Consider the following 60,430-nt stretch of genomic DNA (forward strand, 5'->3'; position numbering starts at 1 on the left):
ACATTTATCTCATCATTTTAGGTTGTCATGGCGCGATAATAATACTATATATAATATATATATATATAGAAAACCTTTATATCTTTTTTCAGTTTCCTCTACATTAGGCTACTTACTTTTTTTTATATAATTGGTCCACCTTCTTCTAAAGATCTAACGATATTTTAGCTCACTTAATAGGTTTGTTAATGGATTGTCTGAAAGTCTAATTAGCACAAACTTTGATAGAAAGTGTTTGTTTATATATTTGTTTATTTTGCGTTACTATGGAAACATGTTTTAATACACCAATAAGGAATATGAACGTCAAGTAGATACAATGTTGCGATTTTTTGCTTTTGAGATTTGGCATTATAGCCTCCGTCTAAACACGTCCAGTAGACACCAATCAATAGTCAATCTTAGATTAACTTATTGGTTAGTTAGTAATAATGAGATTGTTTAAAAAACAATCACATTTACTATGGACTCTACTATTGCAATATTGAAGAAGTGAGAGTTCAATGGAGTACTTATTATTGAATATGGTGTTACCCACAATCCTTTAGTTCAAATGACAAGAATCTACTTAGGTATGTTATACAACATTTATTTATCATTTTGAGATCCTTCTCAATAAAATGTATTTTGGTAACGAAAAGAAAGAAAGCAACAAAATAAAAGAAAAAAAGTCAAACTACAGTTATACATTACTATTAATTAATTCACTTGGAAACAAATAGCTTCTTTAAGACTTTCATTTAGGTGCTGTTTATATTAGGTTCCTCCTTCTGAAATGTCTCGAAATCGAAACACATTTAACAACAGGACAGGTTCTACAACCGTCACGGTCTGCTAAATTACCGTTTCCTGCCTTCTTTTCCAACGGGAAAGGAGGGAAGTACAGCCTTATCTGATGGTTATTATTTTTTATTAACTGAAAATTTAACAGCAACCACCCGGTAGTGAACAATATTACTTGCAAGCGTAGTTGATGTTACGTCACGAAGACAGGCAAGGAGTACACATCTGGAGGATTCAAATCTAAATCCTTCGCAGAAATTCTTATTCAGACACATTTGTGAGCATTGTATCAACGACCTGCAGTTTTGTTCAGATATTAGTTGACCTTCAAGTCCTTCCTGTCGTACAGAAATAAGTTGTCTGGTGAATTTTACTTCTGAAAAAGGTACAAGAAATAAAATAAAAAACATTATCGGAATATCAGTATTTTTATTTTCAAAAATAATAACGGACAAGACTTGTGGAGAACAGACATATAGCATCCGTTGGTAACCCAGATTGCACAGGAAACGGTGTCAATTGAACTTGACCCGAAGAATAAAAAAACATGTAGATCTGACCAAGGCTTGGTTCTACTCGGTCTCAAGATAATGGTGTATCCGCAGCGACGGGTGGATCAAGTTGTTGCTGTAAAAATGGTCAATTTGACTTAGGTGGGTTAGAAAATATGGTTTTACGCTCGTACAATAGTGGGAACGAAGCTTAATTTAGTATAGCTAAAACCAAAATGTTCATACCGTTAAATTTCATATCTCTTGCTGCTTTCATCTGAACTTCGTTCAGCACGTGATCATATACTTGTACCGTAGCTATCGTAGAGTTAAGATTTTCTCCAGTACCAACAAAAAGGTCTATTGTATCATACTCAAATTCAAGGTGTGTAAACGTTGTATATCCGATACTTGCAATCTCTCCATTTCGCCAGAGCTTCAACTTTTTGTTCTTTCCGTTGAAGGTAAGGGCGATAAATGTCCAGACGTCTGGCTGTAAGACGTAAGCTCTTGTCAGTACATCTCTATCGTAAGATACAGTCACTTCACTCTCATACAACCAGTCAACTTGCGACCAAGTTTGCCTAAGAACTAGGTACTTGCCAGCATTACCGAACTCTAAAATGGATCCCAAGGAATCAACGCCAGGTAGTATGTAAAATGTTAGAGTGAGTGAAGATAAGTCCAACTTTTCGAATGACGCCATCACGTTATTTTTCAAGGTACACGTTGATGTCAGATTGAATGTAGATATGTCTTTGGCGGATGGTGACGTTGCCAAATCCATATAAACTAGTCCAACAGGATTTAAAATGCTTTTAGAATCTAAAAAGATGAACAATAAAATAGGCTCTGTTCAATATTGTATTAATTGTTATCCACCTTCAACGTCTGTCGTCTTTGGTATCTCTGTCACTGTAAATAAACAGCATAAATAATTTATGTTTATGAATTGATATTGTAGATATAGAATATATGTAGAATATTTTCATGAGTCGCAGGCGTAGTTTGAATAGTGCCGCGACTTCTAACTGGATTTCGGGGGTTTACGGTATGTGATTGGTTGATTTGAAGATGCATCCATTATGCGTAGTCCCTCTTCCTGGCGCATTACATTGATCAGCTGTGATTGTGTTAAAGTTGATTGTTTAATGTTTAGAGTTGTTATTATGTCTGTGATGAAAATGCAAACATACCAAGTGGACAATATTCGTTAATTTCACCAACGTCACAATATTCCACGGTCCTCCTGCTTTGCCATCCGGGTTCCTGCATAGATTATGATCACCAATTCCTTTATCTGGATCTTGTATAACAGGATGAGAGTGTGGAGTATTTGACCTCCATTCTTGACAAACTCGACCGTTCCTGGTGATGGCCACAATACCTCGATAGTCTTCACCAGATTCAGTTACTCTGCATTCACCTAAAATTTGGCAGATATACAATACTATGTGAATGTTACAAATTACAGGTACATGAAATTGATTAATTTATAAATTATGAATTTGAAGAAACACGTCCAAGGGAGATTAGAACCTGGAATGTTTTTCTTGATATGCAGGCAACCTTCTATTTGGCCACTGGGACTTTCATGGTAATTTCAATTCAATTCAATTCATTTATTTTCAAGAAGACATATAAAACATATAATAGTGTACAATCAAAAATACAAACACAAGAAAACTGACACCAGTCTGGCGGATTGTAGAAAAGTGACTATGTCACTATGTCAGTACTCTCCTTCTGGTAATTTGACATCGATTGGATAGCGAATATTCTTATTTTTGATATCACCGGAACTATGAGATGCAAATGAAATATACATGTGTTGCCTATTTTTTGTTATTCATTTATATATGTATTGATGGTGTTCCTCGGAAAATGGATAATTATATAACCTACAGTATCTTGGTCATGTGTTTAGTAACAATTTGAGTGATGAAATGACATTAAACGTCAATACCGATCTATTTATTTGTATTAGGGTCAACTGTCTAAGTAGAACATTTGAAAAATTAAATGTTCTTTTTAAGAGTTACTGTGTCAGCATGTAGGCTACTATTCAGCCTTATGTTGTAAATATAATAACATTCTGCTATAACAATTGCAGTTCAAGCATGTTATTTGTTGGCAATGACTTAACATTATTTAAAGATGTATTGTCCCCCAAAAACATAAAAATGAAGATTAATTAAATCAGACTTTAAATATGTTATTTTGTAGTTTAAATAAAGTTTATCACTTCAATAGAAAAAAAAAATGAAAACAAAATAAAGTTTTCACTTATAAAATGACAAAATAAATTCAACCAAAAATCCATTGGCTGGCAGCCAGTTTGACCATTTTCTGCTTTAAATTACATTTTTCAGGTAAATACATTTTTTTAGATCCAATTTTTGGTCAAAGTGGATAACTATTATGTTACATTAAAATGGAATATTCAACAAAAATGTTTTTAAGAATTATATTTTCAGGGGGACAATCCATCTTTAATGAGTTCGTTAGAAAAGTAGTAGTGTTTAGTTGAGTCAATGGCAGTGTTAATACCCTGATCATTAAATGCAACGTTCTTAATGTGTCAATAATACATATATACTTTGAATACTTTCCTGCATTGGCAAATATTGTTTCAACTTCAACTCCTCAATATATATAGGCCTATATATATGTGTGTGTACGTGTATGTTTGTGTGTTTAATACTGTGTGTGATTTAGGCCCATTTAACTACAAGCATGGGTATGCGTGTTTGGTGTAAAGGTTATGTAACAATAAAACAGGAACGCCAAAAACAAATGGGTGAATTTGAAAAAGAAATATGTTTTTAAAACTACTCGTATCAAAAAACCTGTACATTAAATCAAATTGTGTTTTAAAATTACGAATCACAAATTAGAACTCTTGCCTATTATACAAAAATGAAGTGTTTTGGAAGAGAAAATGCAATTTCAGTTTACTTTACTGTAAATTCTGTCCTATCTTTTAACACTAGCAGGTCTGAAATATTTCTTAAAAGGGGTCCAGAATTAGGACCGTTGTCCGGATTGCCTGCAAAATATAATGTAGTGGTCCTTGACCACATATCTATCTGTATCTTTATTTTGCATTTAAAAATGTAAAATAATTGAGAAGGATCAACGTTCGTTTCGTACAGTATTTCGAATTAATATTATTAAAAATATTTTGGCACATAAGACGTTTACGTATAATACTTGAGCTCAACTTTCCAGACAAAAATCGAACCGGTTGACATATAAACAAAGACAATAAATACGGACCTTGGGCAAGTCTAGATCAAAGTATATAGATAGACACGTTATCATCAAGCCTTAAATAGATACATTCATGCCCAAACATTTAGAGGCTAGCAACGCTTCACTTAATTTTTCATTCAAATAATTTTTCTTTTGGATGATGCAAAGGGAATAAAACCGTAACACTTACGTATTTACTCTAGCTTTCGCTTGTTCAACGACGCACCTTAATCATGAGTGTGTCTATGTAAATGTATCAATTAGAAATACTTACTTATTTCGTGTGAATCTTCGCTGTATACACGGATTTCACATAAGTTTATATAATCGTTTATATTCACCCGGAGAACCACATATCTTCCTCTAATTCCTTCCAAGCAGGTAAAATCGATAATGGGACTGGTTTCAGTTTGCGCTAGAGTAACAGGGTCGCCGCACATTTTGCCACTTCCGATTTCAGTTTCAAAACTAATTCGGATGTCAGTATAAGCAAGCCTATGCGTCGCCTCTTCTGTTGTGAAAAAAAGGGGCAATTTAGCAAAAAATAAAAATAAAAAAAGTAAAAAGAAACTATACGATAATTAGTCATCCTCCAGTGAGAATAACTAGTATGAGAATTTCGTTTGTTATTGTTGTAACAGACTTGTAGTTTTGTAAAAAAGATTGAGCAGCTGTCGCATTTCATTTCCTGACACCCACCCGATTCCTGGTGCTATATCTCAACATATGGCCATATTTCTCCAGTATCATTGAACATTTTTGTACAGCATCACATTGTGTTTCACACGTTATGACTAGACTGTATGGTGGTTAGGTTAAAATGGAGCTCCGGGTTTGAAATTTATATTGTTTATTATTTAAAATATAAAGCTTTGCATCAACATTTATAATAATCCCACTTATTTTCTGACAACAGCGGTAAAATCTAAAAAAAAAACTTGTTAAATAATCCCCAATTTAAAAAAAATGGTGCTACTTGTTTGTAATGTTTCAAAGTTTTTTATTTTTTAATATACAATTTAAACATTCTACCCAGAGCGATGCTTTAAGATCTATGATTTAATAGGCTTTGTTTCACATGGCAGACTTGGCTATGAAACTGGGAAGATTTAGATAAAGACCGACCGACATCATCACAATAGCCTACTGTATTGTTGTACTACTTAAGAATGGTAATAAATGCCATATAATGTTGGATAACAATATTTAAAACCACCCGTGGCTACAAAACATGGTACAAAATACACCAGTTTTTATAATTAAAAAAAGTCTGATGTGCCCAAATATGGTAATGATATGATATTATCGTGTGCATAATGGACACGTCCACCTCACTTTTTTTTTATAGTTTAGGCAGAGAGCTTTACAACAGTATTTACTTACGATAAGTACTGACGCGATTTATCACTGTTACGCTTGTGACGTTGTATTCTTTTTGCAGATCAACTCTAACCCATTCATAAGAACTTCTATTTAAGTCATCTTAATAATAAATAAATCGAATGCATTTATAAAAAACAAACTTGAAAAATACAGTAGTAGGCCCAAGTATTTAAAAGGAATGGTCTCGTCAGCGAAACTGTAAATTTGGCGCCGAGATCTTTGGTCGTGGTTATGTATACGACAGCAGCTACCATCAAGGTAGTGCTTTAATGTGGTGGGAATTTGCGAAAGTTTATTTGACGAAAGCTACCAACACCTTTGACACGTGGTGGGTATTATTCGACTGGGCAGTATTTGGTGTGACGATTATTTGCTGCAGCCAAGCAATTTATGATAAATTAATCAAATTAATTAATGATAAATTAATCAAATCAATTAATGATAAATAATCAGTTAGCTTTAACGTGAGTGGAAACACCATTCTCCATCTAATGCATAGTCATTACCATCAGTAACACCTGTGGTATCAGTGCCGTCTTTGACGGAATACGCATCAGCTGGTTTTTTGTACGACAAATACGCTTCATAAAGAAATAAGTAATTATTGGGTTTTTGTTCATGGATGTATTGGAAACGTTTGTCACTGATCATTGTTTCTAGAGTGCCAGTAAATGTGCGAGGCCGTCGCTAGAACAATATGAGTACATCATCTGCAATATCTTGTATTGAAAGAATTTTTATTTCATACGTTTCTATAGCACTTGCGATAGTCAGTTAGACTCTATCTACGGCCGATTCCCTAGTATGCTCTGTATCCATAGCCCGCGGGCAAACAGGAAAATATATCTAACTTTACGTACTATTAAACCCCTGTTAATGAGGATGGACACCATTATCGTAATTTCATGGCATAGAGCACAGTCGACTATATACTGGTGGTAATCACTGAAATACGATAGTAATAGACGTTAAGGCGTTGGACCTGTATTCAACACGGCTTGTGTGCACGTCGTTCAAAAACACAGTACACTCTCGAAACAGAATAGGAGATCGTCTCCCGGTGTACCTACTGCCAACCAGAAACCCCCACAGTATGAGTACAGTACTTAGTGGGGTTATCCAAAATAATAACAAACAAACACGGTAACAAAATCAGTATTTAAACTTACATGTTTGCCCAACTTGAATTTGACAAACAAAACAAGCGGTCAACATCACTATAGTTGTACTGCTGCCATCCTGGCCACCATCATGTTATTTGATGAACAAAATGACTATAGTGATATAATTAGTCTCTTTTATCATTAAATGTGTTATTTATGATGTTGCCATAGTGTTTAATGAATGCATAACTTTTTCAATTTTTTCCTATCCTCTTGAAATGTCATGTCGGAATTACATTTCTTTTTATAGTTTTTTTTTCAACAACTTATAGCAACTGTATTGACACTGGTCCGAAAAATATGAGACGCAGCCCAAATTTGGCGCTATATTTTTTAAGAGTTCCAAAAGTAGTTTGAGAAATGAAACTATTTAATTCCTATTTTATCACTTAGGCCCTAGTATTTACCTTTTTTATGTTTGCAAATTCATTATACATCCAAATGCCAAAATTATACTGTAATGTGCTCATTAGTTATCATCCATCAAGTTCCATGATCAAATCGTCATTGTCTTTCAAGTCGTTACCATTTTATTAAGTTGCTGCTATAGCAACATATATAAAATAATAGCAAAGTAAACATGTTCATGCTCTAAAATTTGAAACTCGTGACAATTAGGCCCAGTCTATAAATAGACCTAGATTTTCTTCGTCTCTAGCTAGACAAGCTATAATTAAATATATCGATCTGCAAAGGCCTCATGACATAGCTTAGTAGACGATGCCATTATTCAGATCTTTCCATTTTTATATACAGTAGGACTTATCATGAATGCATATGTTTTCCATAGTTGGAATATCCAAATTAATTTAACAACTTATTGTATAATTTCGTCAATTGGAGGCTCGAAAATAAAGAGTTAAATGAACAACAAAGTTTACCATCTAGCCTCCCATAAAACCACTGTTTAGGCCTCTTCCCCATTTCCTTTCGTGGCATAATAAGATACTGTACAATTACGTTTTGATGTAATGAAAACGATTGAAGCAAGACAATCGAAACAACAACTATCTACGTGGTTACCACAATAGTACTATGCTATTCAATCAAACAATATCGTCTAATAGTCTATTCAATTCTTCAATTCGTGGATGATCTTCTTCATAAACACTCCGAAGAACTGACAAAGATTTGCTGATATAATCCTGTGCTTTTTTTACGTCTTTAAGCTTTCTGAACACATTGCCTAAATGTTTTAATGTTTCACTGATACCAACAGCTTGAGATCCCTTATTGCTTAAATCCTCAAATATTTCTAAGGCTTTCTCGTGTTTTAGTTTAGCCATCTGTAGGTCTCCACGTTCACTATGTATCAGACCTATCCCATTTAATGTATTTCCTCCCTCCGAACTAATTTCTCCGAAGGATCTTTTGAAAATTTCGAGACTTCTCTCTCCGTTCGATAATGCGTCTTTCAGATTATGCATTTCTCTTTGTGTATTGGAAAGATCGTGCAAAACTTCACCAACGAAATAGTGTGATGGGCCATAATATTGTTCTCGTATTTTAAGGGATCGCTCTAATGTTTCCTGGGATTGTTGCAGATCTCCCTTTGCACGGTATGTAAAACCTAAAAAATATAATGTTTCGCCAACATTGGGATGTATATCACCGTGGATTTCTTCGTGGATGTTTAAAGCTTCTAAGAGTGCATGAACGCTGTCATTATACTGTCCAAGAGAATAGTAATTTGTCGCTAAAGTATTTAAAACTCTTGCTACTCGTTGGTCGTGAGCACCATAAGCTTCTTTGGTAATATCCAATGCCTCTTGATATGTCACCTTAGCTTTGTTTAATTCACCCTGCCTATTATATACCACAGCAAGATTTAAAAGAAAGGCTCCTAGGCGTGGATGTTTATTCGAGTAAATTTGTTTTGCAAGTTCTACGGCTTGTTCGTGGTATTTCTGAGATATGTCAAGCTGCTTTCTGTATCTGTGGATAACTCCCAGTAAATGCAAAGAGACAGCAGTCATTGGTGAAGAGACATACTTCTGTGAAATATTGAGAGCAAGTTCATGTAATTCCTGAGCTTTTGACATTATCTGGCCAACACCTCTGTAAACAGTTCCCATCATGTTGAGTAAAAGCGTAGCATTAGCTGCTGAAGTTGGTTGTACATTCTTAAGAGAGCTCGTAGCAAAATCCTCAACCAGTTCCACAATTTTCTCAAGGTCTTTAGGTTGTTGGTTTCCAGTGTAATATATATAAAGAACAGAAAAAAATGCCCCAAGCTCTGGTTTTCCTTCTGAGAAACTTTCTTTTGTCATATTTACCAAAAACGTGACTACTGGCATAACGACTGTAGATTTATGCTTATTGGGCCAATAGAGGTAGGGTTCTGCCATGGAGTTAAGGAATTTCCAACAAAATTCCTTTGTTATTATTTTAGAATATTCAAGATTTAACGGAATTGTGTGCGACACCAAAGACATTATAACATCCACAAGTTTAAAGTTTAGCGTCGTATACTCTGTCATTTGGTTTAACGAAGCTTCCGGCTTTTCATCTAATACTTTTGATAGCACTTTAAGAATCCTTTGAAAAGAATTTTCAACAAAGCGATTTCCTTGAATAGAGTTGTCATTAAGCCCTTTCGATGTACAAACTTTACGAGATGCTTCTCTAGTAACTTGATGAGAAAGAATAAAAATATGCTCTGATCGATTCTGCAGTTCATAAATCGACGATCTATAAATTAACTCCTTAACGCTGTATTTTGTGTAGTCTTGAAGGACTGAGTTCATTGTTATATATTGCAAAAACAGTTCCACGGATATCGTCTGCGAGTCGCAGTATCCCACGAAGAAAGCAAGATCTTTGTATAAATCTCCATCGCTTCTGTTAACTAGCTGGTTTATTGTTTTAATTGACGTTGTCAACATGGATAAGTGGTAAGGTAAGCCTTCATCTTTAGCGTCGTTCCAAAAAAAGTCAATATCAGACCTGTACGCTTCTAATTCCAGTTTAAATTTTTTTAGGTAATGAAAATAAGACTCGTGACTGTGAAGGGTTCTTTCTGTTCTAATAAAAAGTGCTGCGTTAGCTAATGAAAAAGGCAAACCACCCAATTCTTTTGCTAGATAACTTGCATTTTTGTCATCATTGTGTATTTTAGTGATAGTGTTTAATAATTCAACGGAATCATTAGGATGCATACCATCAAATAAATTCATGTAGTGAGTATTTGGTAACTTGTAGATGGGTCGGTGTTGAGTAGTTACAACAACTCTTAGCTCACCATACTCGTCATTACCGGGACGTAGTAGACGCATTCCATTGCTTCGAGCTTTATAAAGAAATTTGTACATTTGTTTTTGTACATTGTCAATTATCATCAATGGTCTACTCGATCGTCTTTTAAAAGCCTCTTTAAGCTGAAAAAAGGTCGTTATTATGTCTTTTTCTTCAATGTCTTTGCTGTAAGCTATTGTATGTTTAGGTTTTCCTTGGAATCTGCCAATGATGTATTCCATTGAATTCTGAAGTTCAATCATAGATTCCGCATTCAATCTGATAACATCAAAAGGAGGGAGAACGGAAAAATTAAAAACAAAACTGAAATAAGTGTTAAACCAATAAGGCCATGTCCCGTTATAATTAGTGTATACATGCAGGCCAAACTGTCTGGCAAGTTCAGATTTCCCAGACCCAGGCCCCCCACTAATTACCACATGGATTTCTTTGTGCCTATGCATTGATGATAAATTTGTTAAGTTATTGATAATATGCTTCACATCCAACGATCGCTCATATGAAGCATGTGACAACTCATCTTTCAGTACGAGTAGACCTAAATCCCTGGAATATCCAATGTCACTGACATTTGGTTTCATCAATACAATTACATACAAAACTGCCAAAGTTATCGCCAATTTATAATAACCTGCTGTAATGCCACTTAAAAACAACGTCCACGGTGATTGCAGAAAAGTGCCTCTGACTAATGTGTCAATTTCATCAATAACGCTTTTAACAAATTCATATTTTTTCTTTGTGTTCTTAGTTTGCTTTCCTGGTAGTTGATTCGCCTTCTTGACACTCCTCTTGGGTGTTTTCCTTTTCGTTGGTTGAGATCTGACAGGCTGTTGTCGACCAATGGCTCTACTTTGAGATCGTGTTACAGCCATTTTCAGAGTCAAAGAGCGTATAGTCGGGTGTTTTAGTCGACGGCAAAAATTGTTTATGTATTCCTACGACGGACGACCTGTTCGTGTTGCTTTCCAGTGCCTGTCGACTTGCCTTCTTTATTTTGTCATCACCCAATTCGATAGCGTTGTTGTAATAGTCAATGATGCATGACGTATTACAATACATGTTCTTGGTAAATGTAAAATTGATGAAAGGGCATATTATTTCGATTGAGTAACTCTTTTTAACCCGATTCTTCAACCGTTAGTTAGTAGGCAGAGGCCAAAAAAGGCCTACACGATTTTTGTGCTACGGAAACCATCTTGCAGAGATGACACACAGTGACCAGCCAAACGTAAAAAAAAAACCAAAATAACTGAATGGTGGAGGGTGGTATGAGAAAAAAAAGTAATGTTTAATGTTCTTAAATGATTGGCCATTTCCATCTTTTATACATTTACTTCACTTTAACATATCAACAATAATGTGAACTGAATAAAATCCAATAATATAACACCCTTTTGGTTTGTTTGTTTTGCATGCTATTCGAACCCTCAACACCTACATGATACAGTAATTCTAAGCGTGAGAAACATAACAAATGTTTAAAATCTATGCACCTGGTAAAGCTAAATATGTATGTATCAAGCTAAGCGTGTGGAAGAAGTGAATACAATTATATACAGTACGTTCATAATCGTGACCTGGCACGTGACATTATATCTAATGTATCAGATGGAAAAATTTAGTACGTTTAACTCCTAATTTCGTGACCTATTAATAAGTGTTGCTGACAATAGTGAATTAACTGAATAATGACATATATAACGGTGTTTCACTTTATGTCCAAGATTGTTTCAAAAGTTCAGATAAATATTACATCGTATTGAATCTTGTTATTTAATATATTTTTACAAGAATTAAGTGAAATCCTTAACATGTCAAAACGTACTGATATTCTAATTAATGACACTGCACCATTATTATACGCAGACGATATAGTTTTGTTTGCAGATACTGTAAAGGGTTTACAGAGATTAATTAAAATACTGTCTAAATAATTGTGACGATTAGGGACTTATACTGTAGTTAATAATTATAGAACAAACAAAAATAATAGTATTTAAAAATTGGTTAAGATTTTGAACAAAGGTTTTATAAGGAAAATTCCTTACAAATTCTTTTAAATATTTAGGTATAGTTTTAGCTCTTACGGAAGCGTCAAAAGTGCCATCCACTTGGCGGCGTGTGTAGATAATTTATCTTATCAAGTTATATCGATAAAGATGGTGTCATGGCAAGATACATTATCTTGTCAAGTATCATGTAGTTTTATGCATATTTGAGTTTTAATAGATTAATTTTAAAGTCACCTGAAATGTATCCAGTTTTGTTCTCATTATTGAGAATTCCAAGTTAGAAATGTTGTTAAATGAATTTATGTATAGTTGAGGAGGACGATTTTTTGGCCTAACCCCTATAGAATAATATTTTTTGGATGAGCGTGTATTTCTATAAAAATGGATTCAGAGTCATTGGGAGATAAATTAGATAGATTAGTGCGAAGGTGTATTGAAATGTTGATGCAAATATATAGCAACTGATAGTTGGCGAAACGTCAGGTAAATAAAATAATCGTTATTTACTATTACTATTACGGTTGAGATATAATTAACTATTATATTTTATTTGTACGCTGTTGCTTACATGCTGTTCTTATTAATCGTGTAAGCTTATTTCTGTAGGTTATGTATTTGGTTTTATTAATCATAGTTGGTGTTTTTTTTTCTATTGTTTATACATTTGATTATACCTTTTTTTATCCAGGGTTTACAAAGTTTACGTTTGTTATATAGTTCTTGTCTTGGAGGTGAGTAATTGTATAAGGAAGAAAAGTGTTGAGAAAAATATTGCAGCATTCATTTGCTGAGCTATTTTGGCAGACATCGTCCCAGTTCATTAAGATAATCCCCAGAGATGCTATATTTTGATTGGTTTGTCTTTCTTGAGTAATGTTTTTTTTATTAGATTTTAAATTTTGTATTAGGTTTGAATGGGAATTGTTTGAAATTTCGAATACTGGAAAGTGATCAGTAATTTCGTTAAAAAGAATACCGGGAGTTATTTTTCAAGTCTAGTACAATAAATCAAGTGTAAAAATATATCAATAAGTGTAGATGTTTAGTGGTAATTCTAGTTGGTTTGTCAAAGCCCCTTTCTCACAGATGTGCCTGCAATATACCGGTACAGTGCTGGCGTCGTGCCGGTATCGTTACCGGCATATACCCATTCTCATCGGACTATCGTGCCGGAAATATAACCGGTATATACCGGCTTTCTGTGAGAAAGGAGTCGGGCATATTCGGCCAATAAAAAGTCTCTGACAAAATAATTATTGAGGGCGTTCTTTATTGTTATTATTTTTGTCTAGCGATGATATGGCGGCGAATGTTAAGTTACAGATTATTATCATAGTCATAGTCATAGTCATAGTCATATATACTTTATTGTCCATTTAAAAAACAGAAATGTGATTTGAAAACTGGCAAAATACAAAAATATAAAATACAATTTACAAAAACACACACAAAAAGTTAAGAGGCTAAAAATTGTCAAAATTAGATAAAAATTATCGGTTACATTTTACCTTTGTACTCTGGAGTTATATAAGTGTATAGCATTAGGTAAAAACGAGCACCTAAACCGTTTTGTTTTGGTATTAAGTGCACGTAGTCTTATGCCAGAATTCATGAGAGCAAATTGTTTGTGAAGAGGATGTGTTTCATCATCAATGATACTTTTTACTTTTTTTAACACATTTTCTTTATACAAGGATTCAACATCAGGTAAGTGCTCTCCTACTAGTCTAATTGCTCTATTTCCTATTCGATTAAGTTTAATTTTATCTTTTTGCATTGTATTACCATAAAAACAAACATTACAAAAAAGTATTACACTGAGAATGACAGAGTTATAAAAGAATTTAAGTATAGTTTTGTCAATTTGTAGGTACTTCATTTTTCTTAAAATAAACATCCTTTGGTTGGCTTTGCATGTGGCTTTATTTACATTATTTATCCAATTTAGCTTATTGTCAATTATACAACCCAGATATTTGTACTCATTTACTACTTCAATCTCATTTTCATTTATAATCAGAGGTTCTAAGGGTTCTTTAATTTTCCTAAAATCAATTTGCATTTTTTTTGTTTTCTTTATGTTTAGTTTCAGGTTGTTATTGCAGCACCAGTGATAAAAATCACATCCTAGTTGTCTATAGCTTGTTTCATCATTGCCAGTAATGTATCCAGTGATGACTGTGTCATCTGCATATTTTACTATACAACATTCATTTGAATTGGCTCTGAAACTGCTGGTGAACAGTGAAAACAACATTGGGGAGATAACAGACCCTTGTGGCGTGCCAATGCTAACAGTTCTTTTATCAGATAAAATACCGTTTAGTTTAACATACTGGAACCTTTTTGTTAAGAAATTATATATCCATGAAGTCAATGTGTCGTTTACGTTCATTTCTTTACGTTTGCGTACTAATGAACCAGGTTCAACGGTATTAAAAGCACTAGAAAAATCTATATACAAACATCTTACATATGATTTAGGCACATCTAAATGTTGGTAAATATTATGTAAGTGGAAGAGCACAGCATCTTCAACACTTCTATTACTCTGATAGGCAAATTGGAGAGGATCGAGAAACAATTTGGTCTTCCTTTATAGCATATTTATGCAATACATGCTATGTACAGTATATTGTGCATATATTATACAGGTATAGCAATTAATTTGCCGTCATCGGCAATCTGTAAAACACCTTAGAAGGCTGTAGGCTACAATTTACAAGGCGACGAAAGGTCAGGCACCAACATACAAAGAGCTAAGCCTAGCCTAGCGGCCTATATAGATTATGCTACAAATTTCTTCTTGTCCCCTTATTTTAAGCAGCTCTCCTATCTCATTATCCCTCCAGTTCGACATTATTATTGTTAATTGAATTGAATAGGCGCCAAAGTGATACACTTGACTGCGCAAGGTGTCAAAGCCTCGACGGGGAACCCCGGAATATAACGGCAATACGTTCTCACAGAATGCCCGTCTGGCATTGCGGGGAATATCCCTAGAATATTACTAGGTCTAAAGCAGGTCATGTCGATGCCGGCATGGTGCCGGCATGATGCCTAGACGACCCGTTCTCACAGAAAACCATACCGGCATGGTAATGGTATATTCCCGCAATATTCCTGGCACACAACTCTGTAGCTCCTTTCTCACAGATATGCCTGCAATATACCGGTACAGTGCTGGCGTCGTGCCGGTATCGTTACCGGCATATACCCATTCTCATCGGACTATCGTGCCGGAAATATAACCGGTATATACCGGCTTTCTGTGAGAAAGGAGTCGGGCATATTCGGCCAATAAAAAGTCTCTGACAAAATAATTATTGAGGGCGTCCTTTATTGTTATTGTTATTATTTTTGTCTAGCGATGATATGGCGGCGAATGTTAAGTTACAGATTATTATCTTCCTTTATAGCATATTTATGCAATACATGCTATGTACAGTATATTGTGCATATATTATACAGGTATAGCAATTAATTTGCCGTCATCGGCAATCTGTAAAACACCTTAGAAGGCTGTAGGCCTACAATTTACAAGGCGACGAAAGGTCAGGCACCAACAAACAAAGAGCTAATGGCCTAGCCTAGCAGCCTATATAGATTATGCTACAAATTTCTTCTTGTCCCCTTATTTTAAGCAGCTCTCTTATCTCATTATGCCTCCAGTTCCACATTATTATTGTTAATTGAATTGAATAGGCGCCAAAGTGATACACTTGACTGCGCAAGGTGTCAAAGCCTCGACGGGGAACCCCGGAATATAACGGCAATACGTTCTCACAGAATGCCCGTCTGGCATTGCGGGGAATATCCCTAGAATATTACTAGGTCTAAACATGGAGGTATACCATGGTCTAAAGCAGGTCATGTCGATGCCGGCATGGTGCCGGCAGCGATTTTTTTTTTCGTACATAAGTTGGGGACCCCCTCATGAAACGTCACAAAATAAACATGAATAATTCATCAGTTAAATTTTCTTGTTCCGTGTGCACCCAAGCGTATAGCAACAAGAAGTGATTACAGTAGTTTACACAAGTGCGGTACGATTCTAGGCCTATCTCCGCTGTGGTTGCCGCGTGCGATTTCATAATAGAATAGCGGCGTTTTGTGTGGATTGTCGAAATAATCAGCCTTTAGTTTATGGTGTGCTTAATATAATTTATTACTAAAGAATTACGTGTTAAAATTATAGTTTCTATTGATACTATTAGGCCTAATTACTATTCTCTAAACCCATGTCTATTCATGGAGGTATAACCTCCATGGTCTATTCTAGTAGTAGCTGTGTTGGTGTGTGTGACGGTGTAGAGTCAGCAAAATTAAACAATAAACATTACACAAAAATACATTTTTTATTCTCGTGGGTCTAACTTTCCCATCTCATGTGTTCATATACGCGCAGTTCCTTTGATTACATGCATATTGTTTGATAATAAAATAGCAGAATTAAAAAAATACATTACACAAATTATACACATTCTTTATTCTTGTGGGTCTAAGCTTTCTTTGGGCTATGTCCAATGAATTACTACTTAGTGTAATGTCTTGCCTAGCTGTCGATTAGCCTCGACTCGACACATTTTGCATAGTGGTGTGTGTGTGTGTGTGTGTGTGAAGAAGAGTGCGCGAAGGCAATCACGTGAATTGACTTAGAATCCTAGGCCTACTGTAAAAGTATCGTATCGCAGTTGTGTAATCACTTCTTGTTGCTATACGCTTGGGTGCACACGGAACAAGAAAATTTAACTGATGAATTATTCATGTTTATTTTGTGACGTTTCATGAGGGGGTCCCCAACTTATGTACGAAAAAAAAAATTCAATATTGAACTTGACCTATGTCAACAAATAAATAGTTAAATCATCAGACAGAACTTGAGACATGTAGGCTCTACTGTAGTTATTGTAGTTATATAATACATATTTAGATATTGAATATCTTGTATCCTATAGAATATATATATATTTATTTTTCTATCATTTTAAGAGGAAATGGCATTCTAAATCAAGTACAAATGCCGACGAACGAAATGATTGCACGAGGTCTGGTGATGGCATGCACATACCTCGTAACTGCAGTAGAACATATTCTCTTATAGATCAACACAATTATAGAGTTCTCTATATAGAAATTCAAATACAAATCTTGTATTTTTTATTATTTAAGCGCATTGCTTTTATGGTATAATAACTCTATGACCAACAAAACCTTCACATATTGTAAGGTTTTAAAACTGGAGTTCCGTGTACATATCTGGCTCATGTGCACTCAAAAGAAACAAGGTCATCTTTCAAGAGTGGATGTAGGTTCTGGTCCATTCAGCCTCTTTCGTTGTGGACAGACGAACGGGCGCCGTTTGGTGGAAGCACTCGACACGAAAGACACACATGGGAGTAGAAATTTGTTGCATGTGTTGTCCACATCAGTTAGGCTACAAGTCAAGCCACATTTACATTTCACATTTACATTTACAAAATATACAAAAAACAAGCGATACGCGAGGTACAGCAAAAGAAGCTGTAATGACGTCATAAGACGGGGTGTGACGTCACACACAGTACACATCATTAACCTCGCTACCAAATACGGCTATACGGTACCATCTTCGAGACGTCATATGGCTGCGTCCGGATTGAAATTTGAGGGATTTTTTATTCAGCGATTATTTACTCCATGATTATTCGCATAAATGGTGTGTCGATACCAATAATACTAATTGATAGGTATAGAAGGTTAAAATTCCAGACAAGTCCAAGTTTATATTTATATAAATCATAAGGTTTTTAGTTTTTAAAGCTCCACATGTTTAGCGACCATAGGATAAATTCAACTGGCATATGAATGCTAAACATGTTTATCTAGTGACATGTATACACGATCTTATAGGCTAAACACGTAACCAACATGTTTTAAAGCTCCACGTGTTTAGCTGATTATCCAGCAGCTCTACATGTTTAATTGGCCCATGCGTGGAGCTTTAAATTACTGCAGATATAATCCTATACAGGCAAGCTAAACGCTTGCTAAACGCTTGCTAAACGTGTTTATTCCTAAACATGTGGATAAATTCAACACGTATGAGACACGTTGAATGCTAAACATGTGAAGCAATACAACACATCAGTCTACACGTGTTTATATTTTAAACACATACTTGTAGGTTAAACACGTTTAAAAGCTCCACGTTGTTTTTACAGTGAATTCATTTCGAAGAATCTCAAATACTGATTAATCAACAATCACGCCTTTAAGTTTATACTCACAGGCAGACTAAATCAAGATTGCCTTGAGAACTTATTTTCTATTTTCAGAGGGAGAGGGGGTCATCGCTATAACCCGATGGCAGATGAATTTAGAGCCTCCCTGAAGGAAGTTATGTGCAACAGGATATGTTAATTCCGTCAGGGAATTCGAATTGCCTAGAAGACACTGATCGACAGCTAAATGGAATTGATGCAATAATGATGGCCCAATCATCATCATCATCATCATCATCATCATCAACGCCACAATCGCATCATGTTGCCGATCAAGAAGACAACGATGCCACCACTGACGACCACTGCTGCTTAGAAGACTTTGAGATGACTCAGCTAAATACTTTAGTATATGTAGCCGGTTACGTCGTCAAGAAAGCAAGTGTAAAGCGCAATTGCGATATCTGTAACAGTGCGATGCGAGAAACCAAACGAAAACTGGAAGACCCAAAGCAGTTCCTAACCCATTTTAAGTCTTATATGCCCATCAACCAGTACAACGACTTCGGAGGATTAATTATGCCTACTGACAATGTAGTTAATGTCCTATCTATCTGTGAAAAGATTTTTGTTTCTAACTTTAACAAATACTTACATACATCAAACATCAGCAGAAAAATAAAGTTAAAAATCGCTACCATGTTACATAGATTTGGTATGAAGTTGAATGTTTGTTCACCAGCAATTGAAACATTGCTAATTGAAACGTACGTAAACCTACGCATATTCTATGCTGTTAAATTCTTCAACAGAGACATAATCAGTGATAAGAACAGGGAGTTGTAAATATTTTACTCCCTGATATAAGAAGAAGAGTAAAAAATTTATTAAAGTATCACATTTAAGGTATGCCATAAAGTTGTAGGAGGTCTGTACGCGCCCCGGTCTGTGCATTATCGGCTAGAAATGATGATCATTACGACGGTCTGATATGATGATTGAATAATTGTAAATATGATGATTTTATTTCAATGTTTCTACATTTTTTATATTTCCTCTGGGTGGCTCGTGCATCATTTTGCAATAGTTATTGAGTTAATTTTAAACTGAGACTACTATAACATAACTAATTGTTATCTCAGGTTTTAAATAAATTATAATAACAAATGAATGTCATGGCGAATGATGGGTACATAATACAGTAGGCCTAGTATGAATTGTCTCAGAATTGACTATCATAATCTGTTTCATGTCATGACTGTAGGCTTAAGCCTGATTGTTTATAAATATATTCCTAAAAATTACTGCAATAAAATAGTCGAAGTAGTGATTTTAAAAAGTGACTTCTGGTTCTTTTTTAATTGTTTATAACACACTATTTGACTAATATATTTTCCTAATCTGTACTGTTTTGTTGCTGGATGAAAAGGAAGAACAAATCAAGAACAAAAACGGAATACGATGCGCTTAGTGTTGTTAATACCAAAGGGACCGACTCGCATAAATATGTAGTAGTGATGTGAGTGATGATTACTCCTAGATGATGATTTTGAGGATGATGATAAACATTCAATAATAGCAACAATATTCAGTAATTAAAACAAATAGAGATATACAAAGTACAGGAAATAATTTATTATAATTTAATCGCACATTACCGCAATTATTGTGATGAAAAAAATTGAGTATTCAGTTACAATAATACAGTAGACATATCTGATCCATAAATCTACTTGTTTGAGCGAGAGGGCGCCCTAGAAAATGATAAGATCTTTGGTTAAAAGTACCATTTATGCAGACAGCATACACTTTATATTATAGTTATACTATTGACAGTAGCAGAATCGTTCTGTACGTTGTGGACCCGATTCTGAATCATCTTTTCATTACAACATTCGTGGTTCAGGCAGACCTCATTGAGCACAGCTCTGGGCCTATTATCTAAACCGATACAAATAATTATATGCATTTCGATATATTTTTCTGGGCGGAGAACCCTCTCTGCGAGTCGGGTTTTTGGCGTGTACGTGTGCCCATAATAATTATATCTCAATTTGTTTATGTATACAGTATTAATTCTACGATATGTTAGTTACGATTCTGTATAGATCTATAACTTTTATATACAGTATTATCGGTTAGTTTACAAGTATATTAATGGTGCGTATATACTGTACATAACAAATGGTGATTGCTAATTGTTAATGCTATAGATACAACAGGGACAGCCTTCGCGTAATGTGTAAGGTATTGGATGTAATATCAATACCCTAATCTACTTATATATAAGGTGGCTGCCCCCTTTATTATTATTACATTAATTTTACATTATATATTTAGTTATTTTGTCATTTAATAATACTGTAAATGACATTTTTCATCCATTTCGGTGTTTTGTTTCCTTTAATTGTTTTGTCCTGGCTGGACTCTGTTGACACAAAAAAACATTTTTCACCAAATAAAAGATGGGTTTGTGTCGATAGAGTTCAGGCACGTACAGACAAATATTTTTTTTTTATTATTGTATCAATGCAGCTAGAAATGTTTATGAAAGGGTGAAAAGAGCTATTGGGAGGCCTATAGATAATACCAACAATGCTATTTTTAGTCGCGAGCACACTATGTCGGTTGGTTGGTCGGTCGGTTGGTAAAAACACTAACTTGAGCACGCTACTGCAGCCATATTGTTGGTAACAGATTCTATAATAGCATGGCTTCGTATAGAAGTCATGCTGATGATATCGCATAATTATACACAAGTCAATTGTATGTCAGTTTAGATCATAGGTCGGAGGATGATTTATCTGCTGCTACACACAAACTTACTGGGTGCATTGATGAAATACGTCTATGGATGGTTAGAGAAAAAAAAAACAAAAAAAACAGAGCTCTTCCTGATTTTAAGCAATAGCCATATTCAATCTTTATCTCACCTTAATTTAATCAAAATGTGCTATTCTAGACTGGCTTATGAGTTATTGTTTGTATTTTTATGGCACTGATCATATCTATCTTAGTAGAAAACTCTCTTCTAGACTTACTATCTATACGCAAAAGAATATTTTTGTATTCCAAAGAAACTTGACACGTGTGTTTCCTTGTTTATTTCGTCTCCATGACTACTTGTTGTAGCTAATATCATTTATGTTGCCAGTGTGTTATACAGTAATTTGATATTTGGATACATGACAGTCATAAACACTGGACACTAAACACTAACGGGGAAATCTATCAATTACATTTGAATTATGAGTAGTGGAAAAGAAACAAATGGAAACACAGGCGTTGAGGCAATCACTATTTCAATTCACGGAACGGCAAACGATAATACATCGGGTGAAATAAGATGTGGGGCAACCAAACGTTTTGTCTTTCAAGATGTAAAGCAACAAGATAGGTCAGGGTGCAAATCCTGGATTGAAGAACATATTATGGCCATTATTGTAGGAGCAGTTATGTTAATATTAGTAGTTGTTGCAGTCACTGTCACGTTGTGTCTTCTTTCCATTGACTCAACTTCCACTGGTAAGTACTTCATAAGTACTTCAACATGGTCGCCCACGACCGGTAAGCACCTCCGACGGGGCGCTCCCCTGTGGGGTACGGTGAAAAATGTCTTCTACTTTAATAGTGACCACCACAGGTGAGTATAAAAGGACAAAAACAGGATGAATCCTGTTTGTCCCTTGGAAGCACTATGCCGATCGTGAGCGACTCAGTAGGCATAACAAAATAGTATTTTTTAAAGAAAATTGGCCTGTCTTCAACATTATGATGCTGTACTCGAGCAGTTCAACCGGTTTTCAGCTATTAAAAACAATTATCGTAGGAGGAGATAGGAAAATGCGAAGCGTCCTCGTATTATTGTGTGCGGGTATTTTTCAAGTTGGACATCCATTAGACAGTGTATACCACGATCGGAAAACACCCCTATTTGGGGCAAATCGTTGAACCTAAATTCGTTTTAATCGTCAATAACTAATTATCTAACTCAATTTAATTAGTAAACAGAGTTACATCAGGCGGTTAAAATCAGTACCAAAAGTACGAACCAACTTTATATACCATCGAGTAAAAATTCTAGAAGTAAGGCGCGATTTACCGAATTTTGCCCTTACGTAAATTTATATATAGATAAGGGTACGTGATCTAGTATCTCTTTTCGAGTTCGTTATTATTCTAACTATTAATTTTTGTGACTTATGTAGTTTCTTCAATTCAATGTGCTGGGTATTCATTTGCCCATATAATGTTTCTATATTGAAGATGTGGCAAGATAAGAGCGTTATAATATAGATTTATTAATATATGTGTAAAGGAAAAATATTTTTACTTTGCAGATGATACCAAAGGCCTTAGAAATCTCATTACATATATATTTGATGTGGGGTTTCCAGCTTAAATTTTGTTTATCTCTTAGTTTTAAATATAGATATCTTAGTTTTAAATAGAGATATCTCTATTAATAGAGATATCTCTGTTAACAGAGATATCTCCATTTAAAACTAAGATATCTCTATTAAAAACTAAGATATCTCTAATTAAAACTAAGATATCTTAGTTTTTAATGATAGAGATATCTCTATAAATAGAGATCTCGATTATTAGAGATATCTATATTAAAAACTAAGATATCTTAGTTTTAAATAGAGATATCTTAGTTTTTAATAGAGATACCTTAGTTTTAAATAGAGATATGTCTATTAATTAGTTTTAAAGATATCTTTATTTCTGAATAAATGACAGCTTGGCGCGCCATACTCTACTGTTAGATATATAAACACATAATATACAAATAAACTTTATTACTGACAGTTGCAACGTTTTAATTAATAATCATAAAAAATATAAACGTTGTAGTGATGTATCGTTACAAAATTTACAATTTCAATCTACTATAACAGAGACAGTTTTAATAATGTACTAAATCGCAAATGTTTTGCTTTATTTAGTGGTATGTTATTTATGGTTTATGGTTTTATGGTTTTAAATTTATATAGCGCAAAATACAAATAATAAGTCTCTATGCGCTGTTTAGCACAAGTGTGAAAATGAAAAAATGTTGATGTAAAATAAACTATGAAATAGCCTAAAAACCGAATAAATTGACCAAGACAACAGAAAAAGTCCGAAAACGGAATCTCACATCACCTATCACCACACTGTTTCACTAACTTGTCAAGACATGTGTCATAGTGATGTGAGCATCCTGACTATCCTGCCTAACAAACAATAAAATTAATAAAATGTATATTTATAAGCCTATAAAACATGAAACAATATTTCGTTACTAAAAGTAGAGCAGTTAATGCCATGAGGTGTGCATGAAACTTGGCACAACATTTCTTTGATGTATATAGATTCAGAATATTGGGGGTGCCAAAGTGTCCAATGTCCGGTATGGCGCCCATCTTGATTTCAAAATGGCCACCACAAAAACAAACAAAAAATGTTCATATCTTGGTAACTATACACATTAGAGAATTAACTGGTCTCAAATTGTTCACAAACTATATATTTCTATTTGCTCTAATAAAAAATTTCGTCCAAAAATGACTAGAAATGACATTTCTTTCAGTTTGACCATTGACCTCGTATTTGTATATTATCTCTATAACTACTGGTCATTTTCAATCGATTTTGGTGTCATTTTGTTCAGAATAAATACATTTATATTTGTAGTAATGAAACGTTTTCACATAAAATGACCGGAAATACAATTTATGACCGTTGACGCCAATTATGAACACACTGTATGTGGTTTACATTGGTATAAATGCACCTAATTTGACTACATAAATCATATTGTCTATTTATTCGTTTATGAAAACGACAATGTATTATCCTGCGATACGTACATTTGAAATCACAAGTTTTTTTACGCTGGAATTACTGTGTATTCGAGAACCATGTGTGGAGAGGGCGCGAGAAGCGAGCGTACCATCTAGTATCTTTAATTAGTTCAAGTGCGGCGTGTGAGGTCAGGTGTTTAGCACGAAACCCATATTGGTGGGTGTTTAAAATTAAAATTTGGTTCGATAGTCATTATATATAGACTATTATGCATTGCCTTTTCAAAGATTTTTGAAAATACAGGTAACACTGATATCGGGCGGTAATTTATAATTTCATCAATGTTTCCTTTATAGACAGGGATAATCTTTGCAATTTTTATTTTATCGAGAAAAATACCAGACTCAAAAGAATATTTTTATTATGTGAGTTAGTGTCCCGCGACGCTGGAAACAAAGCTTTTTCCAGCCTCCTGCGTAAATGGTTCGTGCTTGGTACGTTTTGATCATTAGTTTTCTCCTTAAAGAAGAGCTCCCCTCAAACTTTTATTATGTTTAGATAAGTTTAATTAAAGTGATTATACAAAAAAAAAAAAAAAAAATATGGCAATATATTTAATAATATGGAAATAGTGCTTTTTAATATATTACATTTTTTTCTGCAGAGTCAACTACAATGGCGATTGGTACGACCACACACGAGGCATCAGCAGTAAGTGAATTTGACACGTCCAACACGAACGGTCTTGCATTACGATCGACAACCATTACACATACATCAACTACAGAGTCAACGGCGAATGCTAAGACAACACCGATAAGTACAACTATAATCCAAAATTCACCAACGACAGAGTTAACTAATGGTACAGCCATAATATGGCAAATTGTTTTATCATTTACTTCTGAATTAAACTTTAGGGCAATTGGTTGCAACTTAAGTCCAATATAGGCCTATTCGACTTAATATGCAATATATCACAATCATGTCATTAGCACAAATGCATAGATTAAGATATCGGACAAACTGAAAATGTAATCTGGCATCACATGCATATATTCAGTCTATATTAAAAAATATTTAATGATATTTACCAGGATTTAATTAGTATAGATAGAGATAGCCACATGCGATGGTAAAATAGACCTAACTAGAATAGCTAAATTACGTACATTTCCTGTTTTTAATATTCATTGTCGTTGCAATGTAAAACAAGAATATTTCTTACAAAAAACGCTGCTCGCTTATTGTTATTGCTAAGGTCAAGTCTGGGGGTCACTTCAAGTATCCTATTACAAACAAAAACTTCAATGGACTGTTTTGATAATAATTCAATGATTATCTGACAGCGAATTATAGTAATATCATGGGACTCATAAGTACCAGAAATGCTTTGGGATTTGTCGACTCTTTTCCCAGCCGTTTTTTGGATTCAACAGGTGAAATTATAGTGGAGTTTCCATTTTAACAAAAATGTCAAAGTGTAGTACTATAAAGCTGCTTGATTTCATCTAATGAATGAGTCATCTCGTGTGACGTAGCGGGCTAGAGCAGCAGGGTAAAGAATACTTTTACTTCTATCAAGTTTAATCATCACTGTTCCGACGTACGCAAAGCAGAAAACGATGTGTAATAATATGTACGATAAACGGCAATATGCTAACGTCGTCGGCTCTAATTAATTAACCAATAATTAATATAATTAATAATATATAATAATAATAATTATTATTATTATTATAAAGTGCTTTAAGAATACGATTTATTTTATCGGAAGAAACAATTGAGGAAAATATATAATTATTAAGAATTAGAATGTTGTAAGATGTAAATGAAACACTGGTAAACAAATGTTAATAGAAATGCGTGCGTTTGTTTTTGCGTGTAAAATTTTACCTAATAAAATGAACTTGAAATATTAGTAAAACACCACTACTCAAGAGAAGATGCTAAGGCATTGAAGAATTTATTTTTTAGATATGTTTCTGAACAGGCTCAGAATGAATTTCTGACTGTGTTCGTCATGAGAAGGAACATGGAAAACCCCGTCATATGGGTCGTTGATTTGTCCGTAGTCATTGCATTTTGCCGGGGATTCCCCATCATTTAAGTATTTCCGTAGTACCCTATTTATTTATCTTCATTTCCCTACGTCCGTAATATTGGGCCAAATTTCCGTAGTAATTACGGGCGTTCCGAACTTTGAAATAACAGTGTTATTGCTTCTTTCTGCAAATTTCTTTCATATTTTCTTTTCTGGAGTGTTGATAATAGGCCTAGTAATTAGTTTGGGGACTTCCTCTGACGTTCGTATTGAACGCAACACAAATGTTATCCTTAGTCGCATTTTTATCCGAATTATTACTCATTTTGTTTGTATATTATTGACATGATATGATATGTTCATTTATTCTGTGCATGTTAAAATATGTTAAATGCATACGGTATCGCCGCAAAGTACTCAATTATTATTTTTATGTTGAGTCTGATATGTTCGTTTTATTTATGCACATGTGTTCTTAAGACCTAAGCTCCATGATAAAACATTGAATTACTCCTGTAGCCTATTGTATTAAAAACTAATCAAATGAAGACGACGAAGTTTTATTAAATTTATTTTTTTTTTATCACTAATTTTCTTCTTGATTCTGCTTCTATTGATGTGTGAGTTCCTGATATTCCTCTTTACACCTAAGCAATGGAAGGAAAAACGTTTTAATTAAATTTCTTTTTTTTTCTTAGCCTTTCTTTTTTCATAGCCAAACTATTAATACGCCGTCTGTACTAAGAGAGTATTTAAACTGTGTCACTGATAGTTGAATTTGTTTTTCGCCAAGACTCCATGATACAACTAAACTGGAATGGAAACAACAAATCTAATAAATGCAAATTGTAGTGGAATAACGTTAAAAATTATAACACTGTAATGGTAGTAATAGTCATAAAAAATACTATACAACAAAGCATGAGATGCGATAACTAGGCCTAATAGCAAAAACAATAGCACGGTCTAAAGTATGCGTGAATGGCGCGGCGCGCCATAGAAATCTGTTGTGGCCGAAACTGTCTGTGGCCGAAACGGTCATATGCCGTTAGTATTACGGTAGGCCTAGGCGTTTTAGCCTTGCTAGGCCTAGGATTGTTTGGTTGTTTGTTGACATAATTAAAGATGTATTTTCCCTTGAAACACAAAAAATGAAGGTCAAATATTCTAAATTTAAATTGGCCATATTAAAATAAAATTAAAGTTATTCAGTTAAAGTCGAAAATTCGACCCAAAAACCTAACCTAATTAACAGGTAAATTAATTTGATTGCATTTCGTCTGGAAAATTTTCGCGAGCGAAAGTAACCAAAGATTTCAAACCACGAGTATGCATTATGCATGATGCTAATTAGGATTTTTTACAACTCACAACAGTTGACAAGGTGTTTAATAATTTAAATGTTAAAGTAGTAATAATAACTGATCTAACCCCGGCAAATACTAGTAATCTGACGTGAACCAAAAACAAAAACGAATAGCACATATTAATTGTTACTATTTTCAATGACAGCTCAATCATCCCAGAGAATGTCGTGCAACAGACAAATATAATATCTCTATACGAGCACGTTAAAAATGACAATATGCACACATTAAGTGCCCAAAAGTGCTGACAAATTTCTTTTCCATCCCTTTTTAAAATGCAAATACTCTTTAGAATGGAAGATGACCTCAAAATGTGTAACTTATTACGAAAGCCAATGAGTTGTAAATATGAATTCATGTGCATATTAGACGTACAAAATGGTATGACGTCACCATTTGGCCACATGAATTTTTAAAATAGAGTTTTTTCACCTTTTGTCATAGATAATCACCTTCAAGAGTGCATTTCGCTTATCTGTGCTCAATTTTCGCTCAAATTTTATTATATGCTTGCTAAAACAATTATCTTATTCTCTTTTTATCAGTAAAATTATGAAAATGGTGTCTTATAATTCGTCAAAGTAACAAATATTAAATTCTACTTATTTTTTAGTTTTTTGTTTTACGTGACAATGTTTGACTTCTTGTAAAAATCCACTTTTAATGGTATTTTTCTTCTTGTTATTTTCTATGCAACAATAGAAATAATTGTTTATAAAATTATTTATAAAATTAAATGAAATAAACGAATGAAATTGCTTTTTAAGATAGTGTTACAGTACATTTACCTTGATTAGCTAATCAAATCAAACCAATTTAATGCTTTACTAAATGTATAGACTCAGTATTTGATATTACATGTTATAGGCATCAATAGGGATTACCACCAAGAGATTTAATGGTGCTTCTTGGTCACCTAGAACTTCTCAAATTATTGATTCTTACATTATTATTAAACTTCAAGGCCAGGTGCGGCCAAAACATTTCTATTGATCATACATTCCAATAATTATCGATCAATAGTTTCCCCTATGTTTCATTATTTTTGGCATTTTATTTGTGTTACACGAACTTGTTGAAAATAAGCACTTTCTTATCAGTGTGGGGATAGTACAAATTTTGTAAATAGAGAGGCATTTTTTAAAAAAAGCTATGAAAAATAAACAGTTTAGTAAAAAATATTATCAGATGACTAAATATAGGTAATATAACTTGAATTTTACTTTTTTTTTATTCAATTTCAGAATTTTATTTGTATGCTATAGCAAAAATTATCCACCGTATATCCACCATCTTTTTTCACCTTTTAGGGAGTCACCAGACATGTTATTACATTAGGTTAAACTACCTAACAACTGAAAAAAAGTTTTTATGGCAGAGTTTTGGCAAATATTTGATTTATGTACAAATTACCAGATATTATATTTAAAATTCATGCCTGTATCTAAGCTTTAAGGTTTGTCTACACTATCAAACTGTATGTGTCAAAAAATGTGATGTGCCCATATATGGACATGATGATGTCATATCATTACCATATTTAAGCATAGCACTACCATATAAGGGCACATCAAACTTTTTTGACACATAAAGTTTGATAGTGTCAATTCTTTTATAGAGACACACTCTTTTCTATCAGAGTTAAAATACAATCTTGCGGTTTAGTTGTTTCATGTGTGAATAAAACAAAAGATAGAGGCCTATATTCTTTGCTAACACCTATCAGAGTAATAAGAGGAGGAGTTCCATTGGATGGTTGTAACTCAGATATGATGATTCAGATCAGCCACATTAAAAACTAAAAATTGAATAGAAAAATGACCTTAATATAATGACAAATTAGGCCAAAACTATGAATAATTTTGTATATCCTAACACTTGATTTTGCCTAAAAAATATCAGTGAGTTTTTCCCACCATAACACACGTCAAACTTTATACATTTTAGAGTGGTTGATGGGGGACTGTGGCAACATTTCACAATTTTATCCTGTGAGTGGTGAATATGTGATACAACCAAGTGAGGGAGGACCACAAATTAATGTGTACTGTGATATTAGGGAAGATGGAAATTGGACGGTAAGACAACAGTTATTATCAAGAGTAAACCCATCTTTATTAATTATTCTATAACACACAAACAAAAACAAAATGTATCCATCATCATTACTATAAGGACTACCAGGGATCAGCATGGACAGAAAACATTTATTATAGAGAACAATGTTAATAATTTGGGAGATAAGCCTTTACCAGCAACAGTGCGACGTTACAGAAAATTAAGTTGAAAGGCCAATGATTTATACTAATGTTCCAAATCATGCATACTAAGAACCAAGAAGCAACTTAAGTGTAGTCAAATGATACACTATTGACTTAGTGTACTTTAATCGTAATAATACTGACCAGGTTCTCATTTCATTCAGTTCTATTTATGCTTGTTCAGTAAAGTAGGCTAGAGTATATATATAACTAAATCTTTTTATGATCAGGTGATACAGAGAAGACAAGATGGATCAGTTGATTTCTACCGTAATTGGACAGAATACAAAGAGGGTTTTGGAAATGTGAACATGTGACCTTCGGATCGTGTCCGTTGGTGTTTGAATAGCTTGTGGGAGAGCAATTAATGATCACTGACACATAATAGAATAGACCTGATTCAGTTTCCAGTTTAATCGCAATTGTTTAATAACAGAAACAGAAGCTAAAACCCAACACAACACTGCAGCCGTCATTAACAGTAAACAGGAACAAGACCTGTGTAACAAAATCATAAAACATATCTCAACACTAAACAAAATATAAATCATCTCATTGTTCAATAAATGAAGACCACTAACTATACAGCAACAGATAAGCATTTAAGTTTAAAAAACATCAATTATAGTATTATTAATTGAAACACAACATTATACTGTAAAATGGAATATATAATAAAGCTAGGCTATGCAATCTAGTATCTAAAATCGTCACGATATGCATCGCACATCGTCTCATGGGCGCAGACATATTTGTTTACATTATGTGCTGCCCTCAACCAGATCTCTGATTAAAAGCCATAAACATCGCACATGTTCGAATAATCAACGACCCACTAAACACAAGGTCATAGAACTTTATCAGACTTAAATTAAGATAACTATCAATTAACACGGTAAAACATAATATTCCATACTAGGCTAACATATGATAAACAAAGTAAATAAAGGTTTTAGCCTTAATTCAGATTCCTTAAGGGATATTTTGATCAATCTTCTAACATCGCTAAGCTAAGAATTACGATTGTATGTACCGCACACAACACTCAACAGGTTACACCCAGTGCAACCGTCGCCATACCAGTGGAGTGCTAATGCATATAGAGACAAAAGTAAATTTAACAAACTTAAACCGGGTTAAACTGTATTTAACCTAAACATATTATAAATTAAACAATATTTAAAACTTACAGATTACATCAAGATCAAACGATGTGCTCTCAACAAAAAGAAATAATTAAATTGTTTAACAGGCTAGGCAAATACACGTCTAGTCGATGCAAGCGTCCGAAGGAGAGAGGATGTATCAGGTATCATCCCAAGCTTACCATTCTCCGACGAATACGCGTAATGGGTGCGGATTATTCCGCTTAACACCTTATCTACCCATACATTAAAAATGCCATATTAGACCGTGATAATAAATATTTATGTAACACTATTTATTTATTTTTATTAACCAGTGTCATAAAACTGGACTAACATGTAAATTGTCCCGTCCTATTTATTCTATGCGGAGGAGTACAATTTACACCCTCACATCCACCACAGCTTAAATCGTTGTTAGTCCCTAACAACATTACATATGATATACCATAGTTACATAATTAGATACAATTAAAATTATAAAATGAAAGATATAAAATTTAAAAAAAATTAAGCCGTGTAACCTATCTACAGTAAATACTTTAAAAAATGTCTGCATATACAGGTATGTACCTTCACACCCACCCCAGGTTAAGAGTGATGTTGTCCCAACGACATAATCAGATAAAAATTACAGTATAAGCATATTCTTATTTACGAGAAAAAACAGCATTAGTTTCCCATTCTCCAAACCGTTTAGGTGGGAGTCTAACTCTTTTGGCAAAGTAATCACTGCCGTGCCCATCCTTATCCGTAATGTTAGTAGTGGGGGAGTGAGTACAAAATTCAGCAGGAGGAGGAATCAAGTCTGGATCATCCGTTCTGTAAACTTCTGGATCATCATCATCAGTTGAAGGAGACTCTTGTGCACTGTTGCAACTACTACCACCACTATCAATATTTTCAAAGGTACATGGCGTCAATAGGTTACGGTGAACAGTTCGCTCTCTGCCATCATTATTTCGGCGCACAGTGAATGTGGGCTGACCTTGGATGTGATGAATAATGGTATATGGTGTTTCCTCCCATCTATCTCTCAGTTTATTACGGCCACGCAATGATTTGTTAGCGACTAAAACAGAGTCTCCAACGTTCAAATCAACTCCACGGGACCTTTTGTTGTACGCATTTTTCTGCTTCTTTCTTGCAGCATTTGCATGCGTCGCTGCTAAGTCGTAAGCTTCTTGAAGTTGGTTTCTGAGTCGATGGACGAAATCCGCTTCATTTGTGTCAGTGAGCTCCTCTCCATCTGTCTCTAGTTCAAATACTAAGTCTGAAGGCACTCTCGGTTTCCGCATAAACATTAAAAAGAATGGAGTGAACCCAGTTGATGAATGCGTGGTGCAATTGTAGGCGTGTGTCATGGTCTCTACATAGTCACGCCACCGAGGTTTCTTGTGAGGCTGAAGCGTTCCCAACATATTGAGTAATGTAGAGTTGAATCGCTCCGTCATGCCATTCCCCTGTGGGTGATAAGGTGTGGTTCGGCTTTTTTTTATTTTAAGGAGTTTGCACAGTTCCTGTATAACCTCAGCCTCAAAACACTTCCCTTGGTCGCTGTGTATCCTTTCCGGTGTCCCATAGTGTATGATAAATTTGCTCCACAAGGTCTGGGCCACCGTCACAGCTGTCTGGTTCCTTGTTGGGTAAGCTTGCGCGTATCGAGTAAAATGATCCGTGATTACAAGAACATTTTCTATTCCACCCGACGAAGCTTCCAGACTCAGGAAATCCAGACAAACTAACTCCAATGGTCGAGATGATTTAATTCCAGATAATGGTGCTATGGCTTGTGGGTCCTGAGTTTTACGTAAAGTACATCTTTTACATCTGTCAATATAGGTTCGTACTTCTTTTCGCAAGTTTGGCCAAAAACATCGTTCTTCTAGAAGGGAGAGAGTGCGGTCATACCCGAGATGACCCATCTGGTCGTGGACGCTCTTCAATACTCTGTTGCGGTAAAGTTTTGGCAAAAGTACCCTTCGTTGGCCATCTACCTGTTGGAAAACTAAGACTCCCGCCTGAACTGCAAAATGATCCCATTTTCTTAACAATTTCTGCACCATTCTGCTTTCTTTGTTAGCCTGTCGTCTACTTGGTTTTCCACCACAGCTGAACAATTCCAATACCCTTCCTATGGATTTATCATTCCGTTGCGCACGGATAATTTCTTCGGTATCTAATTCTGGTAGGATTTGTGAGTAGTGAGATATAACAGGGTTGGCGTGATGGGCACCCATAATGCCAGTAGCGCTGTCTAGAGCCTTTTGAACTTCGAACCTTGTAATACGAGATAGACCATCTGCATTATCGTTTGACTTTCCCGGTCGGTACTCGATCTCAAGATCACACCTTGCCATATCGTTAACCCAGCGCTGACCATGTGCATCTAGCTTAGCTGATTTAAGGACATACGTGAGTGGGTTATTATCGGTGCGAGCCAATACCTTATGTCCGTAGACGTAATCTTTAAATTTCACAGTCGCAGCCCAATGTAGCGCTCTAAACTCCAGTTTGTGTGCCGGATAATGCTTTTCACCAGCGGTGAGGCTTCTACTTGCATAAGCGATTACCTTCTCTTGCCCATCCTGGATTTGAGCCAGGATGGCTCCAAAGCCATCTAGGGAGGCGTCGGTCTGCAAAACAAATGGTAGTGTAAAATCTGGGTAAGATAGAATAGGAGTAGCTAACATCTTCTGCTTCAAGGTATTGTATGATACTGAACACTCGTCAGTCCATTTGAACTCTGGCAGCTTGGTTGTACCCTTAGGCTTGTGTTTACCTCCGACCATCTCAAACAAAGGTTTCGCTATCTTGGCATAGTTTTGAATGAATCTCCGGTAGTATCCTGTGAATCCCAAAAAACTTCTAACATCTTTCTTGGACTTAGGGACCGGCCATTCTCTTACTGCTTCAGTTTTCTCTGGGTCGGTCGAGATGCCGTGTTCGGAGACCCTGTGTCCCAGATATTTGACCTCTCGCTGAAGTAGGTGACACTTATTTGGTTGTAATTTAAGTCCATGTTCTCGCAATCGAGAAAATACTTTTTCTAAACGCATAAGGTGTTCTTCTATAGTTGAGCTAAATATGATAATATCGTCCAGGTAAATGAGTACCTCTGTTAAGTTCATATCTCCGAATACTACAGTCATTAGGCGTTGAAAGGTAGCAGGGGCATTAGTTAATCCGAAAGGCATCCTCGTATACTCGAATAAACCCAGTGGAGTTGTGAATGCCGTCTTAGGTTGGTCAGCTTCGGCCATCTGCACTTGCAGATAGCCAGACATTAAGTCCAAACTTGAAAAATAACGAGCTTTCCCCAATGCATCTAAAGATTCGTCGATCCTCGGAAGCGGATACGCATCACGAACCGTCCTTGAGTTGAGTTTTCGGTAGTCGACGCAAAGTCTGATCTGGCCAGTCTTCTTTCTAACAATGACGATAGGAGAGGCAAATGGGCTCTTGCTTCCCTTTATAACACCAGCACTTTCTAGGCCTTGGATATGTTCTCTTACTTCCTTGAAGTCTGAGGGTGGTATGCGGCGATATGGCATTCTGAATGGGGTTGAATCGATGAGGGGTATATCATGCTGAAGAGTTGTGGTGTGGCCAAAATCATCTGAACCCATGGAGAAGACATCAGAGTTTTGACAGAGGATATTGTGGAGGGCCTTAATTTCTGTTTCTGACAAGTCTCCAGTTGGAACATGTACATCAGGTATTTGCCTCAATTCCTGTTTGTTTACCAACACCGAGTTTTCACTGGAAAGAACGAGTCGAGTTGTATGTGCTAAGTCTTCGGCTGGTGTTGCATACAACAAGTTAGCTATTAGATTACCTTTATTAAGCATCACTGTTGTTGATGAAAGGTTACACATCCGCACAGTTACTTTACCCTCCTTGACTTCTGTCAGTAAACTGCCTACCCTCAACTTTTCCTGCGGGTCACCATCCTCAACAAGTCCACAAAATGTGCGGCCGTCTGTGTGGGTTGGTGCATATCCAACGACATCTCGCTGGGCCCCAGGCTTAAAAGTGATTGGGCGTCCCCTATAATGAATCGCTCCTATTTCACCAGTTGCATCAGCAAGGTCCATCCCATCACCATTTAGAGACTGGTATGCTGCAAACCATGTAGTAGATTTCTCCCGAACGATTTCCATAAATGACCGTCCATACTGACCATGTAGTTTGTCACGTGTTGGTCGTATCACATTCGTTCCAATGAGACAGGGCATCTTTACTCTAGATGTCGTTGATGGTACAACCAGTACCGGAACCGCCTCCAACTTTACTCCCATTACTTCCAAGTTGATGAGCAGAACACCATGGTGGGGTACTAACTGACCCCCAGCCCCTTCAATGTTCACAGCAACTGGCTGTAGCTTCTGGATCTTTAAAGTTGGATGATTATTGACGAAATCTGCAGTGATGGTTGTAACTTGCGAACCTGTATCTAAAAGAGCATTACAAACTTGACCAGATATGGATACAATAGCTTCATTCACTGGACCGATTAATCCCTTTATCGATTTGTTTGGGCACTTGTGAAAATTCATACCAACAGATAGCCCGTCGTCTGCAGGTCCTACCCGTTTAAAGAAGGCTTATGGCTGGCAGCAGCTGTTTCAGGTCGGCTTGTTTGTTGGTTTACTGGAAGCTGTTGACTAGTGGGATACCATGGTCTGCCAAATTGTTGAAGAGGGCCTTGTGGTTGGAATGGAATCTGGTGTTCAAAGTACATTTGTTGTGGCGGCTGCTGTGGTATTTGTACAGGGTGATTTTGTGGCTGAAAAGGTGTCTGATTTTCAAAGTAAGCCTGTTGTTGCTGCTGTGACACTGATGCGGGGTGATTGTTAGTCTGAAAACAGTTTCTGGCAAAATGACCAATTTTGCCGCATTTGAAGCAGGCATTCCTTCTGGGTTGTGCCCGAGGTCTGCCATAATCTTCTGCCTTGTTCTCGATCCCATGGATACGTACCTCTAAAGCCTTCAATCTCTCTAATATCTCGAGGCTGATATCCGTGGTTGGTGTCGTTGATTTTGCTTCGGCCTTTGTACCACGGTCTTTGGGTCTTGTTACCGTCTGTGAATACAGCTTTGCTTGGTGGGACCCGCCAAACCGATCACGGTCTTGTGCCAACTCATAGGAGATGATACGTAATTCTTCCCTTAAAGCTCCGAATTTCATCTGCCTTGGGCGCATCGGAGCCAGCCGATTCTTTACCTCTACATCTCGCAGGCCATACATGAACTGGGTGCATAAAACCCCATCTCGATCCATCAGTTCAGAATGTTGTGACTCGAGTAATTGGCCACATACTCTGCGTAACAGTGCTTCGAGCGCAATTGCATAGTCCCGTGGCGTTTCCGTGGACTGCTGAAAACGGGCATAAAAAGCTGCCATAGGTGACACAGTAACGTTTAAGTCCCCATACTCTCTGACCAATTCTTTCAGAGCAGCATCAGGTGTCGTTAGGTCTGGACCCCTACTCTCCAAGTTCAATACAAGGTCACGGGCCCGACCCCCAGTGTGTCTTACAATCTCATGGAATTGGGGAAGCGGTGCAGAATAACCTTTAGATCTTAACAAATACTTAATATCTCTAACCCAGTCTTCCACCTTTAATCCATCCTTGTCCCTCCCAGTAAATGTGGGAACACTCTTGATCTGATGGGATGAGATCACTCTTGGTACAGTATCCATTGTAGGTGGTGGATCAAATCCAGCCAACAGCAGTGGCGATGTCCCTGGTTGAACTACGCTGACGTCCGATGCCATCTCTGGGCTGTTTACTGCACCACTCCTTGGTGTACTGGATCTGGGAAGTCTTGGTCGTGGTCGCCTCGGTTGTCCTTGGATACTAAGTTCCGGCATTATAGGTGTGTTTGTAGAAATCGGATCTGGTATTGATGCATCCAGCGATGAATCCGCTGCAGCATTGTGTTGGTTATTAGCCATACTGTTACCTTTTTTTTTTTTTTTTTTTTTTTTTTTTTGAACAAATTGGATTTATAAAACAGGTTTCGGCACCAAAATTATGTGACCTTCGGATCGTGTCCGTTGGTGTTTGAATAGCTTGTGGGAGAGCAATTAATGATCACTGACACATAATAGAATAGACCTGATTCAGTTTCCAGTTTAATCGCAATTGTTTAATAACAGAAACAGAAGCTAAAACCCAACACAACACTGCAGCCGTCATTAACAGTAAACAGGAACAAGACCTGTGTAACAAAATCATAAAACATATCTCAACACTAAACAAAATATAAATCATCTCATTGTTCAATAAATGAAGACCACTAACTATACAGCAACAGATAAGCATTTAAGTTTAAAAAACATCAATTATAGTATTATTAATTGAAACACAACATTATACTGTAAAATGGAATATATAATAAAGCTAGGCTATGCAATCTAGTATCTAAAATCGTCACGATATGCATCGCACATCGTCTCATGGGCGCAGACATATTTGTTTACATTATGTGCTGCCCTCAACCAGATCTCTGATTAAAAGCCATAAACATCGCACATGTTCGAATAATCAACGACCCACTAAACACAAGGTCATAGAACTTTATCAGACTTAAATTAAGATAACTATCAATTAACACGGTAAAACATAATATTCCATACTAGGCTAACATATGATAAACAAAGTAAATAAAGGTTTTAGCCTTAATTCAGATTCCTTAAGGGATATTTTGATCAATCTTCTAACATCGCTAAGCTAAGAATTACGATTGTATGTACCGCACACAACACTCAACAGGTTACACCCAGTGCAACCGTCGCCATACCAGTGGAGTGCTAATGCATATAGAGACAAAAGTAAATTTAACAAACTTAAACCGGGTTAAACTGTATTTAACCTAAACATATTATAAATTAAACAATATTTAAAACTTACAGATTACATCAAGATCAAACGATGTGCTCTCAACAAAAAGAAATAATTAAATTGTTTAACAGGCTAGGCAAATACACGTCTAGTCGATGCAAGCGTCCGAAGGAGAGAGGATGTATCAGGTATCATCCCAAGCTTACCATTCTCCGACGAATACGCGTAATGGGTGCGGATTATTCCGCTTAACACCTTATCTACCCATACATTAAAAATGCCATATTAGACCGTGATAATAAATATTTATGTAACACTATTTATTTATTTTTATTAACCAGTGTCATAAAACTGGACTAACATGTAAATTGTCCCGTCCTATTTATTCTATGCGGAGGAGTACAATTTACACCCTCACAAACACAGAGTTCTGGTTTGGTAATGAACAAATCAACCGTTTAACAGCTGATAGAAATTTTGAGCTAATGGTAGAAATGACAGATCACTTGAATGTAACAAAGTTTGCAAAATATTCCCAATTCCATGTTGGTACTGAGGACTCTAACTATGTTTTGACAATCAGTGGATACACAGGAACTGCAGGTTAGTACATTCAATCAATTTTATCTGAAGAAAGTAAACAAAGAATTAACATTGATACTTTTAGCACTCCTACACTCTTTGTAACTTGCAGTAAAAATAGTCTATGAACTACTCACATACTGTATGTTTTTATTTTATTTATCACATTTGAAGTGTATAATAAAATTAATGTTTAGAATTACAACTGCTTAAATAAATGATAAGGACATTGACTGGGACAGAACCTAAAACATGTACTGTACCCAAGGTTCCTAAATTTTAGGGTAATAATTTGTAGCATGAAATAGCAGATAGATAAATGAGGAACCCATGTTAAAATGTAATAGTATTATTATTCAAGTTGACAATTTTCTAGTGTTTTCTAATCAATATAACTCTCCAGTGGGAACACGTTTGTTTAATGAATTTGTTTACATATCAATCTATTTGCAAATATTGTAGAAAACATCAAGTAAAAAGATAGAAATCAAATTTCACCAAGGTATTTGGAACTTATTTAGGTTAGAAATAAAAGAAACTGATTTCAAATGAATACTGTAAATGGAAATATTTTCGCATACAGAATGATTCGCTTAACTACTTTCTTGACGTTTTCGCGTATTGATATTTTCACAGATTTCATTTTAGTCTAGGCCTAAAGTACCTTAAATTATTTAATTTTGTATCGCAAATGTCAAGTATAAAAGTGTCGACACGAGCTATCATATTAACATCCTATATTATAGCTGAGGCCCATACAGTGGGCCTTAAGGTCTAGCCTACATTCCGTATTCACAGTACTACAGAAGTAAATTAAAAACAAATGTTTTCTATATTTGTTTAATCCTTTTTATATTCACAAAACTTCCAATAAACTAACTGCAAAAGTATCTTGAAAATTTTCTTTTTTTCAAACCAATAATTAGTTTTTACTAATTATTGGTTTGAAAAAAAGAATATTTTCAAGATACTTATACCTACAAACCAGATGAAGATTTTCAATCATAACTGCAAAAGTGTCGATCACTGCTGCAGTACTGAGACAGTACCGTAAGAATCTGTAGCTTTTTCGGTTTGCATGTTGTTTACATTCATCCCAAAATTTGCGAAAATTAAACCATTGCAAAAATAACGGCATATAAAATGTACAGTGTATTATGCAACATACTAAAGCTGAAAAAAGTTGGACCAACGTTAAGAAAAGCTCCTAAAAACAGCTGCAAAATAGAACAAAACAGTTATAATAATGATATTATAATCTAATCTATTATTATAATCTAAATTGTCTATAATGTAAATTGTTGGATGGCCTTCCCACTTCAAAATTTTTTCTTATAGGCCTGAAACAAATCTAACAACATTAAAATGTTCAAATGCACTCATGGTACAACTTATCTATTCTGTAATGGAACAACTCTCAAGGTCAAATGACATTTGATCATTTTACTTCAGCAACTACATTTGTTTTAATGTAGGCATTTATGAGGAAGTCGAGGCAACAGTATGTGTATAATTAATATCCAAACAAGCTTGCTAAATAATTGCACAAACAGGTTAAAGAGTGAGTAAAATATAATTACTGCCAGTAACTACAGAATTATAGAATTTTCTACCCAAAACAATTTTTTTGGTAAAATCAGACAAAACACAGTGAAATTAAAAACAAATTAAATGTAATTAAATAATAAAAAATACTATTTATAGACCTAAATTGTGTTTATGATTTAATGTATGGCAATTTGACAAAAAAAATTAAATATGTTAATAAATTACAAATTATAGGGTATTTTATTATTTCTATTTTTCCTTTTATATCAAATATCTTTTATTTTATTTTTAATACAAAGAAAAACAAATATTTAAAATGAATTTTAATTTAAAGATATATGAAGTAAACTAAAAATGATTCAACATTTTGTTTGTGTAGGTGATTCTTTGGCAGCAGATCACAATGGTCAACAATTTACAACGTATGATACAGACAATGATAAGGATAGTGGTAGTAACTGTGCTGTGGCATTCAAAGGTGCTTGGTGGTACAATGACTGTCATCAGTCAAACCTGAATGGCCTTTACCTTACACCAGGTACAGCTGATTGGTCAGGCATCAACTGGTATCATTTCCATAATGATTACAACAGTCTCAAGAAGACAGTGATGATGGTTAAAAGAGTACCATAAGATAGTTGTCATGATTCAAACATGAATGGCTTTACCTACACCAGATACAGTTGATTACAATGGCATCAACTTGTATACTTTTGATAGAAGCCTTAAGACAACAGTGATGATGGTTAAGAGAGCAGCACAAAATAATCAGAATCTGTAATTATTGAATAATTTGACTTATGAATAATATATAGGAATAACGAAGATTCCTCTTTTGTTTCTTTTAGCAATTATCCATTTGGAATTATCATTAAATAATTGTATTGTTAAATAACAGCTCGTTATCTAATCCAAATGTTACAGAAATAATATTGATATTGATTGATATTGTCATATCACTTGTGATTTGTTTAAACATTATTAGTATTTTAATTTATATAATAATATAAATATTATGTAAACTTTCATTAGGCATACAAAGATTAATAACAGTTATTTTTTTAAATTTTATTATTATTTGAATTTATGCTATAACTACATATATAATAGTAACATTAATATTAATTGTTTTTAATTACAAAATAACATTAAATTGATATTCAATCAGTGTATCCTTTCATTACTGATAAATTAGTAGTTTGTAAATCTAACTTTAGGAGTATGATTTTTAGTCTATATTGAATCTTGTTTTAAAGTTATTAAAAATGAAATAAAAACATATAATGAATGTGTATGTATTTTTTAATGTAAAGATGGCTTTTTTAAAGATATTAACAATCAAACAAAAAAACTCCAACATTGGATCTTCATAATAATTGTTTTGGAAATTCACTAAAATTTACTTATTTATGCAAATACGAGGGGGTTTATTCAGATATGAATACAAACAATATACATACAAATATATTATTCACCAACTGTTCTAATACCACACACGTGAGACCAAAGACGATCAATTATTAATTACATTCTAAGTGCATGTATAGAGGTAATTGGCAAGTTACTCGATGTTGGATGGATATGAAATAAAAAATAAAAATGGCCTTCTATCAAATAAAGCGCGTCTTATTCTTCAATACATATCAACAATATAGATGGATATAACGTTTTAGTATCATTTTGATTTTCGATTTCGATTCTTACTGTTTCAGTATATTTTATTTTATTCGTCATTATAATCAATGCATTAAAGAGAAAAACGAAATGCATCACCAAAGCGGTTACTAGGGAGAGAATGTGAATTTATTAATTATCGCAAGAAGCTTTCTCAAATAATGTCGTCGTTATCACAGTTGTTCAGCTGTGACGTTTGACTACACGGCCCATCTGAATTGAAAGAAAGACAAACACCAGGTGCTGGAAAAAATTTCTATTGGCCATACATTCCAATAGTTATCAATCTATAGTTTCCCCTATGTTTTATATTTGTATATTAATATCAATCCATTACTTGTTGGTCAAGTTAGTGAAAACCAAACATGTATGATTTACCCTTCAAACTTAAAAATGTTGATACCATTAAGATTTTTGACTTTAAAGCTATGTAAGATATTGTTGCTGGAGAGAATCGACGTACCTATTTAAATAATATTTGTTTTGTCAGTCATCAAAATAGATTGATACAGCTAATTCAATATAGGAAAATAATTATGTGTTTGTTTAATTTACCTTCATCACATAATGAATTATACAGTTCGTAAATTCTATACTTATATATATAATTTATTGGAGATAAACACGTTTTCTTATGTTTTATGTCTCCTAAAAAAGAGTCGAGTTCATTTAATATTGGAAAATTGAACAAATTATTGATTGTAGTGGCCATATATTTATATCTTGTGTTTACTACAGAATTGTTTATCCAGACTACTGAAATTATTTATATTATTAAATATTTTAACTGGTCAGAGTTTTAAAGATGAGAAAAAGAAATGGCACAGAAATTCATGATTATCACAGCAAATGTACCACTTTTCTGTCTGGATTCAATTACATTTTTTAATATAATTTATGTTTTAATGTTTTTTTATGAGGAAGTGCATACAGAAAAAAAGAAAAGATTCGATTGGAATACGTAGGACTTGCAAATAAAAATTATAACTGGACACCCATTATGAATTGTTGCAGGTATTGAATCAGATCAGGTGCTCTTCAATAAAACAGAAATAAATTAAATATTTTTAGAAAGTAATCTGTATTTTAATTATTGTAATTTGAACACCAAAAAATGCGTCTAAAAAAAAAGAGCATGTATATCTTCATGATTTTTCATACATTATTATTTTATTTATTTTATTCAATCTCATTCAACAGCGGGAAACCCGCCCCTTAAAGAATGGAATAAAATATACAAGGGCTAGTGTTGCCCGAAAGCTCTGCTAACTTTTCTGGCTGTTTACTTTATCGTTTTGATTTAGCTTTTTGCTTTTTATTTTTGTATCTCCATTGAGATCCAGCCACTGATACCCACAGCATTGTCATTTTTTTCAGTAATTTGCCTTTATATATATATATATATATATATATATATAAATGTTCGGTTCAATGTAACCTTAAGACCTAAACATTAGAAAGTTATACAATCTTATGTAAATCATATCTTACACTCAGCATGTTGATTGGTGCACACTGACTGACATGTCTATTGATGTGGTTGGATAATGGAGTATCAACTCTGTCTTCATATACATATAAGATGAAAATATAGTTCGTACCACAATTTTAAGAAACTCATTCAGGCGTACGTCGAGCATTTGAAGACGAATTGTAGATTTTATTGGCACGGTAACCGTTTCATTCATCAATACATAATTCTAAAACGTCGCAATGCTAACTTCAACTTTAATAATTTTCTTTCTTCTGCTCTTTGTTGTCGGTATTCTTTCGATCAATACATATGATTATACGGTTATCCTAGAGGGGCATGCTTTTGAAGGTTGGAGTTACGAGTTGAAGAATATACACAAACTAAATTGTTTGCTGGAATGTTCCAAGAAATCTGATTGCTTGTCGGTTAACTATAACCAGAAGGATCGTGTTTGTCAAATCAATAAGCAAATACTGGAAACGTCATCAGTTGAAAACAACATAATTCAAGCGCCTGAATTTTGTTACATTGAAAGGAGTAAGTATACAATTTTGCAAACTTATTAAATAAATGGATTCTTTATATAGAGGTTCACATCAATGTTGATTGGTAGTGATATTTTGTTGCTGTTGAATTTGCCTAGGAAATGTTCTCTTTATTTTCATATAAGTCAATAAAAAGTGTTCTTCAAAATTTTACAGTACATCTACAAGGATTGAATTAACCTACTATAAATTCAGACCAAATGACTACATGAGGTGGTACTGCATGTTATATGCATATCTACCAAGTCCATGTGATTATCACCAAGGGATTCAGTTGTGCTTGATGGTCACATGGAAACTAGTTTAAATTTTTGCAGAATTATAAATTACTATTACGGTACTTATTATTATTAAAATTACAAAATGTGCACATTAATGAATTGTATTAGTTTTACAATTGAATATTGCATTTCCTCTAAAATAGATACAAACTATTTTTCTCAATAATATACCAGTGTGATCTTTTTTTTAAACAACATACTTTTTTAATTTTTTTTATTTTAAAGAGTTTTATGAGGGACTGTGGTGACATTTTACAATATAATCCTTCTGCTAATGGTGGTGAATATGTGATACAACCAGGTGATGGAGAACCAGAGATTACTGTGTACTGTGACATGAGGGAAGATGGAGGTTGGATGGTAAGTATACAGTAGGCAACAATTTATTCAAAGAAATTAGAAGTACCGTTGATCCAACATCACTGCCACAGCTTACTAATTCATTACTAAAACAGTGCCAGGGACAGAAAACACTGATATGGCTTTAGAAGCATAAACATAACTGCGGAAACTTTCAGGTTGACAAATATGTTTTAGTTTTAACCGAAAGAGCGACCATTATATACTAATGTTCCAAAACTTGCATACTAAGAACCAACAAGTAATTTATTACTACTGGCAGTTAGGTTCTCATTTCATTCATTGCTATTTACGCTAGTTGATGGGCCTGTCATCACTGTTTTAGTAAAGCTAAAGTAGAGTAAAGATTACTTTCTTTTCATTATCAGGTGATACAGAGAAGACAAGATGGATCAGTTGATTTCTACCGAAATTGGAAAGAATACAAAGAGGGTTTTGGAAACGCGAACACAGAGTTCTGGCTTGGTAATGAACAAATCAACCGTTTAACAGCTGATGGCGAATTTGAGCTATTGATAGAAATGACAGACCACTTGAATGTAATGAAGATCGCAAGATATTCTCTCTTTCGTATTGGTACTGAGGACTCTAACTATGTTTTGACTATCAGTGGATACACAGCGACGCTGGAAACAAAGCTTTTTCCAGCCTGCTGCGTAAATGGTTCGTGCTTGGTACGTTTTGTTCATTAGTTTTCTCCTTAAAGAAGAGCTCCCCTCAAACTTTTATTATGTTTAGATAAGTTTAATTAAAGTGATTATACAAAAAAAAAAATAATAATATGGCAATATATTTAATAATATGGAAATAGTGCTTTTTAATATATTACATTTTTTTCTGCAGAGTCAACTACAATGGCGATTGGTACGACCACACACGAGGCATCAGCAGTAAGTGAATTTGACACGTCCAACACGAACGGTCTTGCATTACGATCGACAACCATTACACATACATCAACTACAGAGTCAACGGCGAATGCTAAGACAACACCGATAAGTACAACTATAATCCAAAATTCACCAACGACAGAGTTAACTAATGGTACAGCCATAATATGGCAAATTGTTTTATCATTATTTACTTCTGAATTAAACTTTAGGGCAATTGGTTGCAACTTAAGTCCAATATAGGCCTATTCGACTTAATATGCAATATATCACAATCATGTCATTAGCACAAATGCATAGATTAAGATATCGGACAAACTGAAAATGTAATCTGGCATCACATGCATATATTCAGTTTATATTAAAAAATATTTAATGATATTTACCAGGATTTAATTAGTATAGATAGAGATAGCCACATGCGATGGTAAAATAGACCTAACTAGAATAGCTAAATTACGTACATTTCCTGTTTTTAATATTTATTGTCGTTGCAATGTAAAACAAGAATATTTCTTACAAAAAACGCTTCTCGCTTATTGTTATTGCTAAGGTCAAGTCTGGGGGTCACTTCAAGTATCCTATTACAAACAAAAACTTCAATGGACTGTTTTGATAATAATTCAATGATTATCTGACAGCGAATTATAGTAATATCATGGGACTCATAAATACCAAAAATGCTTTGGGATTTGTCGACTCTTTTCCCAGCCGTTTTTTGGATTCAACAGGTGAAATTATAGTGGAGTTTCCATTTTAACAAAAATGTCAAAGTGTAGTACTATAAAGCTGCTTGATTTCATCTAATGAATGAGTCATCTCGTGTGACGTAGCGGGCTAGAGCAGCAGGGTGAAAAATACTTTTACTTCTATCAAGTTTAATCATCACTGTTCCGACGTACGCAAAGCAGAAAACGATGTGTAATAATATGTACGATAAACGGCAATATGCTAACGTCGTCGGCTCTAATTAATTAACCAATAATTAATATAATTAATAATATATAATAATAATTATTATTATTATTATTATAAAGTGCTTTAAGAATACGATTTATTTTATCGGAAGAAACAATTGAGGAAAATATATAATTATTAAGAATTAGAATGTTGTAAGATGTAAATGAAACACTGGTAAACAAATGTTAATAGAAATGCGTGCGTTTGTTTTTGCGTGTAAAATTTTACCTAATAAAATGAACTTGAAATATTAGTAAAACACCACTACTCAAGAGAAGATGCTAAGGCATTGAAGAATTTATTTTTTAGATATGTTTCTGAACAGGCTCAGAATGAATTTCTGACTGTGTGCGTCATGAAGAAGGTACATGGAAAACCCCGTCATATGGGTCGTTGATTTGTCCGTAGTCATTGCATTTTGCCGGGGATTCCCCATCATTTAAGTATTTCCGTAGTACCCTATTTATCTTCATTTCCCTACGTCCGTAATATTGGGCCAAATTTCCGTAGTAATTACGGGCGTTCCGAACTTTGAAATAACAGTGTTTAATTGCTTCTTTCTGCAAATTTCTTTCATATTTTCTTTTCTGGAGTGTTGATAATAGGCCTAGTAATTAGTTTGGGGACTTCCTCTGACGTTCGTATTGAACGCAACACAAATGTTATCCTTAGTCGCATTTTTATCCGAATTATTACTCATTTTGTTTGTATATTATTGACATGATATGATATGTTCATTTATTCTGTGCATGTTGAAATATGTTAAATGCATATGGGTACCATATGGGATTCATCTTGTTTTGCACCCGATACCCATGTGGGTCCCATATTGAGTGGCCTATCCCAGAACCCACATGGGGCCCATATCCGAAGACTTCATGGGCAAATTATGTGTTGCCCATATGGGATTTTAACAGTTTTGCACCCAAGCCCCATGTGGGTCCAATCTTGGTGAGCCCATTCCAAACAAAACCCATATGGGGCCCATATCTGAAAACAAATGGGTATCATAATTGGTTGCCAATATTGGATTCTTCTGGTTTTGCTCCCAGTACCCATGTGGGTCCCATCTTAGGAAGCCCATCCCATACAAAACCCATATGGCCCCATATCCAGAAACGTATGGGCATTGCAATGGGCTATCGAAATGTAAAAGAATCCACAGATGCACAACTTACACATACAGGACAATTATAAATACTGTTATGAATTTATTATTTATAATTTGCGTGACAAAGGCTACTGGAACACCCGATTCTGTAGCTGTTAGTACATTCAACGTGGAAGACTATTGACAGATAGGTCTCTGGTAGACTGTCAATAGTCTTCCACGTTGAATGTACTAATAGCTACAGAATCGGGTGACTGGAAATAGCTGAAGTGAGTACTTGATGAGTGATTTATCGAAAGTCAAATTCTTTACAACAACAAAAATACTAAATGATCTATAAATAATGAAAAATTTGACAATGTTCAACATGAATCTGTAGCGTTTAAACCAAGCGTCGTAAAGTTTATCTACGGGTTTTATTTCGGGCTTATCAAGCCTTCCATCGCGCCCCATCAGTACTTCTTTGCCTTCTACAAAATTGTCACTTTGTCATTTGTTGCCACAATATTTGATTTTGGGTTCCTGAAAAAGAAACAAAAATGTAAACTCAATTATTTACGTATCTTAGATTGCCAAATTTGTAAACAAAACACTGTTGAGGACAGATTTATTTCGATCGATTATGATATTTTTAATAATGATTTAAAAAATAAATCTATTCCAAGATTTATTTATGTTACCCTCCTATTAACAAGTTAATATGTTTATATGTTAATATTGTTTTATTATTTTCTATAATTTAGAAAAACAATGTCCACCTTGCTTTTGAAAGGAGAAATAATTATGAAATTTGAATTATAGTATTATAAGTGTACATGAATACGTTCCTTAATAATTGAAAGAAGACTAATATATAATTCAGATAATTCAGATAATATTTATTTAGATATGAATGAATAATACAAAATAGAAAAAAGATATTAAAGTGAACCTAGATAAAGCAGTAATTGGTAGTCATTATTATCATGGATCCCTTCTAGAAGTTAAAAACTTGTCTCTTAGGGATCCACAACAAAACACATTACTAAAAAAAATTAAAAAAACCTAGAATATATAATTACATAATTTAGGATAAGAAATTACAGTATAATAACATATAACTAACATCTTCTTTATAAAAATTATTTAAATTATGTGATTTAAACGCACTTACCGATGTTAGATTATACAGGCATCTTATTTTTTCTGAAATTTCTTTCCAGTCCGATTGATTTTTGTTAGCTAGTGCTACAATGTTATTGTACTGGCTATCTCGGCTACATAATACGAGCCTATGATCTGAAAATGTGTTAAATAGAAATATAACTTAAGATGATTTTTATATAATAATTATACACAAAACATGGACCTCTAACATGTTATAATCTGCTAGCCATGGCCTAGCCTGCTTCTTAAACATACATTCTGCACACATGCATTTAATGCCTAAAATAATATTGTAATTAAAAGCTTTACATTGTTACATTACCGGCCGTATTATATAATAATAAATAGAAGCCGGTTAACACTAAACCGTTCGTTATAGGTAATGTTTATAGACCACCAAATTCGTGTACTGGATTTGTTGATATAATGCATGATCAAATATCTTTTATACTAGATAGTATAAGAGAGATTATTGTTGTTGGTGACTTAAATTGGAATATATTTGATAAACAGCATTCTCGGAACATTAAAACCCTCCACCAAATTTTCCAATTAAACCAGTATATTAAAACTCCAACGCGCGTAACAGAAAACAGTAGTAGTTGTATTGATTTAATTTTTTCAAATAGGGATGACTTTATAAGCAAAACTGGAGTTGTACCAATTGGAATTAGCGATCACTCATTGATATATGCAATACGTAAAAAAATTAAAATAAAATTGCCCCCGCGTATTTACATACGAGAACCTTCCGGAAATTTAACAAAGATTTGTTTATTTCTGATCTTGCATCTGCTCCGTGGAGTATTTGTGAGGCGTCCGAGGATGCTGACGAGGCTTGGGACATTTGGAAACACATACAGGAGGATGTAAACATGAACTTAACAACTACCGTCCAATATCTGTTATACCTATTGTTATGAAAGTTTTTGAAAGATGCATCCATAATCAAGTTATGAATCATATAAATGAGTTTAATTTATTATGTAAAAATCAATCTGGTTTTAGGTCGTTACATTCAACTTCTACTACACTGATAGATGTATGCAATTATATATATAAAAATATTGATAATGGCTTGGTAACTGGAGCAATTTTTCTTGACCTAAAAAAGGCGTTTGATACGGTAGACCACGATATTTTATTACGTAAATTATGCACCTTTGGAATGATAAACACTGAGCTTGCATGGTTCAGTAATTATTTAAAAAATCGCAAACAATTTGTTAATTTTAATGGAAAAAAATCTGAAATTTTAAATGTCAACTATGGGGTACCACAAGGCTCAATGCTTGGTCCTTTGTTGTTTATTTTATACATAAATGACTTACATGATAGTGTTGATGGGATTTGTAAAACAGTCCTCTATGCAGACGACACTGCGCTTTTTTATGCATGTAAATCAAATGAAGAGCTTACAACAGTTTTAACTGAACAGTTGGAAAATGTAAAACAATGGTTAGATAAACATAAATTAACTCTAAACATTGATAAAACCAAATACATGCTTTTTGGTACTCATGCACGTGTTAATAAAACAACAGATGAAACAGTAATTTTTGATAACATTCCGATTGAGAAAGTTGAAACGTTTAAATATTTGGGACTTACATTTGATGAACAACTCTCATGGAAAGTACATATTGATTCTATATGTGCAAAACTATCAAAAATTCTACATCTATTTTATAGATTGAAAAGTTTTACATCTCCTAAAATTATTAAAAGATTATACAATGTTCTATTTTTATCACATATTGACTATTGTTCAACAGTCTGGGGTACTGGTTCAAACGCCCATATTTTAAAATTGCAAAGGGTACAAAATAGAGCTGCGCGATTAATACTAGGTGCTGATATTCGAACTCCTGTTAGACAAATGCATTATGATTTAGGTTGGCTAACAATTAAGACAAGAATTGAATATCATACAATTTGTACAATATTTAGATGTTTACAAGAATCTGTACCTTCATACTTATGTGATGTTTTGCAATATATTAGTAGTGTACACAATATTCAAACCAGAAACTATGAAAATAATCTGTTGTATTTGCCCAGATGTAACCTCGAAATATACAAACGTAGTTTTGTTTATTATGGAAGTTCACTCTGGAATGGCCTACCTTATGAATTAAGAAAACAAAACAATTATAACCGTTTTAAATCACTTGTTAAGATTCATTTATTGTTGCCGGTGGTCTAGGATGGTTCCAGTGAAATATATTTAAATATGGTATAAAAGTTATAATAATAATGAGAACATGCATTGAAGTTTAGTTTTAGTTTAAGTTTTAGTTTAAGTTTAGTTTAAGTTGTTTTCAAATTTTGTTTAAATGTGCCGTAGGGCCCCTCGGAAGAGCAGTTTTATTTTTACTGAGAGGGCTACCCTACTGAAAGAAAACGAAATAAATAAATAAATAAATAGAAGAGTATTCAAATTAATAACTTACCTTACATCTTGTTGCACTATAGTTTACTTTTGAAGACATAATTATGCTGTTGAGTCAATTTCATTTGACAGAACGCTGTAATGAACACTATGTGGTATAGTGTACTGTATTAAAAAGGTACAGTATTAAAAGCTTAAACTGATTTCAGGTTTGAGGTGTTTCAAATGTGGGAGAACTCGACATTGAGGTCAGTTTATGTTCCATTGGCCAATGGCAATGGTTATTTTACTATGGTCATCATATTGGAATGTGCCTTAACAGTTAATGCTCGGTTAGGGAATACTGTACTTGCCTTTGAAAGTTGACCTCGGATTGTTTCATTGTCAAAGATTCCCAATCATTATATAGTGCATGCCTATATAAAACATTATGAATGCATTGATTTTAGTACTTAGTTTGTTTTAATTCATATTGGTCGATAGGTATTGTATTGTTTAATACTGTATCGTGCCACCCAATCTTCAATACTTTTCATTCCCATACTTCAGTAATTTTATCTGTCTGTAATATTGAAATGTATATCTTAAATCTTTTCAGTACTGTTAATTACACCATCTTTATGGAAATGTTTACATATAGTAGGTTCATGTACGTTTTATACGTTTTTACGTTTTGTGGGTAACAAATAATTTACCAGGGCGTTTCTTATCCCATATGTGGCAACTGCATGCCCATATATTTTACAGATGAACCCCATGTATGTTGTGGGTGTACCAAAATGCATTTGTAATGGGACCCATATGTATGCCCATGCTTTTCGCTTACGAATCCCATATGGACCACAAATGGGCAACCCATATGTATTTGCCCATATATTGTACAGATGGGCCCCATGTAAGTTGTATATGGGCATACCCATATGTATCAGCCCAGGTTTATGGCATATGGGCCCCGTGTATTTTTTGTGTGGGCAAACCCATATGTATTTGCCCATGCTTTTAGCTTATGAATCCCATATTAGTCACAAATGGGCAACCCATATGTACCTGCCCATCTATTGTATAGGTGGGCCCCATGTACGTTGTATATGGGCATACCCATATGTATCAGCCCATGTTTATGGCATGTGGGCCCCATGTATTGTGTGTGTGGGAAAACCCATATGTATTTGCCCATGCTTTTAGCCCACGATACCCATATGGCAGGCCTGCCATATGGGTAAAAAATGGGAAACCCATATGACCAGCCCATAAATTGTATATATGGGCCCCATGTACATTGTATATGGGCATACCCATATGTATCAGCCCATGTTTATGGCATGTGGGCCCCATGTATTTTTTGTATGGGAAAACCCATATGTATTTGCCCATGCTTTTAACTTACAAATCCCATATGGGTCACAAATGGGCAACCCATATGTATCTGCCCATATATTATACAGATGGGCCCCATGTACAGTATGGGCATACCCATATGTAACAACCCAGGTTTATGTCATATGGGCCCCATGTATATTGGGTGTGGGCAAACCCATATGCATTTTCCCAGCTTTTGGTTTATGAATCCCATATGGGTTGAAAATGGGCAAGCCCATATGTATCTGCCCATATATTTTACAGATGGGCCCCATGTGGGTAAAATGTGGGCAGGTTATATGTGTGTTTTCCCTCCTGGGCCCCATATGGGTTGAATATTCCATAGCCAACATAAACTTGCCCAGGTAATTTATATATATGGGCCCCATATGGGCTTGCTACCTGGGTGGGTTTGTGTCGATAGAGTTCAGGCACGTTCACAGACAAATATTTTTTTTTATTATTGTATCAATGCAGCTAGAAATGTTTATGAAAGGGTGAAAAGAGCTATTGGGAGGCCTATAGATAATACCAACAATGCTATTTTTAGTCGCGAGCTCACTATGTCGGTTGGTTGGTCGGTCGGTTGGTAAAAACACTAACTTGAGCACGCTACTGCAGCCATATTGTTGGTAACAGATTCTATAATAGCATGGCTTCGTATAGAAGTCATGCTGATGATATCGCATAATTATACACAAGTCAATTGTATGTCAGTTTAGATCATAGGTCGGAGGATGATTTATCTGCTGCTACACACAAACTTACTGGGTGCATTGATGAAATACGTCTTAGGATGGTTAGCGAAACAAAACAAAAAAAACAGAGCTCTTCTTGATTTTAAGCAATAGCCATATTCAATCTTTATCTCACCTTAATTTAATCAAAATGTGCTATTCTAGACTGGCTTATGAGTTATTGTTTGTATTTTTATGGCACTGATCATATCTATCTTAGTAGAAAACTCTCTTCTAGACTTACTATCACGCAAAAGAATATTTTTGTATTCCAAAGAAACTTGACACGTGTGTTTCCTTGTTTATTTCGTCTCCATGACTACTTGCTGTAGCTAATATCATTTATGTTGCCAGTGTGTTATACAGTAATTTGATATTTGGATACATGACAGTCATAAACACTGGACACGAAACACTAACGGGGAAATCTATCAATTACATTTGAATTATGAGTAGTGGAAAAGAAACAAATGGAAACACAGGCGTTGAGGCAATCACTATTTCAATTCACGGAACGGCAAACGATAATACATCGGGTGAAATAAGATGTGGGGCAACCAAACGTTTTGTCTTTCAAGATGTAAAGCAACAAGATAGGTCAGGGTGCAAATCCTGGATTGAAGAACATATTATGGCCATTATTGTAGGAGCAGTTATGTTAATATTAGTAGTTGTTGCAGTCACTGTCACGTTGTGTCTTCTTTCCATTGACTCTACTTCCACTGGTAAGTACTTCATAAGTACTTCAACATGGTCGCCCACGACCGGTAAGCACCTCCGGCGGGGCGCTCCCCTGTGGGGTACGGTGAAAAATGTCTTCTACTTTAATAGTGACCACCACAGGTGAGTATAAAAGGACAAAAACAGGATGAATCCTGTTTGTCCCTTGGAAGCACTATGCCGATCGTGAGCGACTCAGTAGGCATAACAAGTATGTACTCAATATCATTTCTTTAGTTTCTTTTTTAGCAGAGTAGGCCTATAGAGATTTTGAGCTATTGGTTTTATAGAGCGCGTTCCATGTATTTGGTCCGTGAATGAATATGAATCTGTGTGACTTATTGCAAGTCTGGAGAATGGTATGCACATTTTCGATGAATTTCTAAGGGTTTTTGCGCGTTCACTTTTTAAACTTTGATCAAGTAGGCCTAATTGTCGAAGATGATATTGAGTCATAAAACATATTGTCTATTTAACCTACTCACAATTTACGATTTAAATAAGTTACAGCCTGTAACTTATTTAAATCGTAAATTGTGAGTAGGTTAAATTGTTTAAATAAGGGTACGTGATCTAGTATCTCTTTTCGAGTTCGTTATTATTCTAACTATTAATTTTTGTGACTTATGTAGTTTTTTCAATTCAATGTGTTGGGTATTCATTTGCCCATATAATGTTTCTATATTGAAGATGTGGCAAGATAAGAGCGTTATAATATAGATTTATTAATATATGTGTAAAGGAAAAATATTTTTACTTTGCAGATGATACCAAAGGCCTTAGAAATCTCATTACATATATATTTGATGTGGGGTTTCCAGCTTAAATTTCGTTTATCTCTTAGTTTTAAATATAGATATCTTAGTTTTAAATAGAGATATCTCTATTAATAGAGATATCTTTGTTAACAGAGATATCTCCATTTAAAACTAAGATATCTCTATTAAAAACTAAGATATCTCTAAATAAAACTAAGATATCTTAGTTTTTAATAATAGAGATATCTCTATTTATAGAGATCTCGATTAATAGAGATATCTCTATTAAAAACTAAGATATCTTAGTTTTAAATAGAGATATCTTAGTTTTTAATAGAGATACCTTAGTTTTAAATAGAGATAGGCCTATGTCTATTAATTAGTTTTAAAGATATCTTTATTTCTGAATAAATGACAGCTTGGCGCGCCATACTCTACTGTTAGATATATAAACACATAATATACAAATAAACTTTATTAGTGACAGTTGCAACGTTTTAATTAATAATCATAAAAAATATAAACGTTGTAGTGATGTATCGTTACAAAGTTTACAATTTCAATCTACTATAACAGAGACAGTTTTAATAATGTATTAAATCGCAAATGTTTTGCTTTATTTAGTGGTATGTTATTTATGGTTTATGGTTTTATGGTTTTAAATTTATATAGCGCAAAATACAAATATAGTCTCTATGCGCTGTTTAGCACAAGTGTGAAAATGAAAAAATGTTGATGTAAAATAAACCATGAAATAGCCTAAAAACCGAATAAATTGACCAAGACAACAGAAAAAGTCCGAAAACGGAATCTCACATCACCTATCACCACACTGTTTCACTAACTTGTCAAGACATTGTTCATAGTGATGTGAGCATCTGACTATCCTGCCTAACAAACAATAAAATTAATAAAATGTATATTTATAGGCCTATAAAACATGAAACAATATTTCGTTACTAAAAGTAGAGCAGTTAATGCCATGAGGTGTGCATGAAACTTGGCACAACATTTCTTTGATGTATATAGATTCAAAATATCGGGGGTGCCAAAGTGTCCAATGTCCGGTATGGCGGCCATCTTGATTTCAAAATGGCCACCACAAAAACAAAAAAAAATGTTCATATCTTGGTAACTATACACATTAGAGAATTAACTGGTCTCAAATTGTTCACAAACTATATATTTCTATTTGCTCTAATAAAAAATTTCGTCCAAAAATGACTAGAAATGACATTTCTTTCAGTTTGACCATTGACCTCGTATTTGTATATTATCTCTATAACTACTGGTCATTTTCAATCGATTTTGGTGTCATTTTGTTCAGAATAAATACATTTATATTTGTAGTAATGAAACGTTTTCACATAAAATGACCGGAAATACAATTTATGACCGTTGACGCCAATTATGAACACACTGTATGTGGTTTACATTGGTATAAATGCACCTAATTTGACTACATAAATCATATTGTCTATTTATTCGTTTATGAAAACGACAATGTATTATCCTGCGATACGTACATTTGAAATCACAAGTTTTTTTACGCTGGAATTACTGTGTATTCGAGAACCATGTGTGGAGAGGGCGCAATCTTGAGAAGACGTACCTGGGAAACTACTGACGTGAGTCCATGCTAACATTAATAATATAATTATAAATCCATATAATAATGATTTAAAAAGTAATACCGACGTGTATTTATTTGAACAAACCACATGGGCTTTATTTTCGTCACGAATAAATACGGTACGGTACGAATGTACGCCTAAAATGTCTACGAAAAATCAATCTAAAAAAAGGATCATGGTTGAAATTACTGCAAGTCAGAACTACATGTACTAAATGTAATCAATTGCAGACATTTATAAGGAGGTTGTGGCCTATTAATTAATTATTAATATCACAGGCGACAGACTTGGGGCTAGAAGGACTAAACCACGTCTTAATAATTATAATCTATCAAATAATTACTAAAAAGACGGTAGAAAATTTAAAAAATATTTAAAATCGTTTCGTTCATGTTCGGATTTAAAATATAAAGTTATACATCACCAAAATGTATCTAATTCATCACAATTAATCGAAGATATCTAGTATGAACACAAGTTAAAGTTGTTTAGCATATTATAAAATATATACGCGGGTGATGACGCTTTTTTTCTTTTTCCACTGCAGGACATATCACTCCTTCAAAGCTCTCCATTTCTCTCTTTTTCTATTCTCAGTCTGAGAATAGAACTCAGTTGCTTTTATATTTGCTCCGGTTATCTCTCATCACATCTTTTATTGCCAAGCCGTAATCCTGCTTGTCCATCTATTGTCATGGAGTTTTGCAACGTGGCCTGCTCATCTCTACTTATTTTTAGCAATAGCTTGAAGAAGATCTAGGTTTTTTTTATCTTTCCTTATTATTCGCATGGTACCTTGTTCATTATATGCCAAGCATTCACCATTGCATAGCATGGGTTGATACTTATCATAGTTCTTATTATTCGCATGGTACCTTGTTCATTATATGCCAAGCATTTACCGTTCTATAGCATGGGTTGATACTTATCATAGTTCTTATTATTCGCATGGTACCTTGTTCATTATATGCCAAGCATTCACCGTTGCATAGCATGGGTTGATACTTATCATAGTTCTTATTATTCGCATGGTACCTTGTTCATTATATGCCAAGCATTCACCGTTGCATAGCATGGGTTGATACTTATCATAGTTCTTATTATTCGCATGGTACCTTGTTCATTATATGCCAAGCATTCACCATTCTATAGCATGGGTTGATACTTATCATAGTTCTTATTATTCGCATGGTACCTTGTTCATTATATGCCAAGCATTCACCGTTGCATAGCATGGGTTGATACTTATCATAGTTCTTATTATTCACATGGTACCTTGTTCATTATATGCCAAGCATTCACCGTTGCATAGCATGGGTTGATACTTATCATAGTTCTTATTATTGGCATGGTACCTTGTTCATTATATGCCAAGCATTCACCGTTCCATAGCATGGGTTGATACTTATCATAGTTCTTATTATTCACATGGTACCTTGTTCATTATATGCCAAGCATTCACCGTTGCATAGCATGGGTTGATACTTATCATAGTTCTTATTATTCGCATGGTACCTTGTTCATTATATGCCAAGCATTCACCGTTGCATAGCATGGGTTGATACTTATCATAGTTCTTATTATTGGCATGGTACCTTGTTCATTATATGCCAAGCATTCACCGTTCCATAGCATGGGTTGATACTTATCATAGTTCTTATTATTCACATGGTACCTTGTTCATTATATGCCAAGCATTCACCGTTGCATAGCATGGGTTGATACTTATCATAGTTCTTATTATTCGCATGGTACCTTGTTCATTATATGCCAAGCATTCACCATTCTATAGCATGGGTTGATACTTATCATAGTCCTTATTATTCGCATGGTACCTTGTTCATTATATGCCAAGCATTCACCGTTGCATAGCATGGGTTGATACTTATCATAGTTCTTATTATTGGCATGGTACCTTGTTCATTATATGCCAAGCATTCACCGTTGCATAGCATGGGTTGATACTTATCATAGTTCTTATTATTCGCATGGTACCTTGTTCATTATATGCCAAGCATTCACCGTTGCATAGCATGGGTTGATACTTATCATAGTTCTTATTATTGGCATGGTACCTTGTTCATTATATGCCAAGCATTCACCGTTCCATAGCATGGGTTGATACTTATCATAGTCCTTATTATTCGCATGGTACCTTGTTCATTATATGCCAAGCATTCACCGTTGCATAGCATGGGTTGATACTTATCATAGTTCTTATTATTCGCATGGTACCTTGTTCATTATATGCCAAGCATTCACCGTTGCATAGCATGGGTTGATACTTATCATAGTTCTTATTATTCACATGGTACCTTGTTCATTATATGCCAAGCATTCACCGTTGCATAGCATGGGTTGATACTTATCATAGTTCTTATTATTCACATGGTACCTTGTTCATTATATGCCAAGCATTCACCGTTGCATAGCATGGGTTGATACTTATCATAGTTCTTATTATTCGCATGGTACCTTGTTCATTATATGCCAAGCATTCACCGTTGCATAGCATGGGTTGATACTTATCATAGTTCTTTTAATCATATGCCCTATTCATATATCGACATTGTTATTTTCTGTATACGTACTTACTCATCTATCATTACCATTAATCACTAAAATCATCTTTTGTTTTTATTTCAATAATTATACTATCACTATCATAGCATGTTTACATTTTCTCTATACTTCACATTAATATTATTATTATTATAGTAAAAGTGATACATTAAACATTTCTGTAAATTTAATATGGCCATTTCACAATAACTTAATCGTTTTATTTATTTTGTAAGCATTGATTCCATCAGGAAATATATTTAAGGTTTTCAAGTTTGGTTTACTATACTATTTCCTTTCATCTTTATTCTCCCTATACCTACACTGGTTGTAAGTCGTACATCTTACTATACTATTTCCTTTCATCTTCATTCTCCCTATACCTACACTGGTTCTAAGTCGTACATCTTACTATACTATTTCCTTTCATCCTCATTCTCCCTATACCTACACTGGTTCTAAGTCGTACGGTACATCTTACTATACTATTTCCTTTCATCTTCATTCTCCCTATACCTACACTGGTTCTAAGTCGTACATCTTACTATACTATTTCCTTTCATCCTCATTCTCCCTATACCTACACTGGTTCTAAGTCGTACATCTTACTATACTATTTCCTTTCATCTTCATTCTCCCTATACCTACACTGGTTCTAAGTCGTACATCTTACTATACTATTTCCTTTCATCTTTATTCTCCCTATACCTACACTGGTTCTAAGTCGTACATCTTACTATACTATTTCCTTTCATCCTCATTCTCCCTATACCTACACTGGTTCTAAGTCGTACATCTTACTATACTATTTCCTTTCATCTTCATTCTCCCTATACCTACACTGGTTCTAAGTCGTACATCTTACTATACTATTTCCTTTCATCTTTATTCTCCCTATACCTACACTGGTTCTAAGTCGTACATCTTACTATACTATTTCCTTTCATCTTCATTCTCCCTATACCTACACTGGTTCTAAGTCGTACATCTTACTATACTATTTCCTTTCATCTTTATTCTCCCTATACCTACACTGGTTCTAAGTCGTACATCTTACTATACTATTTCCTTTCATCTTTATTCTCCCTATACCTACACTGGTTCTAAGTCGTACATCTTACTATACTATTTCCTTTCATCCTCATTCTCCCTATAACTACACTGGTTCTAAGTTGTACATCTTACTATACTATTTCCTTTCATCTTTATTCTCCCTATACCTACACTGGTTCTAAGTCGTACATCTTACTATACTATTTCCTTTCATCTTTATTCTTCCTATACCTACACTGGTTCTAAGTCGTACATCTTACTATACTATTTCCTTTCATCCTCATTCTCCCTATACCTACACTGGTTCTAAGTCGTACATCTTACTATACTATTTCCTTTCATCTTCATTCTCCCTATACCTACACTGGTTCTAAGTCGTACATCTTACTATACTATTTCCTTTCATCTTCATTCTCTTTATACCTACACTGGTTCTAAGTCGTACATCTTACTATACTATTTCCTTTCATCTTCATTCTCCCTATACCTACACTGGTTCTAAGTCGTACATCTTACTATACTATTTCCTTTCATCCTCATTCTCCTTATAACTACACTGGTTCTAAGTCGTACATCTTACTATACTATTTCCTTTCATCTTTATTCTCCCTATACCTACACTGGTTCTAAGTCGT

At 34.4% G+C, this 60,430-nt stretch overlaps 3 protein-coding genes and 1 long non-coding RNA gene across 6 annotated transcripts; 2 read left to right on the plus strand and 2 right to left on the minus strand.

Moving 5' to 3' along the window:
* Window positions 1-384: 384 nt before the first annotated feature.
* Window positions 385-6,391, minus strand: LOC140046549 (hepatocyte growth factor-like). Of its 3 annotated transcripts, none has more exons than XM_072091251.1 (5): window positions 6,377-6,391; window positions 4,804-5,040; window positions 2,471-2,700; window positions 1,521-2,099; window positions 385-1,159 (listed from the first exon to the last, which is right to left on the minus strand). In XM_072091251.1, the coding sequence occupies exons 3-5, from the start codon at window positions 2,547-2,549 to the stop codon at window positions 903-905; spliced, it is 915 nt and encodes a 304-aa protein (XP_071947352.1). In that variant the 5' UTR covers window positions 2,550-2,700; window positions 4,804-5,040; window positions 6,377-6,391; the 3' UTR covers window positions 385-902. The 3 variants fall into 3 exon arrangements, with proteins under 3 accessions (XP_071947352.1, XP_071947344.1, XP_071947359.1); XM_072091243.1 differs by lacking the exon at window positions 6,377-6,391 and adding an exon at window positions 5,913-6,256; XM_072091258.1 differs by lacking the exons at window positions 385-1,159; window positions 1,521-2,099; window positions 6,377-6,391 and adding exons at window positions 2,167-2,189; window positions 5,913-6,256.
* A 14,802-nt stretch (window positions 6,392-21,193) lies between these two features.
* Window positions 21,194-41,046, plus strand: LOC140056432 (microfibril-associated glycoprotein 4-like). The gene is made up of 7 exons (XM_072101803.1): window positions 21,194-22,073; window positions 25,006-25,206; window positions 29,700-29,830; window positions 30,244-30,318; window positions 31,955-31,964; window positions 38,436-38,612; window positions 40,519-41,046. The coding sequence occupies exons 1-7, from the start codon at window positions 21,797-21,799 to the stop codon at window positions 40,770-40,772; spliced, it is 1,125 nt and encodes a 374-aa protein (XP_071957904.1). The 5' UTR covers window positions 21,194-21,796; the 3' UTR covers window positions 40,773-41,046.
* Window positions 41,047-44,342: 3,296 nt separating this feature from the next.
* On the plus strand, window positions 44,343-45,240 carry LOC140056503 (fibrinogen-like protein A). The gene is made up of 2 exons (XM_072101893.1): window positions 44,343-44,473; window positions 44,842-45,240. Exons 1-2 carry the CDS (start codon window positions 44,345-44,347, stop codon window positions 45,163-45,165), a joined length of 453 nt encoding a protein of 150 aa, XP_071957994.1. The 5' UTR covers window positions 44,343-44,344; the 3' UTR covers window positions 45,166-45,240.
* Window positions 45,241-47,732: 2,492 nt separating this feature from the next.
* LOC140046574 (uncharacterized) lies at window positions 47,733-52,088 on the minus strand. The gene is made up of 3 exons (XR_011844814.1): window positions 51,034-52,088; window positions 48,588-48,712; window positions 47,733-47,956 (listed from the first exon to the last, which is right to left on the minus strand). It is a non-coding gene; the product is annotated as an uncharacterized lncRNA (long non-coding RNA).
* Window positions 52,089-60,430: the final 8,342 nt, after the last annotated feature.

Source organism: Antedon mediterranea, chromosome 1 (assembly GCF_964355755.1).
Source record: "Antedon mediterranea chromosome 1, ecAntMedi1.1, whole genome shotgun sequence".
NCBI classification, from domain to species: domain Eukaryota; kingdom Metazoa; phylum Echinodermata; class Crinoidea; order Comatulida; family Antedonidae; genus Antedon; species Antedon mediterranea.

What these genes read in the sequence shown, in the direction of transcription:
- LOC140046549 (XM_072091251.1), bottom strand. Translation starts at nt 2,549, where the DNA reads ATGCAGGAACCCGGATGGCAAAGCAGGAGGACCGTGGAATATTGTGAC. An exon ending in TAACGAATATTGTCCACTTG is followed by an intron (nt 2,100 to 2,470) that starts GTATGTTTGCAT and finishes TCATCTTTTTAG; the next exon opens with ATTCTAAAAGCATTTTAAAT. An exon ending in AAGAGATATGAAATTTAACG is followed by an intron (nt 1,160 to 1,520) that starts GTATGAACATTT and finishes TACCTTTTTCAG; the next exon opens with AAGTAAAATTCACCAGACAA.
- LOC140056432 (XM_072101803.1), top strand. Translation starts at nt 21,797, where the DNA reads ATGAGTAGTGGAAAAGAAACAAATGGAAACACAGGCGTTGAGGCAATC. An exon ending in CATTGACTCAACTTCCACTG is followed by an intron (nt 22,074 to 25,005) that starts GTAAGTACTTCA and finishes TTTTTTCTGCAG; the next exon opens with AGTCAACTACAATGGCGATT. An exon ending in TGGATACACAGGAACTGCAG is followed by an intron (nt 38,613 to 40,518) that starts GTTAGTACATTC and finishes TTGTTTGTGTAG; the next exon opens with GTGATTCTTTGGCAGCAGAT.
- LOC140056503 (XM_072101893.1), top strand. Translation starts at nt 44,345, where the DNA reads ATGAGGGACTGTGGTGACATTTTACAATATAATCCTTCTGCTAATGGT. An exon ending in GGGAAGATGGAGGTTGGATG is followed by an intron (nt 44,474 to 44,841) that starts GTAAGTATACAG and finishes TTTCATTATCAG; the next exon opens with GTGATACAGAGAAGACAAGA.